The sequence below is a fragment of the Pan troglodytes genome, chromosome 22, assembly GCF_028858775.2.
Source record: "Pan troglodytes isolate AG18354 chromosome 22, NHGRI_mPanTro3-v2.0_pri, whole genome shotgun sequence".
Taxonomy (NCBI): domain Eukaryota; kingdom Metazoa; phylum Chordata; class Mammalia; order Primates; family Hominidae; genus Pan; species Pan troglodytes.
Window position 1 is genome coordinate 13,758,781 of NC_072420.2, and position 72,089 is coordinate 13,830,869.

Below are 72,089 nucleotides of genomic sequence, written 5' to 3' on the forward strand. Positions count from 1 at the left end.
TGCTCTCTCTGAAGATAGGTTCCTCTCTGTGAGCTGAATACACACAACACTAAGAAGTTACTGAGAATTCTTCTGTCTAGTATTATATGAAGGAATCCCGTTTCCAACGAAGGCCTCAAAGAGGTCCAAATATCCGCTACCAGACTTCACAAACAGACTGTTTCCTAACTCCTCTATGAAAAGGAAGGTTAAACTCTGTGAGCTGAACGCACAAATCATTAAGTTGTTTCAGAGAATGATTCCGTCTAGTTTTTATACGAAGATATTGCCTTTTCAACCATTGGCCTCAAATCGCTTGAAATCTGCAATTGCAAAATCCACAAAAAGAGAGTTTCAAACCTGCTCTGTCTAAAGAAAGGTTCAACTCTGTGAGCTGCATACACACAACACAAAGAAGTCACTGAGAATTCTTCTGTCTTGCATTATATAAAGAAATCCCGTTTCCAACGAAGGGTTAAAAGAAGTCCAAATATCCAGTTGCAGACTTTACAAACAGAGCGTTTTCGAACTGCTCTATTAAAAGAAAGGTTAAACTCTGTCAGGTGGATGCACACATCACAAAGTAGTTTCTGAGAATGATTCTGTCTAGTTTTTAAACGAAGATATTTCCTTTTCTGTCATTGACCTCAATTCGCTTGAAATCTCCACATGTAAATTCCACAAAACGAGTGTTGCAAATCTGCTCTGCCTAAAGGAAGGTTCAGCTCTGTGGGTTGAATACACACACACAAAGAAGTTACTGAGAATTCTTCTGTCTAGCATTTTATGAAGAAATCCCGTTTCCAACGAAGGCCTTCAAAGAGGTCCAAATATCCACTTGCAGACTTTACAAAGAGAGTGCTTCCAAACTGCTCTGTGAAAAGAAACGTTAAACTCTGTCTGCTGAAGGCACACATCACAAACTAGTTTCTGAAAATGATTCTGTCTAGTTTTTAAACGAAGATATTTCCTTTTCCGTCATTGGCCTCAAATCGCTTGAAATCTCCACATGTAATTTCCACAAAAAGAGAGTTTCAAATCTACTCTCTCTAAAGAAAGGTTCAACTCTGTGAGTTGAATACACACACACAAGGAAGTTACTGAGAATTCTTTGGTCTTGCATTACATGAAGAAATCCCGTTTCCAACGAAGGCCTCGTAGAGGTCCAAATATCCGCTTCCAGACTTTACAAACAGAGTGTTTCCTAACCGCTCTATGAAAAGGAAGGTTAAACTCTGTGAGCTGAACGCACAAATCATTAAGTTGTTTCAGAGAATGATTCCGTCTAGTTTTTATACGAAGGTATTTCCTCTTCAAACACTGGCCTCAAATCGCTTGAAATCTCCAATTGCAAAATCCACAAAAAGAGAGTTTCAAATCTGCTCTCTCTAAAGAAATGCTCCACTCTTTGAGTTGAATACACACAACACTAAGAAGTTACTGAGAATTCTTCTGTCTAGCATTATATGAAGGAATCCCGTTTCCAACGAAGGCCTCAAAGAGGTCAAAATGTCCGCTTCCAGATTTTGCAAACAGAGTGTTTCCTAACTGCTGTATGAAAAGGAAGGTTAAACTCTGTGAGCTGAATGCACAAATCATTAAGTTGTTTCAGAGAATGATTCCGTCTAGTTTTTAAAAGAAGATATTTCCTTTTCAACCTTTGGCCTCAAATCGCTTGAAATCTCCAATTGCAAAATCCACAAAAAGAGAGTTTCAAATCTGCTCTGTCTAAAGAAAGGTTCAATTCTGTGAGCTGCATACACACAACACAGAGAAGTTACTGATAATTCCTCTGTCTTGCATTATATGAAGAAATCCCGTTTCCAACGAAGGCCTCGTACAGGTCCAAATATCCACTTGCAGACTTTACAAACAGAGTGTTTTCAAACTGCTCTATGAAAAGAAAGGTTAAACTCTGTCAGGTGGATGCACAAATCACAAAGTAGTTTCTGAGAATGATTCTGTCTAGTTTTTAAACGGAGATATTTCTCTTTCTTCCATTGGCCTCAAATCGCTTGAAATCTCCAATTGCAAATTCCACAAATAGAGAGTTTCAAATCTGCTCTCTCTGAAGATAGGTTCCACTCTGTGAGCTGAATACACACAACACTAAGAAGTTACTGAGAATTCTTCTGTCTAGTATTATATGAAGGAATCCCGTTTCCAACGAAGGCCTCAAAGAGGTCCAAATATCCGCTACCAGACTTCACAAACAGAGTGTTTCCGAACGCACAAATCATTAAGTTGTTTCAGAGAATGATTCCGTCTAGTTTTTATACGAAGATATTTCCTTTTCAACCATTGGCCTCAAATCGCTTGAAATCTGCAATTGCAAAATCCACAAAAAGAGAGTTTCAAACCTGCTCTGTCTAAAGAAAGGTTCAACTCTGTGAGCTGCATACACACAACACAAAGAAGTCACTGAGAATTCTTCTGTCTTGCATTATATAAAGAAATCCCGTTTCCAAAGAAGGGTTAAAAGAAGTCCAAATATCCAGTTGCAGACTTTACAAACAGAGTGTTTTCGAACTGCTCTATGAAAAGAAAGGTTAAACTCTGTCAGGTGGATGCACACATCACAAAGTAGTTTCTGAGAATGATTCTGTCTAGTTTTTAAACGAAGATATTTCCTTTTCTGTCATTGACCTCAATTCGCTTGAAATCTCCACATGTAAATTCCACAAAACGAGTGTTGCAAATCTGCTCTGCCTAAAGGAAGGTTCAGCTCTGTGGGTTGAATACACACACACAAAGAAGTTACTGAGAATTCTTCTGTCTAGCATTTTATGAAGAAATCCCGTTTCCAACGAAGGCCTTCAAAGAGGTCCAAATATCCACTTGCAGACTTTACAAAGAGAGTGCTTCCAAACTGCTCTGTGAAAAGAAACGTTAAACTCTGTCTGCTGAAGGCACACATCACAAACTAGTTTCTGAAAATGATTCTGTCTAGTTTTTAAACGAAGATATTTCCTTTTCCGTCATTGGCCTCAAGTCGCTTGAAATCTCCACATGTAATTACCACAAAAAGAGAGTTTCAAATCTACTCTCTCTAAAGAAAGGTTCAACTCTGTGAGTTGAATACACACACACAAGGAAGTTACTGAGAATTCTTTGGTCTTGCATTACATGAAGAAATCCCGTTTCCAACGAAGGCCTCGTAGAGGTCCAAATATCCGCTTCCAGACTTTACAAACAGAGTGTTTCCTAACCGCTCTATGAAAAGGAAGGTTAAACTCCGTGAGCTGAACGCACAAATCATTAAGTTGTTTCAGAGAATGATTCCGTCTAGTTTTTATACGAAGGTATTTCCTCTTCAAACACTGGCCTCAAATCGCTTGAAATCTCCAATTGCAAAATCCACAAAAAGAGAGTTTCAAATCTGCTCTCTCTAAAGAAATGCTCCACTCTTTGAGTTGAATACACACAACACTAAGAAGTTACTGAGAATTCTTCTGTCTAGCATTATATGAAGGAATCCCGTTTCCAACGAAGGCCTCAAAGAGGTCCAAATGTCCGCTTCCAGATTTTACAAACAGAGTGTTTCCTAACTGCTGTATGAAAAGGAAGGTTAAACTCTGTGAGCTGAATGCACAAATCATTAAGTTGTTTCAGAGAATGATTCCGTCTAGTTTTTAAAAGAAGATATTTCCTTTTCAACCTTTGGCCTCAAATCGCTTGAAATCTCCAATTGCAAAATCCACAAAAAGAGAGTTTCAAATCTGCTCTGTCTAAAGAAAGGTTCAATTCTGTGAGCTGCATACACACAACACAGAGAAGTTACTGAGAACTCCTCTGTCTTGCATTATATGAAGAAATCCCGTTTCCAACGAAGGCCTCGTACAGGTGCAAATATCCAGTTGCAGACTTTACAAACAGAGTGTTTTCAAACTGCTCTATGAAAAGAAAGGTTAAACTCTGTCAGGTGGATGCACAAATCACAAAGTAGTTTCTGAGAATGATTCTGTCTAGTTTTTAAACGGAGATATTTCCCTTTCTTCCATTGGCCTCAAATCGCTTGAAATCTCCAATTGCAAATTCCACAAATAGAGAGTTTCAAATCTGCTCTCTCTGAAGATAGGTTCCTCTCTGTGAGCTGAATACACACAACACTAAGAAGTTACTGAGAATTCTTCTGTCTAGTATTATATGAAGGAATCCCGTTTCCAACGAAGGCCTCAAAGAGGTCCAAATATCCGCTACCAGACTTCACAAACAGACTGTTTCCTAACTCCTCTATGAAAAGGAAGGTTAAACTCTGTGAGCTGAACGCACAAATCATTAAGTTGTTTCAGAGAATGATTCCGTCTAGTTTTTATACGAAGATATTGCCTTTTCAACCATTGGCCTCAAATCGCTTGAAATCTGCAATTGCAAAATCCACAAAAAGAGAGTTTCAAACCTGCTCTGTCTAAAGAAAGGTTCAACTCTGTGAGCTGCATACACACAACACAAAGAAGTCACTGAGAATTCTTCTGTCTTGCATTATATAAAGAAATCCCGTTTCCAACGAAGGGTTAAAAGAAGTCCAAATATCCAGTTGCAGACTTTACAAACAGAGCGTTTTCGAACTGCTCTATTAAAAGAAAGGTTAAACTCTGTCAGGTGGATGCACACATCACAAAGTAGTTTCTGAGAATGATTCTGTCTAGTTTTTAAACGAAGATATTTCCTTTTCTGTCATTGACCTCAATTCGCTTGAAATCTCCACATGTACATTCCACAAAACGAGTGTTGCAAATCTGCTCTGCCTAAAGGAAGGTTCAGCTCTGTGGGTTGAATACACACACACAAAGAAGTTACTGAGAATTCTTCTGTCTAGCATTTTATGAAGAAATCCCGTTTCCAACGAAGGCCTTCAAAGAGGTCCAAATATCCACTTGCAGACTTTACAAAGAGAGTGCTTCCAAACTGCTCTGTGAAAAGAAACGTTAAACTCTGTCTGCTGAAGGCACACATCACAAACTAGTTTCTGAAAATGATTCTGTCTAGTTTTTAAACGAAGATATTTCCTTTTCCGTCATTGGCCTCAAATCGCTTGAAATCTCCACATGTAATTTCCACAAAAAGAGAGTTTCAAATCTACTCTCTCTAAAGAAAGGTTCAACTCTGTGAGTTGAATACACACACACAAGGAAGTTACTGAGAATTCTTTGGTCTTGCATTACATGAAGAAATCCCGTTTCCAACGAAGGCCTCGTAGAGGTCCAAATATCCGCTTCCAGACTTTACAAACAGAGTGTTTCCTAACCGCTCTATGAAAAGGAAGGTTAAACTCTGTGAGCTGAACGCACAAATCATTAAGTTGTTTCAGAGAATGATTCCGTCTAGTTTTTATACGAAGGTATTTCCTCTTCAAACACTGGCCTCAAATCGCTTGAAATCTCCAATTGCAAAATCCACAAAAAGAGAGTTTCAAATCTGCTCTCTCTAAAGAAATGCTCCACTCTTTGAGTTGAATACACACAACACTAAGAAGTTACTGAGAATTCTTCTGTCTAGCATTATATGAAGGAATCCCGTTTCCAACGAAGGCCTCAAAGAGGTCCAAATGTCCGCTTCCAGATTTTACAAACAGAGTGTTTCCTAACTGCTGTATGAAAAGGAAGGTTAAACTCTGTGAGCTGAATGCACAAATCATTAAGTTGTTTCAGAGAATGATTCCGTCTGGTTTTTAAAAGAAGATATTTCCTTTTCAACCTTTGGCCTCAAATCGCTTGAAATCTCCAATTGCAAAATCCACAAAAAGAGAGTTTCAAATCTGCTCTGTCTAAAGAAAGGTTCAATTCTGTGAGCTGCTTACACACAACACAGAGAAGTTACTGAGAACTCCTCTGTCTTGCATTATATGAAGAAATCCCGTTTCCAACGAAGGCCTCGTACAGGTGCAAATATCCAGTTGCAGACTTTACAAACAGAGTGTTTTCAAACTGCTCTATGAAAAGAAAGGTTAAACTCTGTCAGGTGGATGCACAAATCACAAAGTAGTTTCTGAGAATGATTCTGTCTAGTTTTTAAACGGAGATATTTCCCTTTCTTCCATTGGCCTCAAATCGCTTGAAATCTCCAATTGCAAATTCCACAAATAGAGAGTTTCAAATCTGCTCTCTCTGAAGATAGGTTCCTCTCTGTGAGCTGAATACACACAACACTAAGAAGTTACTGAGAATTCTTCTGTCTAGTATTATATGAAGGAATCCCGTTTCCAACGAAGGCCTCAAAGAGGTCCAAATATCCGCTACCAGACTTCACAAACAGACTGTTTCCTAACTCCTCTATGAAAAGGAAGGTTAAACTCTGTGAGCTGAATGCACAAATCATTAAGTTGTTTCAGAGAATGATTCCGTCTAGTTTTTATACGAAGATATTTCCTTTTCAACCATTGGCCTCAAATCGCTTGAAATCTGCAATTGCAAAATCCACAAAAAGAGAGTTTCAAACCTGCTCTGTCTAAAGAAAGGTTCAACTCTGTGAGCTGCATACACACAACACAAAGAAGTCACTGAGAATTCTTCTGTCTTGCATTATATAAAGAAATCCCGTTTCCAACGAAGGGTTAAAAGAAGTCCAAATATCCAGGTGCAGACTTTACAAACAGAGTGTTTTCGAACTGCTCTATGAAAAGAAAGGTTAAACTCTGTCAGGTGGATGCACACATCACAAAGTAGTTTCTGAGAATGATTCTGTCTAGTTTTTAAACGAAGATATTTCCTTTTCTGTCATTGACCTCAATTCGCTTGAAATCTCCACATGTACATTCCACAAAACGAGTGTTCCAAATCTGCTCTGCCTAAAGGAAGGTTCAGCTCTGTGGGTTGAATACACACACACAAAGAAGTTACTGAGAATTCTTCTGTCTAGCATTTTATGAAGAAATCCCGTTTCCAAAGAAGGCCTTCAAAGAGGTCCAAATATCCACTTGCAGACTTTACAAAGAGAGTGCTTCCAAACTGCTCTGTGAAAAGAAACGTTAAACTCTGTCTGCTGAAGGCACACATCACAAACTAGTTTCTGAAAATGATTCTGTCTAGTTTTTAAACGAAGATATTTCCTTTTCCGTCATTGGCCTCAAATCGCTTGAAATCTCCACATGTAATTTCCACAAAAAGAGAGTTTCAAATCTACTCTCTCTAAAGAAAGGTTCAACTCTGTGAGTTGAATACACACACACAAGGAAGTTACTGAGAATTCTTTGGTCTTGCATTATATGAAGAAATCCCGTTTCCAACGAAGGCCTCGTAGAGGTCCAAATATCCGCTTCCAGACTTTACAAACAGAGTGTTTCCTAACCGCTCTATGAAAAGGAAGGTTAAACTCTGTGAGCTGAACGCACAAATCATTAAGTTGTTTCAGAGAATGATTCCGTCTAGTTTTTATACGAAGGTATTTCCTCTTCAAACACTGGCCTCAAATCGCTTGAAATCTCCAATTGCAAAATCCACAAAAAGAGAGTTTCAAATCTGCTCTCTCTAAAGAAATGCTCGACTCTTTGAGTTGAATACACACAACACTAAGAAGTTACTGAGAATTCTTCTGTCTAGCATTATATGAAGGAATCCCGTTTCCAACGAAGGCCTCGTACAGGTCCAAATATCCACTTGCAGACTTTACAAACAGAGTGTTTTCAAACTGCTCTATGAAAAGAAAGGTTAAACTCTGTCAGGTGGATGCACAAATCACAAAGTAGTTTCTGAGAATGATTCTGTCTAGTTTTTAAACGGAGATATTTCTCTTTCTTCCATTGGCCTCAAATCGCTTGAAATCTCCAATTGCAAATTCCACAAATAGAGAGTTTCAAATCTGCTCTCTCTGAAGATAGGTTCCACTCTGTGAGCTGAATACACACAACACTAAGAAGTTACTGAGAATTCTTCTGTCTAGTATTATATGAAGGAATCCCGTTTCCAACGAAGGCCTCAAAGAGGTCCAAATATCCGCTACCAGACTTCACAAACAGAGTGTTTCCGAACGCACAAATCATTAAGTTGTTTCAGAGAATGATTCCGTCTAGTTTTTATACGAAGATATTTCCTTTTCAACCATTGGCCTCAAATCGCTTGAAATCTGCAATTGCAAAATCCACAAAAAGAGAGTTTCAAACCTGCTCTGTCTAAAGAAAGGTTCAACTCTGTGAGCTGCATACACACAACACAAAGAAGTCACTGAGAATTCTTCTGTCTTGCATTATATAAAGAAATCCCGTTTCCAAAGAAGGGTTAAAAGAAGTCCAAATATCCAGTTGCAGACTTTACAAACAGAGTGTTTTCGAACTGCTCTATGAAAAGAAAGGTTAAACTCTGTCAGGTGGATGCACACATCACAAAGTAGTTTCTGAGAATGATTCTGTCTAGTTTTTAAACGAAGATATTTCCTTTTCTGTCATTGACCTCAATTCGCTTGAAATCTCCACATGTAAATTCCACAAAACGAGTGTTGCAAATCTGCTCTGCCTAAAGGAAGGTTCAGCTCTGTGGGTTGAATACACACACACAAAGAAGTTACTGAGAATTCTTCTGTCTAGCATTTTATGAAGAAATCCCGTTTCCAACGAAGGCCTTCAAAGAGGTCCAAATATCCACTTGCAGACTTTACAAAGAGAGTGCTTCCAAACTGCTCTGTGAAAAGAAACGTTAAACTCTGTCTGCTGAAGGCACACATCACAAACTAGTTTCTGAAAATGATTCTGTCTAGTTTTTAAACGAAGATATTTCCTTTTCCGTCATTGGCCTCAAGTCGCTTGAAATCTCCACATGTAATTACCACAAAAAGAGAGTTTCAAATCTACTCTCTCTAAAGAAAGGTTCAACTCTGTGAGTTGAATACACACACACAAGGAAGTTACTGAGAATTCTTTGGTCTTGCATTACATGAAGAAATCCCGTTTCCAACGAAGGCCTCGTAGAGGTCCAAATATCCGCTTCCAGACTTTACAAACAGAGTGTTTCCTAACCGCTCTATGAAAAGGAAGGTTAAACTCCGTGAGCTGAACGCACAAATCATTAAGTTGTTTCAGAGAATGATTCCGTCTAGTTTTTATACGAAGGTATTTCCTCTTCAAACACTGGCCTCAAATCGCTTGAAATCTCCAATTGCAAAATCCACAAAAAGAGAGTTTCAAATCTGCTCTCTCTAAAGAAATGCTCCACTCTTTGAGTTGAATACACACAACACTAAGAAGTTACTGAGAATTCTTCTGTCTAGCATTATATGAAGGAATCCCGTTTCCAACGAAGGCCTCAAAGAGGTCCAAATGTCCGCTTCCAGATTTTACAAACAGAGTGTTTCCTAACTGCTGTATGAAAAGGAAGGTTAAACTCTGTGAGCTGAATGCACAAATCATTAAGTTGTTTCAGAGAATGATTCCGTCTAGTTTTTAAAAGAAGATATTTCCTTTTCAACCTTTGGCCTCAAATCGCTTGAAATCTCCAATTGCAAAATCCACAAAAAGAGAGTTTCAAATCTGCTCTGTCTAAAGAAAGGTTCAATTCTGTGAGCTGCATACACACAACACAGAGAAGTTACTGAGAACTCCTCTGTCTTGCATTATATGAAGAAATCCCGTTTCCAACGAAGGCCTCGTACAGGTCCAAATATCCACTTGCAGACTTTACAAACAGAGTGTTTTCAAACTGCTCTATGAAAAGAAAGGTTAAACTCTGTCAGGTGGATGCACAAATCACAAAGTAGTTTCTGAGAATGATTCTGTCTAGTTTTTAAACGGAGATATTTCCCTTTCTTCCATTGGCCTCAAATCGCTTGAAATCTCCAATTGCAAATTCCACAAATAGAGAGTTTCAAATCTGCTCTCTCTGAAGATAGGTTCCTCTCTGTGAGCTGAATACACACAACACTAAGAAGTTACTGAGAATTCTTCTGTCTAGTATTATATGAAGGAATCCCGTTTCCAACGAAGGCCTCAAAGAGGTCCAAATATCCGCTACCAGACTTCACAAACAGACTGTTTCCTAACTCCTCTATGAAAAGGAAGGTTAAACTCTGTGAGCTGAACGCACAAATCATTAAGTTGTTTCAGAGAATGATTCCGTCTAGTTTTTATACGAAGATATTGCCTTTTCAACCATTGGCCTCAAATCGCTTGAAATCTGCAATTGCAAAATCCACAAAAAGAGAGTTTCAAACCTGCTCTGTCTAAAGAAAGGTTCAACTCTGTGAGCTGCATACACACAACACAAAGAAGTCACTGAGAATTCTTCTGTCTTGCATTATATAAAGAAATCCCGTTTCCAACGAAGGGTTAAAAGAAGTCCAAATATCCAGTTGCAGACTTTACAAACAGAGCGTTTTCGAACTGCTCTATTAAAAGAAAGGTTAAACTCTGTCAGGTGGATGCACACATCACAAAGTAGTTTCTGAGAATGATTCTGTCTAGTTTTTAAACGAAGATATTTCCTTTTCTGTCATTGACCTCAATTCGCTTGAAATCTCCACATGTAAATTCCACAAAACGAGTGTTGCAAATCTGCTCTGCCTAAAGGAAGGTTCAGCTCTGTGGGTTGAATACACACACACAAAGAAGTTACTGAGAATTCTTCTGTCTAGCATTTTATGAAGAAATCCCGTTTCCAACGAAGGCCTTCAAAGAGGTCCAAATATCCACTTGCAGACTTTACAAAGAGAGTGCTTCCAAACTGCTCTGTGAAAAGAAACGTTAAACTCTGTCTGCTGAAGGCACACATCACAAACTAGTTTCTGAAAATGATTCTGTCTAGTTTTTAAACGAAGATATTTCCTTTTCCGTCATTGGCCTCAAATCGCTTGAAATCTCCACATGTAATTTCCACAAAAAGAGAGTTTCAAATCTACTCTCTCTAAAGAAAGGTTCAACTCTGTGAGTTGAATACACACACACAAGGAAGTTACTGAGAATTCTTTGGTCTTGCATTACATGAAGAAATCCCGTTTCCAACGAAGGCCTCGTAGAGGTCCAAATATCCGCTTCCAGACTTTACAAACAGAGTGTTTCCTAACCGCTCTATGAAAAGGAAGGTTAAACTCTGTGAGCTGAACGCACAAATCATTAAGTTGTTTCAGAGAATGATTCCGTCTAGTTTTTATACGAAGGTATTTCCTCTTCAAACACTGGCCTCAAATCGCTTGAAATCTCCAATTGCAAAATCCACAAAAAGAGAGTTTCAAATCTGCTCTCTCTAAAGAAATGCTCCACTCTTTGAGTTGAATACACACAACACTAAGAAGTTACTGAGAATTCTTCTGTCTAGCATTATATGAAGGAATCCCGTTTCCAACGAAGGCCTCAAAGAGGTCCAAATGTCCGCTTCCAGATTTTACAAACAGAGTGTTTCCTAACTGCTGTATGAAAAGGAAGGTTAAACTCTGTGAGCTGAATGCACAAATCATTAAGTTGTTTCAGAGAATGATTCCGTCTGGTTTTTAAAAGAAGATATTTCCTTTTCAACCTTTGGCCTCAAATCGCTTGAAATCTCCAATTGCAAAATCCACAAAAAGAGAGTTTCAAATCTGCTCTGTCTAAAGAAAGGTTCAATTCTGTGAGCTGCTTACACACAACACAGAGAAGTTACTGAGAACTCCTCTGTCTTGCATTATATGAAGAAATCCCGTTTCCAACGAAGGCCTCGTACAGGTCCAAATATCCACTTGCAGACTTTACTAACAGAGTGTTTTCAAACTGCTCTATGAAAAGAAAGGTTAAACTCTGTCAGGTGGATGCACAAATCACAAAGTAGTTTCTGAGAATGATTCTGTCTAGTTTTTAAACGGAGATATTTCCCTTTCTTCCATTGGCCTCAAATCGCTTGAAATCTCCAATTGCAAATTCCACAAATAGAGAGTTTCAAATCTGCTCTCTCTGAAGATAGGTTCCTCTCTGTGAGCTGAATACACACAACACTAAGAAGTTACTGAGAATTCTTCTGTCTAGTATTATATGAAGGAATCCCGTTTCCAACGAAGGCCTCAAAGAGGTCCAAATATCCGCTACCAGACTTCACAAACAGACTGTTTCCTAACTCCTCTATGAAAAGGAAGGTTAAACTCTGTGAGCTGAACGCACAAATCATTAAGTTGTTTCAGAGAATGATTCCGTCTAGTTTTTATACGAAGATATTGCCTTTTCAACCATTGGCCTCAAATCGCTTGAAATCTGCAATTGCAAAATCCACAAAAAGAGAGTTTCAAACCTGCTCTGTCTAAAGAAAGGTTCAACTCTGTGAGCTGCATACACACAACACAAAGAAGTCACTGAGAATTCTTCTGTCTTGCATTATATAAAGAAATCCCGTTTCCAACGAAGGGTTAAAAGAAGTCCAAATATCCAGTTGCAGACTTTACAAACAGAGCGTTTTCGAACTGCTCTATGAAAAGAAAGGTTAAACTCTGTCAGGTGGATGCACACATCACAAAGTAGTTTCTGAGAATGATTCTGTCTAGTTTTTAAACGAAGATATTTCCTTTTCTGTCATTGACCTCAATTCGATTGAAATCTCCACATGTACATTCCACAAAACGAGTGTTGCAAATCTGCTCTGCCTAAAGGAAGGTTCAGCTCTGTGGGTTGAATACACACACACAAAGAAGTTACTGAGAATTCTTCTGTCTAGCATTTTATGAAGAAATCCCGTTTCCAACGAAGGCCTTCAAAGAGGTCCAAATATCCACTTGCAGACTTTACAAAGAGAGTGCTTCCAAACTGCTCTGTGAAAAGAAACGTTAAACTCTGTCTGCTGAAGGCACACATCACAAACTAGTTTCTGAAAATGATTCTGTCTAGTTTTTAAACGAAGATATTTCCTTTTCCGTCATTGGCCTCAAATCGCTTGAAATCTCCACATGTAATTTCCACAAAAAGAGAGTTTCAAATCTACTCTCTCTAAAGAAAGGTTCAACTCTGTGAGTTGAATACACACACACAAGGAAGTTACTGAGAATTCTTTGGTCTTGCATTACATGAAGAAATCCCGTTTCCAACGAAGGCCTCGTAGAGGTCCAAATATCCGCTTCCAGACTTTACAAACAGAGTGTTTCCTAACCGCTCTATGAAAAGGAAGGTTAAACTCTGTGAGCTGAACGCACAAATCATTAAGTTGTTTCAGAGAATGATTCCGTCTAGTTTTTATACGAAGGTATTTCCTCTTCAAACACTGGCCTCAAATCGCTTGAAATCTCCAATTGCAAAATCCACAAAAAGAGAGTTTCAAATCTGCTCTCTCTAAAGAAATGCTCCACTCTTTGAGTTGAATACACACAACACTAAGAAGTTACTGAGAATTCTTCTGTCTAGCATTATATGAAGGAATCCCGTTTCCAACGAAGGCCTCAAAGAGGTCCAAATGTCCGCTTCCAGATTTTACAAACAGAGTGTTTCCTAACTGCTGTATGAAAAGGAAGGTTAAACTCTGTGAGCTGAATGCACAAATCATTAAGTTGTTTCAGAGAATGATTCCGTCTGGTTTTTAAAAGAAGATATTTCCTTTTCAACCTTTGGCCTCAAATCGCTTGAAATCTCCAATTGCAAAATCCACAAAAAGAGAGTTTCAAATCTGCTCTGTCTAAAGAAAGGTTCAATTCTGTGAGCTGCATACACACAACACAGAGAAGTTACTGAGAATTCCTCTGTCTTTCATTATATGAAGAAATCCCGTTTCCAACGAAGGCCTCGTACAGGTGCAAATATCCAGTTGCAGACTTTACAAACAGAGTGTTTTCAAACTGCTCTATGAAAAGAAAGGTTAAACTCTGTCAGGTGGATGCACAAATCACAAAGTAGTTTCTGAGAATGATTCTGTCTAGTTTTTAAACGGAGATATTTCCCTTTCTTCCATTGGCCTCAAATCGCTTGAAATCTCCAATTGCAAATTCCACAAATAGAGAGTTTCAAATCTGCTCTCTCTGAAGATAGGTTCCTCTCTGTGAGCTGAATACACACAACACTAAGAAGTTACTGAGAATTCTTCTGTCTAGTATTATATGAAGGAATCCCGTTTCCAACGAAGGCCTCAAAGAGGTCCAAATATCCGCTACCAGACTTCACAAACAGACTGTTTCCTAACTCCTCTATGAAAAGGAAGGTTAAACTCTGTGAGCTGAATGCACAAATCATTAAGTTGTTTCAGAGAATGATTCCGTCTAGTTTTTATACGAAGATATTTCCTTTTCAACCATTGGCCTCAAATCGCTTGAAATCTGCAATTGCAAAATCCACAAAAAGAGAGTTTCAAACCTGCTCTGTCTAAAGAAAGGTTCAACTCTGTGAGCTGCATACACACAACACAAAGAAGTCACTGAGAATTCTTCTGTCTTGCATTATATAAAGAAATCCCGTTTCCAACGAAGGGTTAAAAGAAGTCCAAATATCCAGGTGCAGACTTTACAAACAGAGTGTTTTCGAACTGCTCTATGAAAAGAAAGGTTAAACTCTGTCAGGTGGATGCACACATCACAAAGTAGTTTCTGAGAATGATTCTGTCTAGTTTTTAAACGAAGATATTTCCTTTTCTGTCATTGACCTCAATTCGCTTGAAATCTCCACATGTACATTCCACAAAACGAGTGTTCCAAATCTGCTCTGCCTAAAGGAAGGTTCAGCTCTGTGGGTTGAATACACACACACAAAGAAGTTACTGAGAATTCTTCTGTCTAGCATTTTATGAAGAAATCCCGTTTCCAAAGAAGGCCTTCAAAGAGGTCCAAATATCCACTTGCAGACTTTACAAAGAGAGTGCTTCCAAACTGCTCTGTGAAAAGAAACGTTAAACTCTGTCTGCTGAAGGCACACATCACAAACTAGTTTCTGAAAATGATTCTGTCTAGTTTTTAAACGAAGATATTTCCTTTTCCGTCATTGGCCTCAAATCGCTTGAAATCTCCACATGTAATTTCCACAAAAAGAGAGTTTCAAATCTACTCTCTCTAAAGAAAGGTTCAACTCTGTGAGTTGAATACACACACACAAGGAAGTTACTGAGAATTCTTTGGTCTTGCATTATATGAAGAAATCCCGTTTCCAACGAAGGCCTCGTAGAGGTCCAAATATCCGCTTCCAGACTTTACAAACAGAGTGTTTCCTAACCGCTCTATGAAAAGGAAGGTTAAACTCTGTGAGCTGAACGCACAAATCATTAAGTTGTTTCAGAGAATGATTCCGTCTAGTTTTTATACGAAGGTATTTCCTCTTCAAACACTGGCCTCAAATCGCTTGAAATCTCCAATTGCAAAATCCACAAAAAGAGAGTTTCAAATCTGCTCTCTCTAAAGAAATGCTCGACTCTTTGAGTTGAATACACACAACACTAAGAAGTTACTGAGAATTCTTCTGTCTAGCATTATATGAAGGAATCCCGTTTCCAACGAAGGCCTCAAAGAGGTCAAAATGTCCGCTTCCAGATTTTGCAAACAGAGTGTTTCCTAACTGCTGTATGAAAAGGAAGGTTAAACTGTGTGAGCTGAATGCACAAAACATTAAGTTGTTTCAGAGAATGATTCCGTCTAGTTTTTAAAAGAAGATATTCCCTTTTCAACCTTTGGCCTCAAATCGCTTGAAATCTCCAATTGCAAAATCCACAAAAAGAGAGTTTCAAATCTGCTCTGTCTAAAGAAAGGTTCAATTCTGTGAGCTGCATACACACAACACAGAGAAGTTACTGAGAATTCCTCTGTCTTGCATTATATGAAGAAATCCCGTTTCCAACGAAGGCCTCGTACAGGTGCAAATATCCACTTGCAGACTTTACAAACAGAGTGTTTTCAAACTGCTCTATGAAAAGAAAGGTTAAACTCTGTCAGGTGGATGCACAAATCACAAAGTAGTTTCTGAGAATGATTCTGTCTAGTTTTTAAACGGAGATATTTCCCTTTCTTCCATTGGCCTCAAATCGCTTGAAATCTCCAATTGCAAATTCCACAAATAGAGAGTTTCAAATCTGCTCTCTCTGAAGATAGGTTCCTCTCTGTGAGCTGAATACACACAACACTAAGAAGTTACTGAGAATTCTTCTGTCTAGTATTATATGAAGGAATCCCGTTTCCAACGAAGGCCTCAAAGAGGTCCAAATATCCGCTAACAGACTTCACAAACAGACTGTTTCCTAACTCCTCTATGAAAAGGAAGGTTAAACTCTGTGAGCTGAATGCACAAATCATTAAGTTGTTTCAGAGAATGATTCCGTCTAGTTTTTATACGAAGATATTTCCTTTTCAACCATTGGCCTCAAATCGCTTGAAATCTGCAATTGCAAAATCCACAAAAAGAGAGTTTCAAACCTGCTCTGTCTAAAGAAAGGTTCAACTCTGTGAGCTGCATACACACAACACAAAGAAGTCACTGAGAATTCTTCTGTCTTGCATTATATAAAGAAATCCCGTTTCCAACGAAGGGTTAAAAGAAGTCCAAATATCCAGTTGCAGACTTTACAAACAGAGTGTTTTCGAACTGCTCTATGAAAAGAAAGGTTAAACTCTGTCAGGTGGATGCACACATCACAAAGTAGTTTCTGAGAATGATTCTGTCTAGTTTTTAAACGAAGATATTTCCTTTTCTGTCATTGACCTCAATTCGCTTGAAATCTCCACATGTAAATTCCACAAAACGAGTGTTGCAAATCTGCTCTGCCTAAAGGAAGGTTCAGCTCTGTGGGTTGAATACACACACACAAAGAAGTTACTGAGAATTCTTCTGTCTAGCATTTTATGAAGAAATCCCGTTTCCAACGAAGGCCTTCAAAGAGGTCCAAATATCCACTTGCAGACTTTACAAAGAGAGTGCTTCCAAACTGCTCTGTGAAAAGAAACGTTAAACTCTGTCTGCTGAAGGCACACATCACAAACTAGTTTCTGAAAATGATTCTGTCTAGTTTTTAAACGAAGATATTTCCTTTTCCGTCATTGGCCTCAAATCGCTTGAAATCTCCACATGTAATTTCCACAAAAAGAGCGTTTCAAATCTACTCTCTCTAAAGAGAGGTTCAACTCTGTGAGTTGAATACACACACACAAGGAAGTTACTGAGAATTCTTTGGTCTTGCATTACATGAAGAAATCCCGTTTCCAACGAAGGCCTCGTAGAGGTCCAAATATCCGCTTCCAGACTTTACAAACAGAGTGTTTCCTAACCGCTCTATGAAAAGGAAGGTTAAACTCTGTGAGCTGAACGCACAAATCATTAAGTTGTTTCAGAGAATGATTCCGTCTAGTTTTTATACGAAGGTATTTCCTCTTCAAACACTGGCCTCAAATCGCTTGAAATCTCCAATTGCAAAATCCACAAAAAGAGAGTTTCAAATCTGCTCTCTCTAAAGAAATGCTCGACTCTTTGAGTTGAATACACACAACACTAAGAAGTTACTGAGAATTCTTCTGTCTAGCATTATATGAAGGAATCCCGTTTCCAACGAAGGCCTCAAAGAGGTCAAAATGTCCGCTTCCAGATTTTGCAAACAGAGTGTTTCCTAACTGCTGTATGAAAAGGAAGGTTAAACTCTGTGAGCTGAATGCACAAATCATTAAGTTGTTTCAGAGAATGATTCCGTCTAGTTTTTAAAAGAAGATATTTCCTTTTCAACCTTTGGCCTCAAATCGCATGAAATCTCCAATTGCAAAATCCACAAAAAGAGAGTTTCAAATCTGCTCTGTCTAAAGAAAGGTTCAATTCTGTGAGCTGCATACACACAACACAGAGAAGTTACTGAGAATTCCTCTGTCTTGCATTATATGAAGAAATCCCGTTTCCAACGAAGGCCTCGTACAGGTCCAAATATCCACTTGCAGACTTTACAAACAGAGTGTTTTCAAACTGCTCTATGAAAAGAAAGGTTAAACTCTGTCAGGTGGATGCACAAATCATTAAGTTGTTTCAGAGAATGATTCCGTCTAGTTTTTATACGAAGATATTGCCTTTTCAACCATTGGCCTCAAATCGCTTGAAATCTGCAATTGCAAAATCCACAAAAAGAGAGTTTCAAACCTGCTCTGTCTAAAGAAAGGTTCAACTCTGTGAGCTGCATACACACAACACAAAGAAGTCACTGAGAATTCTTCTGTCTTGCATTATATAAAGAAATCCCGTTTCCAACGAAGGGTTAAAAGAAGTCCAAATATCCAGTTGCAGACTTTACAAACAGAGCGTTTTCGAACTGCTCTATGAAAAGAAAGGTTAAACTCTGTCAGGTGGATGCACACATCACAAAGTAGTTTCTGAGAATGATTCTGTCTAGTTTTTAAACGAAGATATTTCCTTTTCTGTCATTGACCTCAATTCGCTTGAAATCTCCACATGAAAATTCCACAAAACGAGTGTTGCAAATCTGCTCTGCCTAAAGGAAGGTTCAGCTCTGTGGGTTGAATACACACACACAAAGAAGTTACTGAGAATTCTTCTGTCTAGCATTTTATGAAGAAATCCCGTTTCCAACGAAGGCCTTCAAAGAGGTCCAAATATCCACTTGCAGACTTTACAAAGAGAGTGCTTCCAAACTGCTCTGTGAAAAGAAACGTTAAACTCTGTCTGCTGAAGGCACACATCACAAACTAGTTTCTGAAAATGATTCTGTCTAGTTTTTAAACGAAGATATTTCCTTTTCCGTCATTGGCCTCAAATCGCTTGAAATCTCCACATGTAATTTCCACAAAAAGAGAGTTTCAAATCTACTCTCTCTAAAGAAAGGTTCAACTCTGTGAGTTGAATACACACACACAAGGAAGTTACTGAGAATTCTTTGGTCTTGCATTATATGAAGAAATCCCGTTTCCAACGAAGGCCTCGTAGAGGTCCAAATATCCGCTTCCAGACTTTACAAACAGAGTGTTTCCTAACCGCTCTATGAAAAGGAAGGTTAAACTCTGTGAGCTGAACGCACAAATCATTAAGTTGTTTCAGAGAATGATTCCGTCTAGTTTTTATACGAAGGTATTTCCTCTTCAAACACTGGCCTCAAATCGCTTGAAATCTCCAATTGCAAAATCCACAAAAAGAGAGTTTCAAATCTGCTCTCTCTAAAGAAATGCTCCACTCTTTGAGTTGAATACACACAACACTAAGAAGTTACTGAGAATTCTTCTGTCTAGCATTATATGAAGGAATCCCGTTTCCAACGAAGGCCTCAAAGAGGTCCAAATGTCCGCTTCCAGATTTTACAAACAGAGTGTTTCCTAACTGCTGTATGAAAAGGAAGGTTAAACTCTGTGAGCTGAATGCACAAATCATTAAGTTGTTTCAGAGAATGATTCCGTCTAGTTTTTAAAAGAAGATATTTCCTTTTCAACCTTTGGCCTCAAATCGCTTGAAATCTCCAATTGCAAAATCCACAAAAAGAGAGTTTCAAATCTGCTCTGTCTAAAGAAAGGTTCAATTCTGTGAGCTGCATACACACAACACAGAGAAGTTACTGAGAATTCCTCTGTCTTGCATTATATGAAGAAATCCCGTTTCCAACGAAGGCCTCGTACAGGTGCAAATATCCACTTGCAGACTTTACAAACAGAGTGTTTTCAAACTGCTCTATGAAAAGAAAGGTTAAACTCTGTCAGGTGGATGCACAAATCACAAAGTAGTTTCTGAGAATGATTCTGTCTAGTTTTTAAACGGAGATATTTCCCTTTCTTCCATTGGCCTCAAATCGCTTGAAATCTCCAATTGCAAATTCCACAAATAGAGAGTTTCAAATCTGCTCTCTCTGAAGATAGGTTCCTCTCTGTGAGCTGAATACACACAACACTAAGAAGTTACTGAGAATTCTTCTGTCTAGTATTATATGAAGGAATCCCGTTTCCAACGAAGGCCTCAAAGAGGTCCAAATATCCGCTAACAGACTTCACAAACAGACTGTTTCCTAACTCCTCTATGAAAAGGAAGGTTAAACTCTGTGAGCTGAATGCACAAATCATTAAGTTGTTTCAGAGAATGATTCCGTCTAGTTTTTATACGAAGATATTGCCTTTTCAACCATTGGCCTCAAATCGCTTGAAATCTGCAATTGCAAAATCCACAAAAAGAGAGTTTCAAACCTGCTCTGTCTAAAGAAAGGTTCAACTCTGTGAGCTGCATACACACAACACAAAGAAGTCACTGAGAATTCTTCTGTCTTGCATTATATAAAGAAATCCCGTTTCCAACGAAGGGTTAAAAGAAGTCCAAATATCCAGTTGCAGACTTTACAAACAGAGTGTTTTCGAACTGCTCTATGAAAAGAAAGGTTAAACTCTGTCAGGTGGATGCACACATCACAAAGTAGTTTCTGAGAATGATTCTGTCTAGTTTTTAAACGAAGATATTTCCTTTTCTGTCATTGACCTCAATTCGCTTGAAATCTCCACATGTAAATTCCACAAAACGAGTGTTGCAAATCTGCTCTGCCTAAAGGAAGGTTCAGCTCTGTGGGTTGAATACACACACACAAAGAAGTTACTGAGAATTCTTCTGTCTAGCATTTTATGAAGAAATCCCGTTTCCAACGAAGGCCTTCAAAGAGGTCCAAATATCCACTTGCAGACTTTACAAAGAGAGTGCTTCCAAACTGCTCTGTGAAAAGAAACGTTAAACTCTGTCTGCTGAAGGCACACATCACAAACTAGTTTCTGAAAATGATTCTGTCTAGTTTTTAAACGAAGATATTTCCTTTTCCGTCATTGGCCTCAAATCGCTTGAAATCTCCACATGTAATTTCCACAAAAAGAGCGTTTCAAATCTACTCTCTCTAAAGAAAGGTTCAACTCTGTGAGTTGAATACACACACACAAGGAAGTTACTGAGAATTCTTTGGTCTTGCATTACATGAAGAAATCCCGTTTCCAACGAAGGCCTCGTAGAGGTCCAAATATCCGCTTCCAGACTTTACAAACAGAGTGTTTCCTAACCGCTCTATGAAAAGGAAGGTTAAACTCTGTGAGCTGAACGCACAAATCATTAAGTTGTTTCAGAGAATGATTCCGTCTAGTTTTTATACGAAGGTATTTCCTCTTCAAACACTGGCCTCAAATCGCTTGAAATCTCCAATTGCAAAATCCACAAAAAGAGAGTTTCAAATCTGCTCTCTCTAAAGAAATGCTCGACTCTTTGAGTTGAATACACACAACACTAAGAAGTTACTGAGAATTCTTCTGTCTAGCATTATATGAAGGAATCCCGTTTCCAACGAAGGCCTCAAAGAGGTCAAAATGTCCGCTTCCAGATTTTGCAAACAGAGTGTTTCCTAACTGCTGTATGAAAAGGAAGGTTAAACTCTGTGAGCTGAATGCACAAATCATTAAGTTGTTTCAGAGAATGATTCCGTCTAGTTTTTAAAAGAAGATATTTCCTTTTCAACCTTTGGCCTCAAATCGCTTGAAATCTCCAATTGCAAAATCCACAAAAAGAGAGTTTCAAATCTGCTCTGTCTAAAGAAAGGTTCAATTCTGTGAGCTGCATACACACAACACAGAGAAGTTACTGAGAATTCCTCTGTCTTGCATTATATGAAGAAATCCCGTTTCCAACGAAGGCCTCGTACAGGTCCAAATATCCACTTGCAGACTTTACAAACAGAGTGTTTTCAAACTGCTCTATGAAAAGAAAGGTTAAACTCTGTCAGGTGGATGCACAAATCACAAAGTAGTTTCTGAGAATGATTCTGTCTAGTTTAAAAACGGAGATATTTCTCTTTCTTCCATTGGCCTCAAATCGCTTGAAATCTCCAATTGCAAATTCCACAAATAGAGAGTTTCAAATCTGCTCTCTCTGAAGATAGGTTCCACTCTGTGAGCTGAATACACACAACACTAAGAAGTTACTGAGAATTTTTCTGTCTAGTATTATATGAAGGAATCCCGTTTCCAACGAAGGCCTCAAAGAGGTCCAAATATCCGCTACCAGACTTCACAAACAGACTGTTTCCTAACTGCTCTATGAAAAGGAAGGTTAAACTCTGTGAGCTGAACGCACAAATCATTAAGTTGTTTCAGAGAATGATTCCGTCTAGTTTTTATACGAAGATATTTCCTTTTCAACCATTGGCCTCAAATCGCTTGAAATCTGCAATTGCAAAATCCACAAAAAGAGAGTTTCAAACCTGCTCTGTCTAAAGAAAGGTTCAACTCTGTGAGCTGCATACACACAACACAAAGAAGTCACTGAGAATTCTTCTGTCTTGCATTATATAAAGAAATCCCGTTTCCAACGAAGGGTTAAAAGAAGTCCAAATATCCAGGTGCAGACTTTACAAACAGAGTGTTTTCGAACTGCTCTATGAAAAGAAAGGTTAAACTCTGTCAGGTGGATGCACACATCACAAAGTAGTTTCTGAGAATGATTCTGTCTAGTTTTTAAACGAAGATATTTCCTTTTCTGTCATTGACCTCAATTCGCTTGAAATCTCCACATGTAAATTCCACAAAACGAGTGTTGCAAATCTGCTCTGCCTAAAGGAAGGTTCAGCTCTGTGGGTTGAATACACACACACAAAGAAGTTACTGAGAATTCTTCTGTCTAGCATTTTATGAAGAAATCCCGTTTCCAACGAAGGCCTTCAAAGAGGTCCAAATATCCACTTGCAGACTTTACAAAGAGAGTGCTTCCAAACTGCTCTGTGAAAAGAAACGTTAAACTCTGTCTGCTGAAGGCACACATCACAAACTAGTTTCTGAAAATGATTCTGTCTAGTTTTTAAACGAAGATATTTCCTTTTCCGTCATTGGCCTCAAATCGCTTGAAATCTCCACATGTAATTTCCACAAAAAGAGAGTTTCAAATCTACTCTCTCTAAAGAAAGGTTCAACTCTGTGAGTTGAATACACACACACAAGGAAGTTACTGAGAATTCTTTGGTCTTGCATTATATGAAGAAATCCCGTTTCCAACGAAGGCCTCGTAGAGGTCCAAATATCCGCTTCCAGACTTTACAAACAGAGTGTTTCCTAACCGCTCTATGAAAAGGAAGGTTAAACTCTGTGAGCTGAACGCACAAATCATTAAGTTGTTTCAGAGAATGATTCCGTCTAGTTTTTATACGAAGGTATTTCCTCTTCAAACACTGGCCTCAAATCGCTTGAAATCTCCAATTGCAAAATCCACAAAAAGAGAGTTTCAAATCTGCTCTCTCTAAAGAAATGCTCGACTCTTTGAGTTGAATACACACAACACTAAGAAGTTACTGAGAATTCTTCTGTCTAGCATTATATGAAGGAATCCCGTTTCCAACGAAGGCCTCAAAGAGGTCAAAATGTCCGCTTCCAGATTTTGCAAACAGAGTGTTTCCTAACTGCTGTATGAAAAGGAAGGTTAAACTCTGTGAGCTGAATGCACAAATCATTAAGTTGTTTCAGAGAATGATTCCGTCTAGTTTTTAAAAGAAGATATTTCCTTTTCAACCTTTGGCCTCAAATCGCTTGAAATCTCCAATTGCAAAATCCACAAAAAGAGAGTTTCAAATCTGCTCTGTCTAAAGAAAGGTTCAATTCTGTGAGCTGCATACACACAACACAGAGAAGTTACTGAGAATTCCTCTGTCTTGCATTATATGAAGAAATCCCGTTTCCAACGAAGGCCTCGTACAGGTCCAAATATCCACTTGCAGACTTTACAAACAGAGTGTTTTCAAACTGCTCTATGAAAAGAAAGGTTAAACTCTGTCAGGTGGATGCACAAATCACAAAGTAGTTTCTGAGAATGATTCTGTCTAGTTTTTAAACGGAGATATTTCCCTTTCTTCCATTGGCCTCAAATCGCTTGAAATCTCCAATTGCAAATTCCACAAATAGAGAGTTTCAAATCTGCTCTCTCTGAAGATAGGTTCCTCTCTGTGAGCTGAATACACACAACACTAAGAAGTTACTGAGAATTCTTCTGTCTAGTATTATATGAAGGAATCCCGTTTCCAACGAAGGCCTCAAAGAGGTCCAAATATCCGCTACCAGACTTCACAAACAGACTGTTTCCTAACTCCTCTATGAAAAGGAAGGTTAAACTCTGTGAGCTGAATGCACAAATCATTAAGTTGTTTCAGAGAATGATTCCGTCTAGTTTTTATACGAAGATATTGCCTTTTCAACCATTGGCCTCAAATCGCTTGAAATCTGCAATTGCAAAATCCACAAAAAGAGAGTTTCAAACCTGCTCTGTCTAAAGAAAGGTTCAACTCTGTGAGCTGCATACACACAACACAAAGAAGTCACTGAGAATTCTTCTGTCTTGCATTATATAAAGAAATCCCGTTTCCAACGAAGGGTTAAAAGAAGTCCAAATATCCAGTTGCAGACTTTACAAACAGAGTGTTTTCGAACTGCTCTATGAAAAGAAAGGTTAAACTCTGTCAGGTGGATGCACACATCACAAAGTAGTTTCTGAGAATGATTCTGTCTAGTTTTTAAACGAAGATATTTCCTTTTCTGTCATTGACCTCAATTCGCTTGAAATCTCCACATGTAAATTCCACAAAACGAGTGTTGCAAATCTGCTCTGCCTAAAGGAAGGTTCAGCTCTGTGGGTTGAATACACACACACAAAGAAGTTACTGAGAATTCTTCTGTCTAGCATTTTATGAAGAAATCCCGTTTCCAACGAAGGCCTTCAAAGAGGTCCAAATATCCACTTGCAGACTTTACAAAGAGAGTGCTTCCAAACTGCTCTGTGAAAAGAAACGTTAAACTCTGTCTGCTGAAGGCACACATCACAAACTAGTTTCTGAAAATGATTCTGTCTAGTTTTTAAACGAAGATATTTCCTTTTCCGTCATTGGCCTCAAATCGCTTGAAATCTCCACATGTAATTTCCACAAAAAGAGCGTTTCAAATCTACTCTCTCTAAAGAGAGGTTCAACTCTGTGAGTTGAATACACACACACAAGGAAGTTAGTGAGAATTCTTTGGTCTTGCATTACATGAAGAAATCCCGTTTCCAACGAAGGCCTCGTAGAGGTCCAAATATCCGCTTCCAGACTTTACAAACAGAGTGTTTCCTAACCGCTCTATGAAAAGGAAGGTTAAACTCTGTGAGCTGAACGCACAAATCATTAAGTTGTTTCAGAGAATGATTCCGTCTAGTTTTTATACGAAGGTATTTCCTCTTCAAACACTGGCCTCAAATCGCTTGAAATCTCCAATTGCAAAATCCACAAAAAGAGAGTTTCAAATCTGCTCTCTCTAAAGAAATGCTCGACTCTTTGAGTTGAATACACACAACACTAAGAAGTTACTGAGAATTCTTCTGTCTAGCATTATATGAAGGAATCCCGTTTCCAACGAAGGCCTCAAAGAGGTCAAAATGTCCGCTTCCAGATTTTGCAAACAGAGTGTTTCCTAACTGCTGTATGAAAAGGAAGGTTAAACTCTGTGAGCTGAATGCACAAATCATTAAGTTGTTTCAGAGAATGATTCCGTCTAGTTTTTAAAAGAAGATATTTCCTTTTCAACCTTTGGCCTCAAATCGCATGAAATCTCCAATTGCAAAATCCACAAAAAGAGAGTTTCAAATCTGCTCTGTCTAAAGAAAGGTTCAATTCTGTGAGCTGCATACACACAACACAGAGAAGTTACTGAGAATTCCTCTGTCTTGCATTATATGAAGAAATCCCGTTTCCAACGAAGGCCTCGTACAGGTCCAAATATCCACTTGCAGACTTTACAAACAGAGTGTTTTCAAACTGCTCTATGAAAAGAAAGGTTAAACTCTGTCAGGTGGATGCACAAATCATTAAGTTGTTTCAGAGAATGATTCCGTCTAGTTTTTATACGAAGATATTGCCTTTTCAACCATTGGCCTCAAATCGCTTGAAATCTGCAATTGCAAAATCCACAAAAAGAGAGTTTCAAACCTGCTCTGTCTAAAGAAAGGTTCAACTCTGTGAGCTGCATACACACAACACAAAGAAGTCACTGAGAATTCTTCTGTCTTGCATTATATAAAGAAATCCCGTTTCCAACGAAGGGTTAAAAGAAGTCCAAATATCCAGTTGCAGACTTTACAAACAGAGCGTTTTCGAACTGCTCTATGAAAAGAAAGGTTAAACTCTGTCAGGTGGATGCACACATCACAAAGTAGTTTCTGAGAATGATTCTGTCTAGTTTTTAAACGAAGATATTTCCTTTTCTGTCATTGACCTCAATTCGCTTGTAATCTCCACATGAAAATTCCACAAAACGAGTGTTGCAAATCTGCTCTGCCTAAAGGAAGGTTCAGCTCTGTGGGTTGAATACACACACACAAAGAAGTTACGGAGAATTCTTCTGTCTAGCATTTTATGAAGAAATCCCGTTTCCAACGAAGGCCTTCAAAGAGGTCCAAATATCCACTTGCAGACTTTACAAAGAGAGTGCTTCCAAACTGCTCTGTGAAAAGAAACGTTAAACTCTGTCTGCTGAAGGCACACATCACAAACTAGTTTCTGAAAATGATTCTGTCTAGTTTTTAAACGAAGATATTTCCTTTTCCGTCATTGGCCTCAAATCGCTTGAAATCTCCACATGTAATTTCCACAAAAAGAGAGTTTCAAATCTACTCTCTCTAAAGAAAGGTTCAACTCTGTGAGTTGAATACACACACACAAGGAAGTTACTGAGAATTCTTTGGTCTTGCATTATATGAAGAAATCCCGTTTCCAACGAAGGCCTCGTAGAGGTCCAAATATCCGCTTCCAGACTTTACAAACAGAGTGTTTCCTAACCGCTCTATGAAAAGGAAGGTTAAACTCTGTGAGCTGAACGCACAAATCATTAAGTTGTTTCAGAGAATGATTCCGTCTAGTTTTTATACGAAGGTATTTCCTCTTCAAACACTGGCCTCAAATCGCTTGAAATCTCCAATTGCAAAATCCACAAAAAGAGAGTTTCAAATCTGCTCTCTCTAAAGAAATGCTCCACTCTTTGAGTTGAATACACACAACACTAAGAAGTTACTGAGAATTCTTCTGTCTAGCATTATATGAAGGAATCCCGTTTCCAACGAAGGCCTCAAAGAGGTCCAAATGTCCGCTTCCAGATTTTACAAACAGAGTGTTTCCTAACTGCTGTATGAAAAGGAAGGTTAAACTCTGTGAGCTGAATGCACAAATCATTAAGTTGTTTCAGAGAATGATTCCGTCTAGTTTTTAAAAGAAGATATTTCCTTTTCAACCTTTGGCCTCAAATCGCTTGAAATCTCCAATTGCAAAATCCACAAAAAGAGAGTTTCAAATCTGCTCTGTCTAAAGAAAGGTTCAATTCTGTGAGCTGCATACACACAACACAGAGAAGTTACTGAGAATTCCTCTGTCTTGCATTATATGAAGAAATCCCGTTTCCAACGAAGGCCTCGTACAGGTCCAAATATCCACTTGCAGACTTTACAAACAGAGTGTTTTCAAACTGCTCTATGAAAAGAAAGGTTAAACTCTGTCAGGTGGATGCACAAATCACAAAGTAGTTTCTGAGAATGATTCTGTCTAGTTTTTAAACGGAGATATTTCCCTTTCTTCCATTGGCCTCAAATCGCTTGAAATCTCCAATTGCAAATTCCACAAATAGAGAGTTTCAAATCTGCTCTCTCTGAAGATAGGTTCCTCTCTGTGAGCTGAATACACACAACACTAAGAAGTTACTGAGAATTCTTCTGTCTAGTATTATATGAAGGAATCCCGTTTCCAACGAAGGCCTCAAAGAGGTCCAAATATCCGCTAACAGACTTCACAAACAGACTGTTTCCTAACTCCTCTATGAAAAGGAAGGTTAAACTCTGTGAGCTGAACGCACAAATCATTAAGTTGTTTCAGAGAATGATTCCGTCTAGTTTTTATACGAAGATATTTCCTTTTCAACCATTGGCCTCAAATCGCTTGAAATCTGCAATTGCAAAATCCACAAAAAGAGAGTTTCAAACCTGCTCTGTCTAAAGAAAGGTTCAACTCTGTGAGCTGCATACACACAACACAAAGAAGTCACTGAGAATTCTTCTGTCTTGCATTATATAAAGAAATCCCGTTTCCAACGAAGGGTTAAAAGAAGTCCAAATATCCAGTTGCAGACTTTACAAACAGAGTGTTTTCGAACTGCTCTATGAAAAGAAAGGTTAAACTCTGTCAGGTGGATGCACACATCACAAAGTAGTTTCTGAGAATGATTCTGTCTAGTTTTTAAACGAAGATATTTCCTTTTCTGTCATTGACCTCAATTCGCTTGAAATCTCCACATGTAAATTCCACAAAACGAGTGTTGCAAATCTGCTCTGCCTAAAGGAAGGTTCAGCTCTGTGGGTTGAATACACACACACAAAGAAGTTACTGAGAATTCTTCTGTCTAGCATTTTATGAAGAAATCCCGTTTCCAACGAAGGCCTTCAAAGAGGTCCAAATATCCACTTGCAGACTTTACAAAGAGAGTGCTTCCAAACTGCTCTGTGAAAAGAAACGTTAAACTCTGTCTGCTGAAGGCACACATCACAAACTAGTTTCTGAAAATGATTCTGTCTAGTTTTTAAACGAAGATATTTCCTTTTCCGTCATTGGCCTCAAATCGCTTGAAATCTCCACATGTAATTTCCACGAAAAGAGAGTTTCAAATCTACTCTCTCTAAAGAAAGGTTCAACTCTGTGAGTTGAATACACACACACAAGGAAGTTACTGAGAATTCTTCTGTCTTGCATTATATGAAGAAATCCCGTTTCCAACAAAGGCCTCGTACAGGTCCAAATATCCGCTTCCAGACTTTACAAACAGAGTGTTTCCTAACCGCTCTATGAAAAGGAAGGTTAAACTCTGTGAGCTGAACGCACAAATCATTAAGTTGTTTCAGAGAATGATTCCGTCTAGTTTTTATACGAAGGTATTTCCTCTTCAAACACTGGCCTCAAATCGCTTGAAATCTCCAATTGCAAAATCCACAAAAAGAGAGTTTCAAATCTGCTCTCTCTAAAGAAATGCTCCACTCTTTGAGTTGAATACACACAACACTAAGAAGTTACTGAGAATTCTTCTGTCTAGCATTATATGAAGGAATCCCGTTTCCAACGAAGGCCTCAAAGAGGTCCAAATGTCCGCTTCCAGATTTTACAAACAGAGTGTTTCCTAACTGCTGTATGAAAAGGAAGGTTAAACTCTGTGAGCTGAATGCACAAATCATTAAGTTGTTTCAGAGAATGATTCCGTCTAGTTTTTAAAAGAAGATATTTCCTTTTCAACCTTTGGCCTCAAATCGCTTGAAATCTCCAATTGCAAAATCCACAAAAAGAGAGTTTCAAATCTGCTCTGTCTAAAGAAAGGTTCAATTCTGTGAGCTGCATACACACAACACAGAGAAGTTACTGAGAATTCCTCTGTCTTGCATTATATGAAGAAATCCCGTTTCCAACGAAGGCCTCGTACAGGTCCAAATATCCACTTGCAGACTTTACAAACAGAGTGTTTTCAAACTGCTCTATGAAAAGAAAGGTTAAACTCTGTCAGGCGGATGCACAAATCACAAAGTAGTTTCTGAGAATGATTCTGTCTAGTTTTTAAACGGAGATATTTCCCTTTCTTCCATTGGCCTCAAATCGCTTGAAATCTCCAATTGCAAATTCCACAAATAGAGAGTTTCAAATCTGCTCTCTCTGAAGATAGGTTCCTCTCTGTGAGCTGAATACACACAACACTAAGAAGTTACTGAGAATTCTTCTGTCTAGTATTATATGAAGGAATCCCGTTTCCAACGAAGGCCTCAAAGAGGTCCAAATATCCGCTACCAGACTTCACAAACAGACTGTTTCCTAACTCCTCTATGAAAAGGAAGGTTAAACTCTGTGAGCTGAACGCACAAATCATTAAGTTGTTTCAGAGAATGATTCCGTCTAGTTTTTATACGAAGATATTTCCTTTTCAACCATTGGCCTCAAATCGCTTGAAATCTGCAATTGCAAAATCCACAAAAAGAGAGTTTCAAACCTGCTCTGTCTAAAGAAAGGTTCAACTCTGTGAGCTGCATACACACAACACAAAGAAGTCACTGAGAATTCTTCTGTCTTGCATTATATAAAGAAATCCCGTTTCCAACGAAGGGTTAAAAGAAGTCCAAATATCCAGGTGCAGACTTTACAAACAGAGCGTTTTCGAACTGCTCTATGAAAAGAAAGGTTAAACTCTGTCAGGTGGATGCACACATCACAAAGTAGTTTCTGAGAATGATTCTGTCTAGTTTTTAAACGAAGATATTTCCTTTTCTGTCATTGACCTCAATTCGCTTGAAATCTCCACATGTAAATTCCACAAAACGAGTGTTGCAAATCTGCTCTGCCTAAAGGAAGGTTCAGCTCTGTGGGTTGAATACACACACACAAAGAAGTTACTGAGAATTCTTCTGTCTAGCATTTTATGAAGAAATCCCGTTTCCAACGAAGGCCTTCAAAGAGGTCCAAATATCCACTTGCAGACTTTACAAAGAGAGTGCTTCCAAACTGCTCTGTGAAAAGAAACGTTAAACTCTGTCTGCTGAAGGCACACATCACAAACTAGTTTCTGAAAATGATTCTGTCTAGTTTTTAAACGAAGATATTTCCTTTTCCGTCATTGGCCTCAAATCGCTTGAAATCTCCACATGTAATTTCCACAAAAAGAGAGTTTCAAATCTACTCTCTCTAAAGAAAGGTTCAACTCTGTGAGTTGAATACACACACACAAGGAAGTTACTGAGAATTCTTCGGTCTTGCATTATATGAAGAAATCCCGTTTCCAACGAAGGCCTCGTAGAGGTCCAAATATCCGCTTCCAGACTTTACAAACAGAGTGTTTCCTAACCGCTCTATGAAAAGGAAGGTTAAACTCTGTGAGCTGAACGCACAAATCATTAAGTTGTTTCAGAGAATGATTCCGTCTAGTTTTTATACGAAGGTATTTCCTCTTCAAACACTGGCCTCAAATCGCTTGAAATCTCCAATTGCAAAATCCACAAAAAGAGAGTTTCAAATCTGCTCTCTCTAAAGAAATGCTCCACTCTTTGAGTTGAATACACACAACACTAAGAAGTTACTGAGAATTCTTCTGTCTAGCATTATATGAAGGAATCCCGTTTCCAACGAAGGCCTCAAAGAGGTCCAAATGTCCGCTTCCAGATTTTGCAAACAGAGTGTTTCCTAACTGCTGTATGAAAAGGAAGGTTAAACTCTGTGAGCTGAATGCACAAATCATTAAGTTGTTTCAGAGAATGATTCCGTCTAGTTTTTAAAAGAAGATATTTCCTTTTCAACCTTTGGCCTCAAATCGCTTGAAATCTCCAATTGCAAAATCCACAAAAAGAGAGTTTCAAATCTGCTCTGTCTAAAGAAAGGTTCAATTCTGTGAGCTGCATACACACAACACAGAGAAGTTACTGAGAATTCCTCTGTCTTGCATTATATGAAGAAATCCCGTTTCCAACGAAGGCCTCGTACAGGTCCAAATATCCACTTGCAGACTTTACAAACAGAGTGTTTTCAAACTGCTCTATGAAAAGAAAGGTTAAACTCTGTCAGGCGGATGCACAAATCACAAAGTAGTTTCTGAGAATGATTCTGTCTAGTTTTTAAACGGAGATATTTCCCTTTCTTCCATTGGCCTCAAATCGCTTGAAATCTCCAATTGCAAATTCCACAAATAGAGAGTTTCAAATCTGCTCTCTCTGAAGATAGGTTCCTCTCTGTGAGCTGAATACACACAACACTAAGAAGTTACTGAGAATTCTTCTGTCTAGTATTATATGAAGGAATCCCGTTTCCAACGAAGGCCTCAAAGAGGTCCAAATATCCGCTACCAGACTTCACAAACAGACTGTTTCCTAACTGCTCTATGAAAAGGAAGGTTAAACTCTGTGAGCTGAACGCACAAATCATTAAGTTGTTTCAGAGAATGATTCCGTCTAGTTTTTATACGAAGATATTTCCTTTTCAACCATTGGCCTCAAATCGCTTGAAATCTGCAATTGCAAAATCCACAAAAAGAGAGTTTCAAACCTGCTCTGTCTAAAGAAAGGTTCAACTCTGTGAGCTGCATACACACAACACAAAGAAGTCACTGAGAATTCTTCTGTCTTGCATTATATAAAGAAATCCCGTTTCCAACGAAGGGTTAAAAGAAGTCCAAATATCCAGGTGCAGACTTTACAAACAGAGCGTTTTCGAACTGCTCTATGAAAAGAAAGGTTAAACTCTGTCAGGTGGATGCACACATCACAAAGTAGTTTCTGAGAATGATTCTGTCTAGTTTTTAAACGAAGATATTTCCTTTTCTGTCATTGACCTCAATTCGCTTGAAATCTCCACATGTAAATTCCACAAAACGAGTGTTGCAAATCTGCTCTGCCTAAAGGAAGGTTCAGCTCTGTGGGTTGAATACACACACACAAAGAAGTTACTGAGAATTCTTCTGTCTAGCATTTTATGAAGAAATCCCGTTTCCAACGAAGGCCTTCAAAGAGGTCCAAATATCCACTTGCAGACTTTACAAAGAGAGTGCTTCCAAACTGCTCTGTGAAAAGAAACGTTAAACTCTGTCTGCTGAAGGCACACATCACAAACTAGTTTCTGAAAATGATTCTGTCTAGTTTTTAAACGAAGATATTTCCTTTTCCGTCATTGGCCTCAAATCGCTTGAAATCTCCACATGTAATTTCCACGAAAAGAGAGTTTCAAATCTACTCTCTCTAAAGAAAGGTTCAACTCTGTGAGTTGAATACACACACACAAGGAAGTTACTGAGAATTCTTTGGTCTTGCATTATATGAAGAAATCCCGTTTCCAACGAAGGCCTCGTAGAGGTCCAAATATCCGCTTCCAGACTTTACAAACAGAGTGTTTCCTAACCGCTCTATGAAAAGGAAGGTTAAACTCTGTGAGCTGAACGCACAAATCATTAAGTTGTTTCAGAGAATGATTCCGTCTAGTTTTTATACGAAGGTATTTCCTCTTCAAACACTGGCCTCAAATCGCTTGAAATCTCCAATTGCAAAATCCACAAAAAGAGAGTTTCAAATCTGCTCTCTCTAAAGAAATGCTCCACTCTTTGAGTTGAATACACACAACACTAAGAAGTTACTGAGAATTCTTCTGTCTAGCATTATATGAAGGAATCCCGTTTCCAACGAAGGCCTCAAAGAGGTCCAAATGTCCGCTTCCAGATTTTGCAAACAGAGTGTTTCCTAACTGCTGTATGAAAAGGAAGGTTAAACTCTGTGAGCTGAATGCACAAATCATTAAGTTGTTTCAGAGAATGATTCCGTCTAGTTTTTAAAAGAAGATATTTCCTTTTCAACCTTTGGCCTCAAATCGCTTGAAATCTCCAATTGCAAAATCCACAAAAAGAGAGTTTCAAATCTGCTCTGTCTAAAGAAAGGTTCAATTCTGTGAGCTGCATACACACAACACAGAGAAGTTACTGAGAATTCCTCTGTCTTGCATTATATGAAGAAATCCCGTTTCCAACGAAGGCCTCGTACAGGTCCAAATATCCACTTGCAGACTTTACAAACAGAGTGTTTTCAAACTGCTCTATGAAAAGAAAGGTTAAACTCTGTCAGGCGGATGCACAAATCACAAAGTAGTTTCTGAGAATGATTCTGTCTAGTTTTTAAACGGAGATATTTCCCTTTCTTCCATTGGCCTCAAATCGCTTGAAATCTCCAATTGCAAATTCCACAAATAGAGAGTTTCAAATCTGCTCTCTCTGAAGATAGGTTCCTCTCTGTGAGCTGAATACACACAACACTAAGAAGTTACTGAGAATTCTTCTGTCTAGTATTATATGAAGGAATCCCGTTTCCAACGAAGGCCTCAAAGAGGTCCAAATATCCGCTACCAGACTTCACAAACAGACTGTTTCCTAACTGCTCTATGAAAAGGAAGGTTAAACTCTGTGAGCTGAACGCACAAATCATTAAGTTGTTTCAGAGAATGATTCCGTCTAGTTTTTATACGAAGATATTTCCTTTTCAACCATTGGCCTCAAATCGCTTGAAATCTGCAATTGCAAAATCCACAAAAAGAGAGTTTCAAACCTGCTCTGTCTAAAGAAAGGTTCAACTCTGTGAGCTGCATACACACAACACAAAGAAGTCACTGAGAATTCTTCTGTCTTGCATTATATAAAGAAATCCCGTTTCCAACGAAGGGTTAAAAGAAGTCCAAATATCCAGGTGCAGACTTTACAAACAGAGTGTTTTCGAACTGCTCTATGAAAAGAAAGGTTAAACTCTGTCAGGTGGATGCACACATCACAAAGTAGTTTCTGAGAATGATTCTGTCTAGTTTTTAAACGAAGATATTTCCTTTTCTGTCATTGACCTCAATTCGCTTGAAATCTCCACATGTAAATTCCACAAAACGAGTGTTGCAAATCTGCTCTGCCTAAAGGAAGGTTCAGCTCTGTGGGTTGAATACACACACACAAAGAAGTTACTGAGAATTCTTCTGTCTAGCATTTTATGAAGAAATCCCGTTTCCAACGAAGGCCTTCAAAGAGGTCCAAATATCCACTTGCAGACTTTACAAAGAGAGTGCTTCCAAACTGCTCTGTGAAAAGAAACGTTAAACTCTGTCTGCTGAAGGCACACATCACAAACTAGTTTCTGAAAATGATTCTGTCTAGTTTTTAAACGAAGATATTTCCTTTTCCGTCATTGGCCTCAAATCGGTTGAAATCTCCACATGTAATTTCCACGAAAAGAGAGTTTCAAATCTACTCTCTCTAAAGAAAGGTTCAACTCTGTGAGTTGAATACACACACACAAGGAAGTTACTGAGAATTCTTTGGTCTTGCATTATATGAAGAAATCCCGTTTCCAACGAAGGCCTCGTAGAGGTCCAAATATCCGCTTCCAGACTTTACAAACAGAGTGTTTCCTAACCGCTCTATGAAAAGGAAGGTTAAACTCTGTGAGCTGAACGCACAAATCATTAAGTTGTTTCAGAGAATGATTCCGTCTAGTTTTTATACGAAGGTATTTCCTCTTCAAACACTGGCCTCAAATCGCTTGAAATCTCCAATTGCAAAATCCACAAAAAGAGAGTTTCAAATCTGCTCTCTCTAAAGAAATGCTCCACTCTTTGAGTTGAATACACACAACACTAAGAAGTTACTGAGAATTCTTCTGTCTAGCATTATATGAAGGAATCCCGTTTCCAACGAAGGCCTCAAAGAGGTCCAAATGTCCGCTTCCAGATTTTACAAACAGAGTGTTTCCTAACTGCTGTATGAAAAGGAAGGTTAAACTCTGTGAGCTGAATGCACAAATCATTAAGTTGTTTCAGAGAATGATTCCGTCTAGTTTTTAAAAGAAGATATTTCCTTTTCAACCTTTGGCCTCAAATCGCTTGAAATCTCCAATTGCAAAATCCACAAAAAGAGAGTTTCAAATCTGCTCTGTCTAAAGAAAGGTTCAATTCTGTGAGCTGCATACACACAACACAGAGAAGTTACTGAGAATTCCTCTGTCTTGCATTATATGAAGAAATCCCGTTTCCAACGAAGGCCTCGTACAGGTCCAAATATCCACTTGCAGACTTTACAAACAGAGTGTTTTCAAACTGCTCTATGAAAAGAAAGGTTAAACTCTGTCAGGCGGATGCACAAATCACAAAGTAGTTTCTGAGAATGATTCTGTCTAGTTTTTAAACGGAGATATTTCCCTTTCTTCCATTGGCCTCAAATCGCTTGAAATCTCCAATTGCAAATTCCACAAATAGAGAGTTTCAAATCTGCTCTCTCTGAAGATAGGTTCCTCTCTGTGAGCTGAATATACACAACACTAAGAAGTTACTGAGAATTCTTCTGTCTAGTATTATATGAAGGAATCCCGTTTCCAACGAAGGCCTCAAAGAGGTCCAAATATCCGCTACCAGACTTCACAAACAGACTGTTTCCTAACTCCTCTATGAAAAGGAAGGTTAAACTCTGTGAGCTGAACGCACAAATCATTAAGTTGTTTCAGAGAATGATTCCGTCTAGTTTTTATACGAAGATATTTCCTTTTCAACCATTGGCCTCAAATCGCTTGAAATCTGCAATTGCAAAATCCACAAAAAGAGAGTTTCAAACCTGCTCTGTCTAAAGAAAGGTTCAACTCTGTGAGCTGCATACACACAACACAAAGAAGTCACTGAGAATTCTTCTGTCTTGCATTATATAAAGAAATCCCGTTTCCAACGAAGGGTTAAAAGAAGTCCAAATATCCAGGTGCAGACTTTACAAACAGAGCGTTTTCGAACTGCTCTATGAAAAGAAAGGTTAAACTCTGTCAGGTGGATGCACACATCACAAAGTAGTTTCTGAGAATGATTCTGTCTAGTTTTTAAACGAAGATATTTCCTTTTCTGTCATTGACCTCAATTCGCTTGAAATCTCCACATGTAAATTCCACAAAACGAGTGTTGCAAATCTGCTCTGCCTAAAGGAAGGTTCAGCTCTGTGGGTTGAATACACACACACAAAGAAGTTACTGAGAATTCTTCTGTCTAGCATTTTATGAAGAAATCCCGTTTCCAACGAAGGCCTTCAAAGAGGTCCAAATATCCACTTGCAGACTTTACAAAGAGAGTGCTTCCAAACTGCTCTGTGAAAAGAAACGTTAAACTCTGTCTGCTGAAGGCACACATCACAAACTAGTTTCTGAAAATGATTCTGTCTAGTTTTTAAACGAAGATATTTCCTTTTCCGTCATTGGCCTCAAATCGCTTGAAATCTCCACATGTAATTTCCACGAAAAGAGAGTTTCAAATCTACTCTCTCTAAAGAAAGGTTCAACTCTGTGAGTTGAATACACACACACAAGGAAGTTACTGAGAATTCTTTGGTCTTGCATTATATGAAGAAATCCCGTTTCCAACGAAGGCCTCGTAGAGGTCCAAATATCCGCTTCCAGACTTTACAAACAGAGTGTTTCCTAACCGCTCTATGAAAAGGAAGGTTAAACTCTGTGAGCTGAACGCACAAATCATTAAGTTGTTTCAGAGAATGATTCCGTCTAGTTTTTATACGAAGGTATTTCCTCTTCAAACACTGGCCTCAAATCGCTTGAAATCTCCAATTGCAAAATCCACAAAAAGAGAGTTTCAAATCTGCTCTCTCTAAAGAAATGCTCCACTCTTTGAGTTGAATACACACAACACTAAGAAGTTACTGAGAATTCTTCTGTCTAGCATTATATGAAGGAATCCCGTTTCCAACGAAGGCCTCAAAGAGGTCCAAATGTCCGCTTCCAGATTTTGCAAACAGAGTGTTTCCTAACTGCTGTATGAAAAGGAAGGTTAAACTCTGTGAGCTGAATGCACAAATCATTAAGTTGTTTCAGAGAATGATTCCGTCTAGTTTTTAAAAGAAGATATTTCCTTTTCAACCTTTGGCCTCAAATCGCTTGAAATCTCCAATTGCAAAATCCACAAAAAGAGAGTTTCAAATCTGCTCTGTCTAAAGAAAGGTTCAATTCTGTGAGCTGCATACACACAACACAGAGAAGTTACTGAGAATTCCTCTGTCTTGCATTATATGAAGAAATCCCGTTTCCAACGAAGGCCTCGTACAGGTCCAAATATCCACTTGCAGACTTTACAAACAGAGTGTTTTCAAACTGCTCTATGAAAAGAAAGGTTAAACTCTGTCAGGTGGATGCACAAATCACAAAGTAGTTTCTGAGAATGATTCTGTCTAGTTTTTAAACGGAGATATTTCCCTTTCTTCCATTGGCCTCAAATCGCTTGAAATCTCCAATTGCAAATTCCACAAATAGAGAGTTTCAAATCTGCTCTCTCTGAAGATAGGTTCCACTCTGTGAGCTGAATACACACAACACTAAGAAGTTACTGAGAATTCTTCTGTCTAGTATTATATGAAGGAATCCCGTTTCCAACGAAGGCCTCAAAGAGGTCCAAATATCCGCTACCAGACTTCACAAACAGACTGTTTCCTAACTGCTCTATGAAAAGGAAGGTTAAACTCTGTGAGCTGAACGCACAAATCATTAAGTTGTTTCAGAGAATGATTCCGTCTAGTTTTTATACGAAGATATTTCCTTTTCAACCATTGGCCTCAAATCGCTTGAAATCTGCAATTGCAAAATCCACAAAAAGAGAGTTTCAAACCTGCTCTGTCTAAAGAAAGGTTCAACTCTGTGAGCTGCATACACACAACACAAAGAAGTCACTGAGAATTCTTCTGTCTTGCATTATATAAAGAAATCCCGTTTCCAAAGAAGGGTTAAAAGAAGTCCAAATATCCAGTTGCAGACTTTACAAACAGAGTGTTTTCGAACTGCTCTATGAAAAGAAAGGTTAAACTCTGTCAGGTGGATGCACACATCACAAAGTAGTTTCTGAGAATGATTCTGTCTAGTTTTTAAACGAAGATATTTCCTTTTCTGTCATTGACCTCAATTCGCTTGAAATCTCCACATGTAAATTCCACAAAACGAGTGTTGCAAATCTGCTCTGCCTAAAGGAAGGTTCAGCTCTGTGGGTTGAATACACACACACAAAGAAGTTACTGAGAATTCTTCTGTCTAGCATTTTATGAAGAAATCCCGTTTCCAACGAAGGCCTTCAAAGAGGTCCAAATATCCACTTGCAGACTTTACAAAGAGAGTGCTTCCAAACTGCTCTGTGAAAAGAAACGTTAAACTCTGTCTGCTGAAGGCACACATCACAAACTAGTTTCTGAAAATGATTCTGTCTAGTTTTTAAACGAAGATATTTCCTTTTCCGTCATTGGCCTCAAATCGGTTGAAATCTCCACATGTAATTTCCACGAAAAGAGAGTTTCAAATCTACTCTCTCTAAAGAAAGGTTCAACTCTGTGAGTTGAATACACACACACAAGGAAGTTACTGAGAATTCTTTGGTCTTGCATTATATGAAGAAATCCCGTTTCCAACGAAGGCCTCGTAGAGGTCCAAATATCCGCTTCCAGACTTTACAAACAGAGTGTTTCCTAACCGCTCTATGAAAAGGAAGGTTAAACTCTGTGAGCTGAACGCACAAATCATTAAGTTGTTTCAGAGAATGATTCCGTCTAGTTTTTATACGAAGGTATTTCCTCTTCAAACACTGGCCTCAAATCGCTTGAAATCTCCAATTGCAAAATCCACAAAAAGAGAGTTTCAAATCTGCTCTCTCTAAAGAAATGCTCCACTCTTTGAGTTGAATACACACAACACTAAGAAGTTACTGAGAATTCTTCTGTCTAGCATTATATGAAGGAATCCCGTTTCCAACGAAGGCCTCAAAGAGGTCCAAATGTCCGCTTCCAGATTTTACAAACAGAGTGTTTCCTAACTGCTGTATGAAAAGGAAGGTTAAACTCTGTGAGCTGAATGCACAAATCATTAAGTTGTTTCAGAGAATGATTCCGTCTAGTTTTTAAAAGAAGATATTTCCTTTTCAACCTTTGGCCTCAAATCGCTTGAAATCTCCAATTGCAAAATCCACAAAAAGAGAGTTTCAAATCTGCTCTGTCTAAAGAAAGGTTCAATTCTGTGAGCTGCATACACACAACACAGAGAAGTTACTGAGAATTCCTCTGTCTTGCATTATATGAAGAAATCCCGTTTCCAACGAAGGCCTCGTACAGGTCCAAATATCCACTTGCAGACTTTACAAACAGAGTGTTTTCAAACTGCTCTATGAAAAGAAAGGTTAAACTCTGTCAGGCGGATGCACAAATCACAAAGTAGTTTCTGAGAATGATTCTGTCTAGTTTTTAAACGGAGATATTTCCCTTTCTTCCATTGGCCTCAAATCGCTTGAAATCTCCAATTGCAAATTCCACAAATAGAGAGTTTCAAATCTGCTCTCTCTGAAGATAGGTTCCACTCTGTGAGCTGAATACACACAACACTAAGAAGTTACTGAGAATTCTTCTGTCTAGTATTATATGAAGGAATCCCGTTTCCAACGAAGGCCTCAAAGAGGTCCAAATATCCGCTACCAGACTTCACAAACAGACTGTTTCCTAACTGCTCTATGAAAAGGAAGGTTAAACTCTGTGAGCTGAACGCACAAATCATTAAGTTGTTTCAGAGAATGATTCCGTCTAGTTTTTATACGAAGATATTTCCTTTTCAACCATTGGCCTCAAATCGCTTGAAATCTGCAATTGCAAAATCCACAAAAAGAGAGTTTCAAACCTGCTCTGTCTAAAGAAAGGTTCAACTCTGTGAGCTGCATACACACAACACAAAGAAGTCACTGAGAATTCTTCTGTCTTGCATTATATAAAGAAATCCCGTTTCCAACGAAGGGTTAAAAGAAGTCCAAATATCCAGGTGCAGACTTTACAAACAGAGCGTTTTCGAACTGCTCTATGAAAAGAAAGGTTAAACTCTGTCAGGTGGATGCACACATCACAAAGTAGTTTCTGAGAATGATTCTGTCTAGTTTTTAAACGAAGATATTTCCTTTTCTGTCATTGACCTCAATTCGCTTGAAATCTCCACATGTAAATTCCACAAAACGAGTGTTGCAAATCTGCTCTGCCTAAAGGAAGGTTCAGCTCTGTGGGTTGAATACACACACACAAAGAAGTTACTGAGAATTCTTCTGTCTAGCATTTTATGAAGAAATCCCGTTTCCAACGAAGGCCTTCAAAGAGGTCCAAATATCCACTTGCAGACTTTACAAAGAGAGTGCTTCCAAACTGCTCTGTGAAAAGAAACGTTAAACTCTGTCTGCTGAAGGCACACATCACAAACTAGTTTCTGAAAATGATTCTGTCTAGTTTTTAAACGAAGATATTTCCTTTTCCGTCATTGGCCTCAAATCGGTTGAAATCTCCACATGTAATTTCCACGAAAAGAGAGTTTCAAATCTACTCTCTCTAAAGAAAGGTTCAACTCTGTGAGTTGAATACACACACACAAGGAAGTTACTGAGAATTCTTTGGTCTTGCATTATATGAAGAAATCCCGTTTCCAACGAAGGCCTCGTAGAGGTCCAAATATCCGCTTCCAGACTTTACAAACAGAGTGTTTCCTAACCGCTCTATGAAAAGGAAGGTTAAACTCTGTGAGCTGAACGCACAAATCATTAAGTTGTTTCAGAGAATGATTCCGTCTAGTTTTTATACGAAGGTATTTCCTCTTCAAACACTGGCCTCAAATCGCTTGAAATCTCCAATTGCAAAATCCACAAAAAGAGAGTTTCAAATCTGCTCTCTCTAAAGAAATGCTCCACTCTTTGAGTTGAATACACACAACACTAAGAAGTTACTGAGAATTCTTCTGTCTAGCATTATATGAAGGAATCCCGTTTCCAACGAAGGCCTCAAAGAGGTCCAAATGTCCGCTTCCAGATTTTACAAACAGAGTGTTTCCTAACTGCTGTATGAAAAGGAAGGTTAAACTCTGTGAGCTGAATGCACAAATCATTAAGTTGTTTCAGAGAATGATTCCGTCTAGTTTTTAAAAGAAGATATTTCCTTTTCAACCTTTGGCCTCAAATCGCTTGAAATCTCCAATTGCAAAATCCACAAAAAGAGAGTTTCAAATCTGCTCTGTCTAAAGAAAGGTTCAATTCTGTGAGCTGCATACACACAACACAGAGAAGTTACTGAGAATTCCTCTGTCTTGCATTATATGAAGAAATCCCGTTTCCAACGAAGGCCTCGTACAGGTCCAAATATCCACTTGCAGACTTTACAAACAGAGTGTTTTCAAACTGCTCTATGAAAAGAAAGGTTAAACTCTGTCAGGCGGATGCACAAATCACAAAGTAGTTTCTGAGAATGATTCTGTCTAGTTTTTAAACGGAGATATTTCCCTTTCTTCCATTGGCCTCAAATCGCTTGAAATCTCCAATTGCAAATTCCACAAATAGAGAGTTTCAAATCTGCTCTCTCTGAAGATAGGTTCCTCTCTGTGAGCTGAATACACACAACACTAAGAAGTTACTGAGAATTCTTCTGTCTAGTATTATATGAAGGAATCCCGTTTCCAACGAAGGCCTCAAAGAGGTCCAAATATCCGCTACCAGACTTCACAAACAGACTGTTTCCTAACTCCTCTATGAAAAGGAAGGTTAAACTCTGTGAGCTGAACGCACAAATCATTAAGTTGTTTCAGAGAATGATTCCGTCTAGTTTTTATACGAAGATATTTCCTTTTCAACCATTGGCCTCAAATCGCTTGAAATCTGCAATTGCAAAATCCACAAAAAGAGAGTTTCAAACCTGCTCTGTCTAAAGAAAGGTTCAACTCTGTGAGCTGCATACACACAACACAAAGAAGTCACTGAGAATTCTTCTGTCTTGCATTATATAAAGAAATCCCGTTTCCAACGAAGGGTTAAAAGAAGTCCAAATATCCAGGTGCAGACTTTACAAACAGAGCGTTTTCGAACTGCTCTATGAAAAGAAAGGTTAAACTCTGTCAGGTGGATGCACACATCACAAAGTAGTTTCTGAGAATGATTCTGTCTAGTTTTTAAACGAAGATATTTCCTTTTCTGTCATTGACCTCAATTCGCTTGAAATCTCCACATGTAAATTCCACAAAACGAGTGTTGCAAATCTGCTCTGCCTAAAGGAAGGTTCAGCTCTGTGGGTTGAATACACACACACAAAGAAGTTACTGAGAATTCTTCTGTCTAGCATTTTATGAAGAAATCCCGTTTCCAACGAAGGCCTTCAAAGAGGTCCAAATATCCACTTGCAGACTTTACAAAGAGAGTGCTTCCAAACTGCTCTGTGAAAAGAAACGTTAAACTCTGTCTGCTGAAGGCACACATCACAAACTAGTTTCTGAAAATGATTCTGTCTAGTTTTTAAACGAAGATATTTCCTTTTCCGTCATTGGCCTCAAATCGCTTGAAATCTCCACATGTAATTTCCACAAAAAGAGAGTTTCAAATCTACTCTCTCTAAAGAAAGGTTCAACTCTGTGAGTTGAATACACACACACAAGGAAGTTACTGAGAATTCTTTGGTCTTGCATTATATGAAGAAATCCCGTTTCCAACGAAGGCCTCGTAGAGGTCCAAATATCCGCTTCCAGACTTTACAAACAGAGTGTTTCCTAACCGCTCTATGAAAAGGAAGGTTAAACTCTGTGAGCTGAACGCACAAATCATTAAGTTGTTTCAGAGAATGATTCCGTCTAGTTTTTATACGAAGGTATTTCCTCTTCAAACACTGGCCTCAAATCGCTTGAAATCTCCAATTGCAAAATCCACAAAAAGAGAGTTTCAAATCTGCTCTCTCTAAAGAAATGCTCCACTCTTTGAGTTGAATACACACAACACTAAGAAGTTACTGAGAATTCTTCTGTCTAGCATTATATGAAGGAATCCCGTTTCCAACGAAGGCCTCAAAGAGGTCCAAATGTCCGCTTCCAGATTTTGCAAACAGAGTGTTTCCTAACTGCTGTATGAAAAGGAAGGTTAAACTCTGTGAGCTGAATGCACAAATCATTAAGTTGTTTCAGAGAATGATTCCGTCTAGTTTTTAAAAGAAGATATTTCCTTTTCAACCTTTGGCCTCAAATCGCTTGAAATCTCCAATTGCAAAATCCACAAAAAGAGAGTTTCAAATCTGCTCTGTCTAAAGAAAGGTTCAATTCTGTGAGCTGCATACACACAACACAGAGAAGTTACTGAGAATTCCTCTGTCTTGCATTATATGAAGAAATCCCGTTTCCAACGAAGGCCTCGTACAGGTCCAAATATCCACTTGCAGACTTTACAAACAGAGTGTTTTCAAACTGCTCTATGAAAAGAAAGGTTAAACTCTGTCAGGCGGATGCACAAATCACAAAGTAGTTTCTGAGAATGATTCTGTCTAGTTTTTAAACGGAGATATTTCCCTTTCTTCCATTGGCCTCAAATCGCTTGAAATCTCCAATTGCAAATTCCACAAATAGAGAGTTTCAAATCTGCTCTCTCTGAAGATAGGTTCCACTCTGTGAGCTGAATACACACAACACTAAGAAGTTACTGAGAATTCTTCTGTCTAGTATTATATGAAGGAATCCCGTTTCCAACGAAGGCCTCAAAGAGGTCCAAATATCCGCTACCAGACTTCACAAACAGACTGTTTCCTAACTGCTCTATGAAAAGGAAGGTTAAACTCTGTGAGCTGAACGCACAAATCATTAAGTTGTTTCAGAGAATGATTCCGTCTAGTTTTTATACGAAGATATTTCCTTTTCAACCATTGGCCTCAAATCGCTTGAAATCTGCAATTGCAAAATCCACAAAAAGAGAGTTTCAAACCTGCTCTGTCTAAAGAAAGGTTCAACTCTGTGAGCTGCATACACACAACACAAAGAAGTCACTGAGAATTCTTCTGTCTTGCATTATATAAAGAAATCCCGTTTCCAACGAAGGGTTAAAAGAAGTCCAAATATCCAGTTGCAGACTTTACAAACAGAGCGTTTTCGAACTGCTCTATGAAAAGAAAGGTTAAACTCCGTCAGGTGGATGCACACATCACAAAGTAGTTTCTGAGAATGATTCTGTCTAGTTTTTAAACGAAGATATTTCCTTTTCTGTCATTGACCTCAATTCGCTTGAAATCTCCACATGTAAATTCCACAAAACGAGTGTTGCAAATCTGCTCTGCCTAAAGGAAGGTTCAGCTCTGTGGGTTGAACACACACACACAAAGAAGTTACTGAGAATTCTTCTGTCTAGCATTTTATGAAGAAATCCCGTTTCCAACGAAGGCCTTCAAAGAGGTCCAAATATCCACTTGCAGACTTTACAAAGAGAGTGCTTCCAAACTGCTCTGTGAAAAGAAACGTTAAACTCTGTCTGCTGAAGGCACACATCACAAACTAGTTTCTGAAAATGATTCTGTCTAGTTTTTAAACGAAGATATTTCCTTTTCCGTCATTGGCCTCAAATCGGTTGAAATCTCCACAAGTAATTTCCACGAAAAGAGAGTTTCAAATCTACTCTCTCTAAAGAAAGGTTCAACTCTGTGAGTTGAATACACACACACAAGGAAGTTACTGAGAATTCTTCTGTCTTGCATTATATGAAGAAATCCCGTTTCCAACGAAGGCCTCGTAGAGGTCCAAATATCCGCTTCCAGACTTTACAAACAGAGTGTTTCCTAACCGCTCTATGAAAAGGAAGGTTAAACTCTGGGAGCTGAACGCACAAATCATTAAGTTGTTTCAGAGAATGATTCCGTCTAGTTTTTATACGAAGGTATTTCCTCTTCAAACACTGGCCTCAAATCGCTTGAAATCTCCAATTGCAAAATCCACAAAAAGAGAGTTTCAAATCTGCTGTCTCTAAAGAAATGCTCCACTCTTTGAGTTGAATACACACAACACTAAGAAGTTACTGAGAATTCTTCTGTCTAGCATTATATGAAGGAATCCCGTTTCCAACGAAGGCCTCAAAGAGGTCAAAATGTCCGCTTCCAGATTTTGCAAACAGAGTGTTTCCTAACTGCTGTATGAAAAGGAAGGTTAAACTCTGTGAGCTGAATGCACAAATCATTAAGTTGTTTCAGAGAATGATTCCGTCTAGTTTTTAAAAGAAGATATTTCCTTTTCAACCTTTGGCCTCAAATCGCTTGAAATCTCCAATTGCAAAATCCACAAAAAGAGAGTTTCAAATCTGCTCTGTCTAAAGAAAGGTTCAATTCTGTGAGCTGCATACACACAACACAGAGAAGTTACTGAGAATTCCTCTGTCTTGCATTATATGAAGAAATCCCGTTTCCAACGAAGGCCTCGTACAGGTCCAAATATCCACTTGCAGACTTTACAAACAGAGTGTTTTCAAACTGCTCTATGAAAAGAAAGGTTAAACTCTGTCAGGTGGATGCACAAATCACAAAGTAGTTTCTGAGAATGATTCTGTCTAGTTTTTAAACGGAGATATTTCCCTTTCTTCCATTGGCCTCAAATCGCTTGAAATCTCCAATTGCAAATTCCACAAATAGAGAGTTTCAAATCTGCTCTCTCTGAAGATAGGTTCCACTCTGTGAGCTGAATACACACAACACTAAGAAGTTACTGAGAATTCTTCTGTCTAGTATTATATGAAGGAATCCCGTTTCCAACGAAGGCCTCAAAGAGGTCCAAATATCCGCTACCAGACTTCACAAACAGACTGTTTCCTAACTGCTCTATGAAAAGGAAGGTTAAACTCTGTGAGCTGAACGCACAAATCATTAAGTTGTTTCAGAGAATGATTCCGTCTAGTTTTTATACGAAGATATTTCCTTTTCAACCATTGGCCTCAAATCGCTTGAAATCTGCAATTGCAAAATCCACAAAAAGAGAGTTTCAAACCTGCTCTGTCTAAAGAAAGGTTCAACTCTGTGAGCTGCATACACACAACACAAAGAAGTCACTGAGAATTCTTCTGTCTTGCATTATATAAAGAAATCCCGTTTCCAACGAAGGGTTAAAAGAAGTCCAAATATCCAGTTGCAGACTTTACAAACAGAGTGTTTTCGAACTGCTCTATGAAAAGAAAGGTTAAACTCCGTCAGGTGGATGCACACATCACAAAGTAGTTTCTGAGAATGATTCTGTCTAGTTTTTAAACGAAGATATTTCCTTTTCTGTCATTGACCTCAATTCGCTTGAAATCTCCACATGTAAATTCCACAAAACGAGTGTTGCAAATCTGCTCTGCCTAAAGGAAGGTTCAGCTCTGTGGGTTGAACACACACACACAAAGAAGTTACTGAGAATTCTTCTGTCTAGCATTTTATGAAGAAATCCCGTTTCCAACGAAGGCCTTCAAAGAGGTCCAAATATCCACTTGCAGACTTTACAAAGAGAGTTCTTCCAAACTGCTCTGTGAAAAGAAACGTTAAACTCTGTCTGCTGAAGGCACACATCACAAACTAGTTTCTGAAAATGATTCTGTCTAGTTTTTAAACGAAGATATTTCCTTTTCCGTCATTGGCCTCAAATCGCTTGAAATCTCCACATGTAATTTCCACAAAAAGAGAGTTTCAAATCTACTCTCTCTAAAGAAAGGTTCAACTCTGTGAGTTGAATACACACACACAAGGAAGTTACTGAGAATTCTTTGGTCTTGCATTATATGAAGAAATCCCGTTTCCAACGAAGGCCTCGTAGAGGTCCAAATATCCGCTTCCAGACTTTACAAACAGAGTGTTTCCTAACCGCTCTATGAAAAGGAAGGTTAAACTCTGTGAGCTGAACGCACAAATCATTAAGTTGTTTCAGAGAATGATTCCGTCTAGTTTTTATACGAAGGTATTTCCTCTTCAAACACTGGCCTCAAATCGCTTGAAATCTCCAATTGCAAAATCCACAAAAAGAGAGTTTCAAATCTGCTGTCTCTAAAGAAATGCTCCACTCTTTGAGTTGAATACACACAACACTAAGAAGTTACTGAGAATTCTTCTGTCTAGCATTATATGAAGGAATCCCGTTTCCAACGAAGGCCTCAAAGAGGTCAAAATGTCCGCTTCCAGATTTTGCAAACAGAGTGTTTCCTAACTGCTGTATGAAAAGGAAGGTTAAACTCTGTGAGCTGAATGCACAAATCATTAAGTTGTTTCAGAGAATGATTCCGTCTAGTTTTTAAAAGAAGATATTTCCTTTTCAACCTTTGGCCTCAAATCGCTTGAAATCTCCAATTGCAAAATCCACAAAAAGAGAGTTTCAAATCTGCTCTGTCTAAAGAAAGGTTCAATTCTGTGAGCTGCATACACACAACACAGAGAAGTTACTGAGAATTCCTCTGTCTTGCATTATATGAAGAAATCCCGTTTCCAACGAAGGCCTCGTACAGGTCCAAATATCCACTTGCAGACTTTACAAACAGAGTGTTTTCAAACTGCTCTATGAAAAGAAAGGTTAAACTCTGTCAGGCGGATGCACAAATCACAAAGTAGTTTCTGAGAATGATTCTGTCTAGTTTTTAAACGGAGATATTTCCCTTTCTTCCATTGGCCTCAAATCGCTTGAAATCTCCAATTGCAAATTCCACAAATAGAGAGTTTCAAATCTGCTCTCTCTGAAGATAGGTTCCACTCTGTGAGCTGAATACACACAACACTAAGAAGTTACTGAGAATTCTTCTGTCTAGTATTATATGAAGGAATCCCGTTTCCAACGAAGGCCTCAAAGAGGTCCAAATATCCGCTACCAGACTTCACAAACAGACTGTTTCCTAACTGCTCTATGAAAAGGAAGGTTAAACTCTGTGAGCTGAACGCACAAATCATTAAGTTGTTTCAGAGAATGATTCCGTCTAGTTTTTATACGAAGATATTTCCTTTTCAACCATTGGCCTCAAATCGCTTGAAATCTGCAATTGCAAAATCCACAAAAAGAGAGTTTCAAACCTGCTCTGTCTAAAGAAAGGTTCAACTCTGTGAGCTGCATACACACAACACAAAGAAGTCACTGAGAATTCTTCTGTCTTGCATTATATAAAGAAATCCCGTTTCCAACGAAGGGTTAAAAGAAGTCCAAATATCCAGTTGCAGACTTTACAAACAGAGCGTTTTCGAACTGCTCTATGAAAAGAAAGGTTAAACTCTGTCAGGTGGATGCACACATCACAAAGTAGTTTCTGAGAATGATTCTGTCTAGTTTTTAAACGAAGATATTTCCTTTTCTGTCATTGACCTCAATTCGCTTGAAATCTCCACATGTAAATTCCACAAAACGAGTGTTGCAAATCTGCTCTGCCTAAAGGAAGGTTCAGCTCTGTGGGTTGAACACACACACACAAAGAAGTTACTGAGAATTCTTCTGTCTAGCATTTTATGAAGAAATCCCGTTTCCAACGAAGGCCTTCAAAGAGGTCCAAATATCCACTTGCAGACTTTACAAAGAGAGTGCTTCCAAACTGCTCTGTGAAAAGAAACGTTAAACTCTGTCTGCTGAAGGCACACATCACAAACTAGTTTCTGAAAATGATTCTGTCTAGTTTTTAAACGAAGATATTTCCTTTTCCGTCATTGGCCTCAAATCGCTTGAAATCTCCACATGTAATTTCCACGAAAAGAGAGTTTCAAATCTACTCTCTCTAAAGAAAGGTTCAACTCTGTGAGTTGAATACACACACACAAGGAAGTTACTGAGAATTCTTCTGTCTTGCATTATATGAAGAAATCCCGTTTCCAACGAAGGCCTCGTAGAGGTCCAAATATCCGCTTCCAGACTTTACAAACAGAGTGTTTCCTAACCGCTCTATGAAAAGGAAGGTTAAACTCTGTGAGCTGAACGCACAAATCATTAAGTTGTTTCAGAGAATGATTCCGTCTAGTTTTTATACGAAGGTATTTCCTCTTCAAACACTGGCCTCAAATCGCTTGAAATCTCCAATTGCAAAATCCACAAAAAGAGAGTTTCAAATCTGCTGTCTCTAAAGAAATGCTCCACTCTTTGAGTTGAATACACACAACACTAAGAAGTTACTGAGAATTCTTCTGTCTAGCATTATATGAAGGAATCCCGTTTCCAACGAAGGCCTCAAAGAGGTCCAAATGTCCGCTTCCAGATTTTGCAAACAGAGTGTTTCCTAACTGCTGTATGAAAAGGAAGGTTAAACTCTGTGAGCTGAATGCACAAATCATTAAGTTGTTTCAGAGAATGATTCCGTCTAGTTTTTAAAAGAAGATATTTCCTTTTCAACCTTTGGCCTCAAATCGCTTGAAATCTCCAATTGCAAAATCCACAAAAAGAGAGTTTCAAATCTGCTCTGTCTAAAGAAAGGTTCAATTCTGTGAGCTGCATACACACAACACAGAGAAGTTACTGAGAATTCCTCTGTCTTGCATTATATGAAGAAATCCCGTTTCCAACGAAGGCCTCGTACAGGTCCAAATATCCACTTGCAGACTTTACAAACAGAGTGTTTTCAAACTGCTCTATGAAAAGAAAGGTTAAACTCTGTCAGGTGGATGCACAAATCACAAAGTAGTTTCTGAGAATGATTCTGTCTAGTTTTTAAACAGAGATATTTCCCTTTCTTCCATTGGCCTCAAATCGCTTGAAATCTCCAATTGCAAATTCCACAAATAGAGAGTTTCAAATCTGCTCTCTCTGAAGATAGGTTCCACTCTGTGAGCTGAATACACACAACACTAAGAAGTTACTGAGAATTCTTCTGTCTAGTATTATATGAAGGAATCCCGTTTCCAACGAAGGCCTCAAAGAGGTCCAAATATCCGCTACCAGACTTCACAAACAGACTGTTTCCTAACTGCTCTATGAAAAGGAAGGTTAAACTCTGTGAGCTGAACGCACAAATCATTAAGTTGTTTCAGAGAATGATTCCGTCTAGTTTTTATACGAAGATATTTCCTTTTCAACCATTGGCCTCAAATCGCTTGAAATCTGCAATTGCAAAATCCACAAAAAGAGAGTTTCAAACCTGCTCTGTCTAAAGAAAGGTTCAACTCTGTGAGCTGCATACACACAACACAAAGAAGTCACTGAGAATTCTTCTGTCTTGCATTATATAAAGAAATCCCGTTTCCAACGAAGGGTTAAAAGAAGTCCAAATATCCAGTTGCAGACTTTACAAACAGAGTGTTTTCGAACTGCTCTATGAAAAGAAAGGTTAAACTCTGTCAGGTGGATGCACACATCACAAAGTAGTTTCTGAGAATGATTCTGTCTAGTTTTTAAACGAAGATATTTCCTTTTCTGTCATTGACCTCAATTCGCTTGAAATCTCCACATGTAAATTCCACAAAACGAGTGTTGCAAATCTGCTCTGCCTAAAGGAAGGTTCAGCTCTGTGGGTTGAACACACACACACAAAGAAGTTACTGAGAATTCTTCTGTCTAGCATTTTATGAAGAAATCCCGTTTCCAACGAAGGCCTTCAAAGAGGTCCAAATATCCACTTGCAGACTTTACAAAGAGAGTGCTTCCAAACTGCTCTGTGAAAAGAAACGTTAAACTCTGTCTGCTGAAGGCACACATCACAAACTAGTTTCTGAAAATGATTCTGTCTAGTTTTTAAACGAAGATATTTCCTTTTCCGTCATTGGCCTCAAATCGGTTGAAATCTCCACATGTAATTTCCACGAAAAGAGAGTTTCAAATCTACTCTCTCTAAAGAAAGGTTCAACTCTGTGAGTTGAATACACACACACAAGGAAGTTACTGAGAATTCTTCTGTCTTGCATTATATGAAGAAATCCCGTTTCCAACGAAGGCCTCGTAGAGGTCCAAATATCCGCTTCCAGACTTTACAAACAGAGTGTTTCCTAACCGCTCTATGAAAAGGAAGGTTAAACTCTGGGAGCTGAACGCACAAATCATTAAGTTGTTTCAGAGAATGATTCCGTCTAGTTTTTATACGAAGGTATTTCCTCTTCAAACACTGGCCTCAAATCGCTTGAAATCTCCAATTGCAAAATCCACAAAAAGAGAGTTTCAAATCTGCTGTCTCTAAAGAAATGCTCCACTCTTTGAGTTGAATACACACAACACTAAGAAGTTACTGAGAATTCTTCTGTCTAGCATTATATGAAGGAATCCCGTTTCCAACGAAGGCCTCAAAGAGGTCAAAATGTCCGCTTCCAGATTTTGCAAACAGAGTGTTTCCTAACTGCTGTATGAAAAGGAAGGTTAAACTCTGTGAGCTGAATGCACAAATCATTAAGTTGTTTCAGAGAATGATTCCGTCTAGTTTTTAAAAGAAGATATTTCCTTTTCAACCTTTGGCCTCAAATCGCTTGAAATCTCCAATTGCAAAATCCACAAAAAGAGAGTTTCAAATCTGCTCTGTCTAAAGAAAGGTTCAATTCTGTGAGCTGCATACACACAACACAGAGAAGTTACTGAGAATTCCTCTGTCTTGCATTATATGAAGAAATCCCGTTTCCAACGAAGGCCTCGTACAGGTCCAAATATCCACTTGCAGACTTTACAAACAGAGTGTTTTCAAACTGCTCTATGAAAAGAAAGGTTAAACTCTGTCAGGTGGATGCACAAATCACAAAGTAGTTTCTGAGAATGATTCTGTCTAGTTTTTAAACAGAGATATTTCCCTTTCTTCCATTGGCCTCAAATCGCTTGAAATCTCCAATTGCAAATTCCACAAATAGAGAGTTTCAAATCTGCTCTCTCTGAAGATAGGTTCCACTCTGTGAGCTGAATACACACAACACTAAGAAGTTACTGAGAATTCTTCTGTCTAGTATTATATGAAGGAATCCCGTTTCCAACGAAGGCCTCAAAGAGGTCCAAATATCCGCTACCAGACTTCACAAACAGACTGTTTCCTAACTGCTCTATGAAAAGGAAGGTTAAACTCTGTGAGCTGAACGCACAAATCATTAAGTTGTTTCAGAGAATGATTCCGTCTAGTTTTTATACGAAGATATTTCCTTTTCAACCATTGGCCTCAAATCGCTTGAAATCTGCAATTGCAAAATCCACAAAAAGAGAGTTTCAAACCTGCTCTGTCTAAAGAAAGGTTCAACTCTGTGAGCTGCATACACACAACACAAAGAAGTCACTGAGAATTCTTCTGTCTTGCATTATATAAAGAAATCCCGTTTCCAACGAAGGGTTAAAAGAAGTCCAAATATCCAGTTGCAGACTTTACAAACAGAGTGTTTTCGAACTGCTCTATGAAAAGAAAGGTTAAACTCTGTCAGGTGGATGCACACATCACAAAGTAGTTTCTGAGAATGATTCTGTCTAGTTTTTAAACGAAGATATTTCCTTTTCTGTCATTGACCTCAATTCGCTTGAAATCTCCACATGTAAATTCCACAAAACGAGTGTTGCAAATCTGCTCTGCCTAAAGGAAGGTTCAGCTCTGTGGGTTGAATACACACACACAAAGAAGTTACTGAGAATTCTTCTGTCTAGCATTTTATGAAGAAATCCCGTTTCCAACGAAGGCCTTCAAAGAGGTCCAAATATCCACTTGCAGACTTTACAAAGAGAGTGCTTCCAAACTGCTCTGTGAAAAGAAACGTTAAACTCTGTCTGCTGAAGGCACACATCACAAACTAGTTTCTGAAAATGATTCTGTCTAGTTTTTAAACGAAGATATTTCCTTTTCCGTCATTGGCCTCAAATCGCTTGAAATCTCCACATGTAATTTCCACGAAAAGAGAGTTTCAAATCTACTCTCTCTAAAGAAAGGTTCAACTCTGTGAGTTGAATACACACACACAAGGAAGTTACTGAGAATTCTTCTGTCTTGCATTATATGAAGAAATCCCGTTTCCAACGAAGGCCTCGTAGAGGTCCAAATATCCGCTTCCAGACTTTACAAACAGAGTGTTTCCTAACCGCTCTATGAAAAGGAAGGTTAAACTCTGGGAGCTGAACGCACAAATCATTAAGTTGTTTCAGAGAATGATTCCGTCTAGTTTTTATACGAAGGTATTTCCTCTTCAAACACTGGCCTCAAATCGCTTGAAATCTCCAATTGCAAAATCCACAAAAAGAGAGTTTCAAATCTGCTGTCTCTAAAGAAATGCTCCACTCTTTGAGTTGAATACACACAACACTAAGAAGTTACTGAGAATTCTTCTGTCTAGCATTATATGAAGGAATCCCGTTTCCAACGAAGGCCTCAAAGAGGTCAAAATGTCCGCTTCCAGATTTTGCAAACAGAGTGTTTCCTAACTGCTGTATGAAAAGGAAGGTTAAACTCTGTGAGCTGAATGCACAAATCATTAAGTTGTTTCAGAGAATGATTCCGTCTAGTTTTTAAAAGAAGATATTTCCTTTTCAACCTTTGGCCTCAAATCGCTTGAAATCTCCAATTGCAAAATCCACAAAAAGAGAGTTTCAAATCTGCTCTGTCTAAAGAAAGGTTCAATTCTGTGAGCTGCATACACACAACACAGAGAAGTTACTGAGAATTCCTCTGTCTTGCATTATATGAAGAAATCCCGTTTCCAACGAAGGCCTCGTACAGGTCCAAATATCCACTTGCAGACTTTACAAACAGAGTGTTTTCAAACTGCTCTATGAAAAGAAAGGTTAAACTCTGTCAGGTGGATGCACAAATCACAAAGTAGTTTCTGAGAATGATTCTGTCTAGTTTTTAAACAGAGATATTTCCCTTTCTTCCATTGGCCTCAAATCGCTTGAAATCTCCAATTGCAAATTCCACAAATAGAGAGTTTCAAATCTGCTCTCTCTGAAGATAGGTTCCACTCTGTGAGCTGAATACACACAACACTAAGAAGTTACTGAGAATTCTTCTGTCTAGTATTATATGAAGGAATCCCGTTTCCAACGAAGGCCTCAAAGAGGTCCAAATATCCGCTACCAGACTTCACAAACAGACTGTTTCCTAACTGCTCTATGAAAAGGAAGGTTAAACTCTGTGAGCTGAACGCACAAATCATTAAGTTGTTTCAGAGAATGATTCCGTCTAGTTTTTATACGAAGATATTTCCTTTTCAACCATTGGCCTCAAATCGCTTGAAATCTGCAATTGCAAAATCCACAAAAAGAGAGTTTCAAACCTGCTCTGTCTAAAGAAAGGTTCAACTCTGTGAGCTGCATACACACAACACAAAGAAGTCACTGAGAATTCTTCTGTCTTGCATTATATAAAGAAATCCCGTTTCCAACGAAGGGTTAAAAGAAGTCCAAATATCCAGTTGCAGACTTTACAAACAGAGTGTTTTCGAACTGCTCTATGAAAAGAAAGGTTAAACTCTGTCAGGTGGATGCACACATCACAAAGTAGTTTCTGAGAATGATTCTGTCTAGTTTTTAAACGAAGATATTTCCTTTTCTGTCATTGACCTCAATTCGCTTGAAATCTCCACATGTAAATTCCACAAAACGAGTGTTGCAAATCTGCTCTGCCTAAAGGAAGGTTCAGCTCTGTGGGTTGAATACACACACACAAAGAAGTTACTGAGAATTCTTCTGTCTAGCATTTTATGAAGAAATCCCGTTTCCAACGAAGGCCTTCAAAGAGGTCCAAATATCCACTTGCAGACTTTACAAAGAGAGTGCTTCCAAACTGCTCTGTGAAAGGAAACGTTAAACTCTGTCTGCTGAAGGCACACATCACAAACTAGTTTCTGAAAATGGTTCTGTCTAGTTTTTAAACGAAGATATTTCCTTTTCCGTCATTGGCCTCAAATCGCTTGAAATCTCCACATGTAATTTCCACGAAAAGAGAGTTTCAAATCTACTCTCTCTAAAGAAAGGTTCAACTCTGTGAGTTGAATACACACACACAAGGAAGTTACTGAGAATTCTTTGGTCTTGCATTACATGAAGAAATCCCGTTTCCAACGAAGGCCTCGTAGAGGTCCAAATATCCGCTTCCAGACTTTACAAACAGAGTGTTTCCTAACCGCTCTATGAAAAGGAAGGTTAAACTCTGTGAGCTGAATGCACAAATCATTAAGTTGTTTCAGAGAATGATTCCGTCTAGTTTTTATACGAAGGTATTTCCTCTTCAAACACTGGCCTCAAATCGCTTGAAATCTCCAATTTCAAAATCCACAAAAAGAGAGTTTCAAATCTGCTCTCTCTAAAGAAATGCTCCACTCTTTGAGTTGAATACACACAACACTAAGAAGTTACTGAGAATTCTTCTGTCTAGCATTATATGAAGGAATCCCGTTTCCAACGAAGGCCTCAAAGAGGTCCAAATGTCCGCTTCCAGATTTTACAAACAGAGTGTTTCCTAACTGCGGTATGAAAAGGAAGGTTAAACTCTGTGAGCTGAATGCACAAATCATTAAGTTGTTTCAGAGAATGATTCCGTCTAGTTTTTAAAAGAAGATCTTTCCTTTTCAACCTTTGGCCCCAAATCGCTTGAAATCTCCAATTGCAAAATCCACAAAAAGAGAGTTTCAAATCTGCTCTGTCTAAAGAAAGGTTCAATTCTGTGAGCTGCATACACACAACACAGAGAAGTTACTGAGAATTCCTCTGTCTTGCATTATATGAAGAAATCCCGTTTCCAACGAAGGCCTCGTACAGGTCCAAATATCCACTTGCAGACTTTACAAACAGAGTGTTTTCAAACTGCTCTATGAAAAGAAAGGTTAAACTCTGTCAGGTGGATGCACAAATCACAAAGTAGTTTCTGAGAATGATTCTGTCTAGTTTTTAAACGGAGATATTTCCCTTTCTTCCATTGGCCTCAAATCGCTTGAAATCTCCAATTGCAAATTCCACAAATAGAGAGTTTCAAATCTGCTCTCTCTGAAGATAGGGTCCTCTCTGTGAGCTGAATACACACAACACTAAGAAGTTACTGAGAATTCTTCTGTCTAGTATTATATGAAGGAATCCCGATTCCAACGAAGGCCTCAAAGAGGTCCAAATATCCGCTACCAGACTTCACAAACAGACTGTTTCCTAACTGCTCTATGAAAAGGAAGGTTAAACTCTGTGAGCTGAACGCACAAATCATTAAGTTGTTTCAGAGAATGATTCCGTCTAGTTTTTATACGAAGATATTTCCTTTTCAACCATTGGCCTCAAATCGCTTGAAATCTGCAATTGCAAAATCCACAAAAAGAGAGTTTCAAACCTGCTCTGTCTAAAGAAAGGTTCAACTCTGTGAGCTGCATACACACAACACAAAGAAGTCACTGAGAATTCTTCTGTCTTGCATTATATAAAGAAATCCCGTTTCCAACGAAGGGTTAAAAGAAGTCCAAATATCCAGTTGCAGACTTTACAAACAGAGCGTTTTCGAACTGCTCTATGAAAAGAAAGGTTAAACTCTGTCAGGTGGATGCACACATCACAAAGTAGTTTCTGAGAATGATTCTGTCTAGTTTTTAAACGAAGATATTTCCTTTTCTGTCATTGACCTCAATTCGCTTGAAATCTCCACATGTAAATTCCACAAAACGAGTGTTGCAAATCTGCTCTGCCTAAAGGAAGGTTCAGCTCTGTGGGTTGAATACACACACACAAAGAAGTTACTGAGAATTCTTCTGTCTAGCATTTTATGAAGAAATCCCGTTTCCAACGAAGGCCTTCAAAGAGGTCCAAATATCCACTTGCAGACTTTACAAAGAGAGTGCTTCCAAACTGCTCTGTGAAAAGAAACGTTAAACTCTGTCTGCTGAAGGCACACATCACAAACTAGTTTCTGAAAATGATTCTGTCTAGTTTTTAAACGAAGATATTTCCTTTTCCGTCATTGGCCTCAAATCGCTTGAAATCTCCACATGTAATTTCCATGAAAAGAGAGTTTCAAATCTACTCTCTCTAAAGAAAGGTTCAACTCTGTGAGTTGAATACACACACACAAGGAAGTTACTGAGAATTCTTTGGTCTTGCATTACATGAAGAAATCCCGTTTCCAACGAAGGCCTCGTACAGGTCCAAATATCCGCTTCCAGACTTTACAAACAGAGTGTTTCCTAACCGCTCTATGAAAAGGAACGTTAAACTCTGTGAGCTGAACGCACAAATCATTAAGTTGTTTCAGAGAATGATTCCGTCTAGTTTTTATACGAAGGTATTTCCTCTTCAAACACTGGCCTCAAATCGCTTGAAATCTCCAATTGCAAAATCCACAAAAAGAGAGTTTCAAATCTGCTGTCTCTAAAGAAATGCTCCACTCTTTGAGTTGAATACACACAACACTAAGAAGTTACTGAGAATTCTTCTGTCTAGCATTATATGAAGGAATCCCGTTTCCAACGAAGGCCTCAAAGAGGTCCAAATGTCCGCTTCCAGATTTTACAAACAGAGTGTTTCCTAACTGCTGTATGAAAAGGAAGGTTAAACTCTGTGAGCTGAATGCACAAATCATTAAGTTGTTTCAGAGAATGATTCCGTCTAGTTTTTAAAAGAAGATATTTCCTTTTCAACCTTTGGCCTCAAATCGCTTGAAATCTCCAATTGCAAAATCCACAAAAAGAGAGTTTCAAATCTGCTCTGTCTAAAGAAAGGTTCAATTCTGTGAGCTGCATACACACAACACAGAGAAGTTACTGAGAACTCCTCTGTCTTGCATTATATGAAGAAATCCCGTTTCCAACGAAGGCCTCGTACAGGTCCAAATATCCACTTGCAGACTTTACAAACAGAGTGTTTTCAAACTGCTCTATGAAAAGAAAGGTTAAACTCTGTCAGGTGGATGCACAAATCACAAAGTAGTTTCTGAGAATGATTCTGTCTAGTTTTTAAACGGAGATATTTCCCTTTCTTCCATTGGCCTCAAATCGCTTGAAATCTCCAATTGCAAATTCCACAAAAAGAGAGTTTCAAATCTGCTCTCTCTGAAGATAGGTTCCACTCTGTGAGCTGAATACACACAACACTAAGAAGTTACTGAGAATTCTTCTGTCTAGTATTATATGAAGGAATCCCGTTTCCAACGAAGGCCTCAAAGAGGTCCAAATATCCGCTACCAGACTTCACAAACAGACTGTTTCCTAACTGCTCTATGAAAAGGAAGGTTAAACTCTGTGAGCTGAACGCACAAATCATTAAGTTGTTTCAGAGAATGATTCCGTCTAGTTTTTATACGAAGATATTTCCTTTTCAACCATTGGCCTCAAATCGCTTGAAATCTGCAATTGCAAAATCCACAAAAAGAGAGTTTCAAACCTGCTCTGTCTAAAGAAAGGTTCAACTCTGTGAGCTGCATACACACAACACAAAGAAGTCACTGAGAATTCTTCTGTCTTGCATTATATAAATAAATCCCGTTTCCAACGAAGGGTTAAAAGAAGTCCAAATATCCAGTTGCAGACTTTACAAACAGAGCGTTTTCGAACTGCTCTATGAAAAGAAAGGTTAAACTCTGTCAGGTGGATGCACACATCACAAAGTAGTTTCTGAGAATGATTCTGTCTAGTTTTTAAACGAAGATATTTCCTTTTCTGTCATTGACCTCAATTCGCTTGAAATCTCCACATGTAAATTCCACAAAACGAGTGTTGCAAATCTGCTCTGCCTAAAGGAAGGTTCAGCTCTGTCGGTTGAATACACACACACAAAGAAGTTACTGAGAATTCTTCTGTCTAGCATTTTATGAAGAAATCCCGTTTCCAACGAAGGCCTTCAAAGAGGTCCAAATATCCACTTGCAGACTTTACAAAGAGAGTGCTTCTAAACTGCTCTGTGAAAAGAAATGTTAAACTCTGTCTGCTGAAGGCACACATCACAAACTAGTTTCTGAAAATGATTCTGTCTAGTTTTTAAACGAAGATGTTTCTTTTTTCCGTCATTGGCCTCAAATCGCTTGAAATCTCCACATGTAATTTCCACAAAAAGAGAGTTTCAAATCTACTCTCTCTAAAGAAAGGTTCAACTCTGTGAGTTGAATACACACACACAAGGAAGTTACTGAGAATTCTTTGGTCTTGCATTATATGAAGAAATCCCGTTTCCAACGAAGGCCTCGTAGAGGTCCAAATATCCGCTTCCAGACTTTACAAACAGAGTGTTTCCTAACCGCTCTATGAAAAGGAAGGTTAAACTCTGTGAGCTGAACGCACAAATCATTAAGTTGTTTCAGAGAATGATTCCGTCTAGTTTTTATACGAAGGTATTTCCTCTTCAAACACTGGCCTCAAATCGCTTGAAATCTCCAATTGCAAAATCCACAAAAAGAGAGTTTCAAATCTGCTGTCTCTAAAGAAATGCTCCACTCTTTGAGTTGAATACACACAACACTAAGAAGTTACTGAGAATTCTTCTGTCTAGCATTATATGAAGGAATCCCGTTTCCAACGAAGGCCTCAAAGAGGTCAAAATGTCCGCTTCCAGATTTTGCAAACAGAGTGTTTCCTAACTGCTGTATGAAAAGGAAGGTTAAACTCTGTGAGCTGAATGCACAAATCATTAAGTTGTTTCAGAGAATGATTCCGTCTAGTTTTTAAAAGAAGATATTTCCTTTTCAACCTTTGGCCTCAAATCGCTTGAAATCTCCAATTGCAAAATCCACAAAAAGAGAGTTTCAAATCTGCTCTGTCTAAAGAAAGGTTCAATTCTGTGAGCTGCATACACACAACACAGAGAAGTTACTGAGAACTCCTCTGTCTTGCATTATATGAAGAAATCCCGTTTCCAACGAAGGCCTCGTACAGGTCCAAATATCCACTTGCAGACTTTACAAACAGAGTGTTTTCAAACTGCTCTATGAAAAGAAAGGTTAAACTCTGTCAGGTGGATGCACAAATCACAAAGTAGTTTCTGAGAATGATTCTGTCTAGTTTTTAAACGGAGATATTTCCCTTTCTTCCATTGGCCTCAAATCGCTTGAAATCTCCAATTGCAAATTCCACAAAAAGAGAGTTTCAAATCTGCTCTCTCTGAAGATAGGTTCCACTCTGTGAGCTGAATACACACAACACTAAGAAGTTACTGAGAATTCTTCTGTCTAGTATTATATGAAGGAATCCCGTTTCCAACGAAGGCCTCAAAGAGGTCCAAATATCCGCTACCAGACTTCACAAACAGACTGTTTCCTAACTGCTCTATGAAAAGGAAGGTTAAACTCTGTGAGCTGAACGCACAAATCATTAAGTTGTTTCAGAGAATGATTCCGTCTAGTTTTTATACGAAGATATTTCCTTTTCAACCATTGGCCTCAAATCGCTTGAAATCTGCAATTGCAAAATCCACAAAAAGAGAGTTTCAAACCTGCTCTGTCTAAAGAAAGGTTCAACTCTGTGAGCTGCATACACACAACACAAAGAAGTCACTGAGAATTCTTCTGTCTTGCATTATATAAAGAAATCCCGTTTCCAACGAAGGGTTAAAAGAAGTCCAAATATCCAGTTGCAGACTTTACAAACAGAGCGTTTTCGAACTGCTCTATGAAAAGAAAGGTTAAACTCTGTCAGGTGGATGCACACATCACAAAGTAGTTTCTGAGAATGATTCTGTCTAGTTTTTAAACGAAGATATTTCCTTTTCTGTCATTGACCTCAATTCGCTTGAAATCTCCACATGTAAATTCCACAAAACGAGTGTTGCAAATCTGCTCTGCCTAAAGGAAGGTTCAGCTCTGTGGGTTGAATACACACACACAAAGAAGTTACTGAGAATTCTTCTGTCTAGCATTTTATGAAGAAATCCCGTTTCCAACGAAGGCCTTCAAAGAGGTCCAAATATCCACTTGCAGACTTTACAAAGAGAGTGCTTCCAAACTGCTCTGTGAAAAGAAACGTTAAACTCTGTCTGCTGAAGGCACACATCACAAACTAGTTTCTGAAAATGATTCTGTCTAGTTTTTAAACGAAGATATTTCCTTTTCCGTCATTGGCCTCAAATCGCTTGAAATCTCCACATGTAATTTCCACAAAAAGAGAGTTTCAAATCTACTCTCTCTAAAGAAAGGTTCAACTCTGTGAGTTGAATACACACACACAAGGAAGTTACTGAGAATTCTTTGGTCTTGCATTACATGAAGAAATCCCGTTTCCAACGAAGGCCTCGTAGAGGTCCAAATATCCGCTTCCAGACTTTACAAACAGAGTGTTTCCTAACCGCTCTATGAAAAGGAAGGTTAAACTCTGTGAGCTGAATGCACAAATCATTAAGTTGTTTCAGAGAATGATTCCGTCTAGTTTTTATACGAAGGTATTTCCTCTTCAAACACTGGCCTCAAATCGCTTGAAATCTCCAATTGCAAAATCCACAAAAAGAGAGTTTCAAATCTGCTCTCTCTAAAGAAATGCTCCACTCTTTGAGTTGAATACACACAACACTAAGAAGTTACTGAGAATTATTCTGTCTAGCATTATATGAAGGAATCCCGTTTCCAACGAAGGCCTCAAAGAGGTCCAAATGTCCGCTTCCAGATTTTACAAACAGAGTGTTTCCTAACTGCGGTATGAAAAGGAAGGTTAAACTCTGTGAGCTGAATGCACAAATCATTAAGTTGTTTCAGAGAATGATTCCGTCTAGTTTTTAAAAGAAGATATTTCCTTTTCAACCTTTGGCCTCAAATCGCTTGAAATCTCCAATTGCAAAATCCACAAAAAGAGAGTTTCAAATCTGCTCTGTCTAAAGAAAGGTTCAATTCTGTGAGCTGCATACACACAACACAGAGAAGTTACTGAGAATTCCTCTGTCTTGCATTATATGAAGAAATCCCGTTTCCAACGAAGGCCTCGTACAGGTCCAAATATCCACTTGCAGACTTTACAAACAGAGTGTTTTCAAACTGCTCTATGAAAAGAAAGGTTAAACTCTGTCAGGCGGATGCACAAATCACAAAGTAGTTTCTGAGAATGATTCTGTCTAGTTTTTAAACGGAGATATTTCCCTTTCTTCCATTGGCCTCAAATCGCTTGAAATCTCCAATTGCAAATTCCACAAATAGAGAGTTTCAAATCTGCTCTCTCTGAAGATAGGGTCCTCTCTGTGAGCTGAATACACACAACACTAAGAAGTTACTGAGAATTCTTCTGTCTAGTATTATATGAAGGAATCCCGTTTCCAACGAAGGCCTCAAAGAGGTCCAAATATCCGCTACCAGACTTCACAAACAGACTGTTTCCTAACTCCTCTATGAAAAGGAAGGTTAAACTCTGTGAGCTGAACGCACAAATCATTAAGTTGTTTCAGAGAATGATTCCGTCTAGTTTTTATACGAAGATATTTCCTTTTCAACCATTGGCCTCAAATCGCTTGAAATCTGCAATTGCAAAATCCACAAAAAGAGAGTTTCAAACCTGCTCTGTCTAAAGAAAGGTTCAACTCTGTGAGCTGCATACACACAACACAAAGAAGTCACTGAGAATTCTTCTGTCTTGCATTATATAAAGAAATCCCGTTTCCAACGAAGGGTTAAAAGAAGTCCAAATATCCAGTTGCAGACTTTACAAACAGAGCGTTTTCGAACTGCTCTATGAAAAGAAAGGTTAAACTCTGTCAGGTGGATGCACACATCACAAAGTAGTTTCTGAGAATGATTCTGTCTAGTTTTTAAACGAAGATATTTCCTTTTCTGTCATTGACCTCAATTCGCTTGAAATCTCCACATGTAAATTCCACAAAACGAGTGTTGCAAATCTGCTCTGCCTAAAGGAAGGTTCAGCTCTGTGGGTTGAATACACACACACAAAGAAGTTACTGAGAATTCTTCTGTCTAGCATTTTATGAAGAAATCCCGTTTCCAACGAAGGCCTTCAAAGAGGTCCAAATATCCACTTGCAGACTTTACAAAGAGAGTGCTTCCAAACTGCTCTGTGAAAAGAAACGTTAAACTCTGTCTGCTGAAGGCACACATCACAAACTAGTTTCTGAAAATGATTCTGTCTAGTTTTTAAACGAAGATATTTCCTTTTCCGTCATTGGCCTCAAATCGCTTGAAATCTCCACATGTAATTTCCACAAAAAGAGAGTTTCAAATCTACTCTCTCTAAAGAAAGGTTCAACTCTGTGAGTTGAATACACACACACAAGGAAGTTACTGAGAACTCTTTGGTCTTGCATTACATGAAGAAATCCCGTTTCCAACGAAGGCCTCGTAGAGGTCCAAATATCCGCTTCCAGACTTTACAAACAGAGTGTTTCCTAACCGCTCTATGAAAAGGAAGGTTAAACTCTGTGAGCTGAACGCACAAATCATTAAGTTGTTTCAGAGAATGATTCCATCTAGTTTTTATACGAAGGTATTTCCTCTTCAAACACTGGCCTCAAATCGCTTGAAATCTCCAATTGCAAAATCCACAAAAAGAGAGTTTCAAATCTGCTCTCTCTAAAGAAATGCTCCACTCTTTGAGTTGAATACACACAACACTAAGAAGTTACTGAGAATTCTTCTGTCTAGCATTATATGAAGGAATCCCGTTTCCAACGAAGGCCTCAAAGAGGTCCAAATGTCCGCTTCCAGATTTTACAAACAGAGTGTTTCCTAACTGCTGTATGAAAAGGAAGGTTAAACTCTGTGAGCTGAATGCACAAATCATTAAGTTGTTTCAGAGAATGATTCCGTCTAGTTTTTAAAAGAAGATATTTCCTTTTCAACCTTTGGCCTCAAATCGCTTGAAATCTCCAATTGCAAAATCCACAAAAAGAGAGTTTCAAATCTGCTCTGTCTAAAGAAAGGTTCAATTCTGTGAGCTGCATACACACAACACAGAGAAGTTACTGAGAATTCCTCTGTCTTGCATTATATGAAGAAATCCCGTTTCCAACGAAGGCCTCGTACAGGTCCAAATATCCACTTGCAGACTTTACAAACAGAGTGTTTTCAAACTGCTCTATGAAAAGAAAGGTTAAACTCTGTCAGGCGGATGCACAAATCACAAAGTAGTTTCTGAGAATGATTCTGTCTAGTTTTTAAACGGAGATATTTCCCTTTCTTCCATTGGCCTCAAATCGCTTGAAATCTCCAATTGCAAATTCCACAAATAGAGAGTTTCAAATCTGCTCTCTCTGAAGATAGGGTCCTCTCTGTGAGCTGAATACACACAACACTAAGAAGTTACTGAGAATTCTTCTGTCTAGTATTATATGAAGGAATCCCGTTTCCAACGAAGGCCTCAAAGAGGTCCAAATATCCGCTACCAGACTTCACAAACAGACTGTTTCCTAACTCCTCTATGAAAAGGAAGGTTAAACTCTGTGAGCTGAACGCACAAATCATTAAGTTGTTTCAGAGAATGATTCCGTCTAGTTTTTATACGAAGATATTTCCTTTTCAACCATTGGCCTCAAATCGCTTGAAATCTGCAATTGCAAAATCCACAAAAAGAGAGTTTCAAACCTGCTCTGTCTAAAGAAAGGTTCAACTCTGTGAGCTGCATACACACAACACAAAGAAGTCACTGAGAATTCTTCTGTCTTGCATTATATAAAGAAATCCCGTTTCCAACGAAGGGTTAAAAGAAGTCCAAATATCCAGTTGCAGACTTTACAAACAGAGCGTTTTCGAACTGCTCTATGAAAAGAAAGGTTAAACTCTGTCAGGTGGATGCACACATCACAAAGTAGTTTCTGAGAATGATTCTGTCTAGTTTTTAAACGAAGATATTTCCTTTTCTGTCATTGACCTCAATTCGCTTGAAATCTCCACATGTAAATTCCACAAAACGAGTGTTGCAAATCTGCTCTGCCTAAAGGAAGGTTCAGCTCTGTGGGTTGAATACACACACACAAAGAAGTTACTGAGAATTCTTCTGTCTAGCATTTTATGAAGAAATCCCGTTTCCAACGAAGGCCTTCAAAGAGGTCCAAATATCCACTTGCAGACTTTACAAAGAGAGTGCTTCCAAACTGCTCTGTGAAAAGAAACGTTAAACTCTGTCTGCTGAAGGCACACATCACAAACTAGTTTCTGAAAATGATTCTGTCTAGTTTTTAAACGAAGATATTTCCTTTTCCGTCATTGGCCTCAAATCGCTTGAAATCTCCACATGTAATTTCCACAAAAAGAGAGTTTCAAATCTACTCTCTCTAAAGAAAGGTTCAACTCTGTGAGTTGAATACACACACACAAGGAAGTTACTGAGAACTCTTTGGTCTTGCATTATATGAAGAAATCCCGTTTCCAACGAAGGCCTCGTAGAGGTCCAAATATCCGCTTCCAGACTTTACAAACAGAGTGTTTCCTAACCGCTCTATGAAAAGGAAGGTTAAACTCTGTGAGCTGAACGCACAAATCATTAAGTTGTTTCAGAGAATGATTCCGTCTAGTTTTTATACGAAGGTATTTCCTCTTCAAACACTGGCCTCAAATCGCTTGAAATCTCCAATTGCAAAATCCACAAAAAGAGAGTTTCAAATCTGCTCTCTCTAAAGAAATGCTCCACTCTTTGAGTTGAATACACACAACACTAAGAAGTTACTGAGAATTCTTCTGTCTAGCATTATATGAAGGAATCCCGTTTCCAACGAAGGCCTCAAAGAGGTCCAAATGTCCGCTTCCAGATTTTACAAACAGAGTGTTTCCTAACTGCTGTATGAAAAGGAAGGTTAAACTCTGTGAGCTGAATGCACAAATCATTAAGTTGTTTCAGAGAATGATTCCGTCTAGTTTTTAAAAGAAGATCTTTCCTTTTCAACCTTTGGCCTCAAATCGCTTGAAATCTCCAATTGCAAAATCCACAAAAAGAGAGTTTCAAATCTGCTCTGTCTAAAGAAAGGTTCAATTCTGTGAGCTGCATACACACAACACAGAGAAGTTACTGAGAACTCCTCTGTCTTGCATTATATGAAGAAATCCCGTTTCCAACGAAGGCCTCGTACAGGTCCAAATATCCACTTGCAGACTTTACAAACAGAGTGTTTTCAAACTGCTCTATGAAAAGAAAGGTTAAACTCTGTCAGGTGGATGCACAAATCACAAAGTAGTTTCTGAGAATGATTCTGTCTAGTTTTTAAACGGAGATATTTCCCTTTCTTCCATTGGCCTCAAATCGCTTGAAATCTCCAATTGCAAATTCCACAAAAAGAGAGTTTCAAATCTGCTCTCTCTGAAGATAGGTTCCACTCTGTGAGCTGAATACACACAACACTAAGAAGTTACTGAGAATTCTTCTGTCTAGTATTATATGAAGGAATCCCGTTTCCAACGAAGGCCTCAAAGAGGTCCAAATATCCGCTACCAGACTTCACAAACAGACTGTTTCCTAACTGCTCTATGAAAAGGAAGGTTAAACTCTGTGAGCTGAACGCACAAATCATTAAGTTGTTTCAGAGAATGATTCCGTCTAGTTTTTATACGAAGATATTTCCTTTTCAACCATTGGCCTCAAATCGCTTGAAATCTGCAATTGCAAAATCCACAAAAAGAGAGTTTCAAACCTGCTCTGTCTAAAGAAAGGTTCAACTCTGTGAGCTGCATACACACAACACAAAGAAGTCACTGAGAATTCTTCTGTCTTGCATTATATAAAGAAATCCCGTTTCCAACGAAGGGTTAAAAGAAGTCCAAATATCCAGTTGCAGACTTTACAAACAGAGCGTTTTCGAACTGCTCTATGAAAAGAAAGGTTAAACTCTGTCAGGTGGATGCACACATCACAAAGTAGTTTCTGAGAATGATTCTGTCTAGTTTTTAAACGAAGATATTTCCTTTTCTGTCATTGACCTCAATTCGCTTGAAATCTCCACATGTAAATTCCACAAAACGAGTGTTGCAAATCTGCTCTGCCTAAAGGAAGGTTCAGCTCTGTGGGTTGAATACACACACACAAAGAAGTTACTGAGAATTCTTCTGTCTAGCATTTTATGAAGCAATCCCGTTTCCAACGAAGGCCTTCAAAGAAGTCCAAATATCCACTTGCAGACTTTACAAAGAGAGTGCTTCCAAACTGCTCTGTGAAAAGAAACGTTAAACTCTGTCTGCTGAAGGCACACATCACAAACTAGTTTCTGAAAATGATTCTGTCTAGTTTTTAAACGAAGATATTTCTTTTTCCGTCATTGGCCTCAAATCGCTTGAAATCTCCACATGTAATTTCCACAAAAAGAGAGTTTCAAATCTACTCTCTCTAAAGAAAGGTTCAACTCTGTGAGTTGAATACACACACACAAGGAAGTTACTGAGAATTCTTCTGTCTTGCATTATATGAAGAAATCCCGTTTCCAACGAAGGCCTCGTAGAGGTCCAAATATCCGCTTCCAGACTTTACAAACAGAGTGTTTCCTAACCGCTCTATGAAAAGGAAGGTTAAACTCGGTGAGCTGAACGCACAAATCATTAAGTTGTTTCAGAGAATGATTCCGTCTAGTTTTTATACGAAGGTATTTCCTCTTCAAACACTGGCCTCAAATCGCTTGAAATCTCCAATTGCAAAATCCACAAAAAGAGAGTTTCAAATCTGCTGTCTCTAAAGAAATGCTCCACTCTTTGAGTTGAATACACACAACACTAAGAAGTTACTGAGAATTCTTCTGTCTAGCATTATATGAAGGAATCCCGTTTCCAACGAAGGCCTCAAAGAGGTCAAAATGTCCGCTTCCAGATTTTGCAAACAGAGTGTTTCCTAACTGCTGTATGAAAAGGAAGGTTAAACTCTGTGAGCTGAATGCACAAATCATTAAGTTGTTTCAGAGAATGATTCCGTCTAGTTTTTAAAAGAAGATATTTCCTTTTCAACCTTTGGCCTCAAATCGCTTGAAATCTCCAATTGCAAAATCCACAAAAAGAGAGTTTCAAATCTGCTCTGTCTAAAGAAAGGTTCAATTCTGTGAGCTGCATACACACAACACAGAGAAGTTACTGAGAATTCCTCTGTCTTGCATTATATGAAGAAATCCCGTTTCCAACGAAGGCCTCGTACAGGTCCAAATATCCACTTGCAGACTTTACAAACAGAGTGTTTTCAAACTGCTCTATGAAAAGAAAGGTTAAACTCTGTCAGGCGGATGCACAAATCACAAAGTAGTTTCTGAGAATGATTCTGTCTAGTTTTTAAACGGAGATATTTCCCTTTCTTCCATTGGCCTCAAATCGCTTGAAACTTCCAATTGCAAATTCCACAAATAGAGAGTTTCAAATCTGCTCTCTCTGAAGATAGGTTCCTCTCTGTGAGCTGAATACACACAACACTAAGAAGTTACTGAAAATTCTTCTGTCTAGTATTATATGAAGGAATCCTGTTTCCAACGAAGGCCTCAAAGAGGTCCAAATATCCGCTACCAGACTTCACAAACAGACTGTTTCCTAACTCCTCTATGAAAAGGAAGGTTAAACTCTGTGAGCTGAACGCACAAATCATTAAGTTGTTTCAGAGAATGATTCCGTCTAGTTTTTATACGAAGATATTTCCTTTTCAACCATTGGCCTCAAATCGCTTGAAATCTGCAATTGCAAAATCCACAAAAAGAGAGTTTCAAACCTGCTCTGTCTAAAGAAAGGTTCAACTCTGTGAGCTGCATACACACAACACAAAGAAGTCACTGAGAATTCTTCTGTCTTGCATTATATAAAGAAATCCCGTTTCCAACGAAGGGTTAAAAGAAGTCCAAATATCCAGTTGCAGACTTTACAAACAGAGCGTTTTCGAACTGCTCTATGAAAAGAAAGGTTAAACTCTGTCAGGTGGATGCACACATCACAAAGTAGTTTCTGAGAATGATTCTGTCTAGTTTTTAAACGAAGATATTTCCTTTTCTGTCATTGACCTCAATTCGCTTGAAATCTCCACATGTAAATTCCACAAAACGAGTGTTGCAAATCTGCTCTGCCTAAAGGAAGGTTCAGCTCTGTGGGTTGAATACACACACACAAAGAAGTTACTGAGAATTCTTCTGTCTAGCATTTTATGAAGAAATCCCGTTTCCAACGAAGGCCTTCAAAGAGGTCCAAATATCCACTTGCAGACTTTACAAAGAGAGTGCTTCCAAACTGCTCTGTGAAAAGAAACGTTAAACTCTGTCTGCTGAAGGCACACATCACAAACTAGTTTCTGAAAATGATTCTGTCTAGTTTTTAAACGAAGATATTTCCTTTTCCGTCATTGGCCTCAAATCGCTTGAAATCTCCACATGTAATTTCCACAAAAAGAGAGTTTCAAATCTACTCTCTCTAAAGAAAGGTTCAACTCTGTGAGTTGAATACACACACACAAGGAAGTTACTGAGAATTCTTTGGTCTTGCATTATATGAAGAAATCCCGTTTCCAACGAAGGCCTCGTAGAGGTCCAAATATCCGCTTCCAGACTTTACAAACAGAGTGTTTCCTAACCGCTCTATGAAAAGGAAGGTTAAACTCTGTGAGCTGAACGCACAAATCATTAAGTTGTTTCAGAGAATGATTCCGTCTAGTTTTTATACGAAGGTATTTCCTCTTCAAACACTGGCCTCAAATCGCTTGAAATCTCCAATTGCAAAATCCACAAAAAGAGAGTTTCAAATCTGCTGTCTCTAAAGAAATGCTCCACTCTTTGAGTTGAATACACACAACACTAAGAAGTTACTGAGAATTCTTCTGTCTAGCATTATATGAAGGAATCCCGTTTCCAACGAAGGCCTCAAAGAGGTCAAAATGTCCGCTTCCAGATTTTGCAAACAGAGTGTTTCCTAACTGCTGTATGAAAAGGAAGGTTAAACTCTGTGAGCTGAATGCACAAATCATTAAGTTGTTTCAGAGAATGATTCCGTCTAGTTTTTAAAAGAAGATATTTCCTTTTCAACCTTTGGCCTCAAATCGCTTGAAATCTCCAATTGCAAAATCCACAAAAAGAGAGTTTCAAATCTGCTCTGTCTAAAGAAAGGTTCAATTCTGTGAGCTGCATACACACAACACAGAGAAGTTACTGAGAATTCCTCTGTCTTGCATTATATGAAGAAATCCCGTTTCCAACGAAGGCCTCGTACAGGTCCAAATATCCACTTGCAGACTTTACAAACAGAGTGTTTTCAAACTGCTCTATGAAAAGAAAGGTTAAACTCTGTCAGGTGGATGCACAAATCACAAAGTAGTTTCTGAGAATGATTCTGTCTAGTTTTTAAACGGAGATATTTCCCTTTCTTCCATTGGCCTCAAATCGCTTGAAATCTCCAATTGCAAATTCCACAAATAGAGAGTTTCAAATCTGCTCTCTCTGAAGATAGGTTCCACTCTGTGAGCTGAATACACACAACACTAAGAAGTTACTGAGAATTCTTCTGTCTAGTATTATATGAAGGAATCCCGTTTCCAACGAAGGCCTCAAAGAGGTCCAAATATCCGCTACCAGACTTCACAAACAGACTGTTTCCTAACTGCTCTATGAAAAGGAAGGTTAAACTCTGTGAGCTGAACGCACAAATCATTAAGTTGTTTCAGAGAATGATTCCGTCTAGTTTTTATACGAAGATATTTCCTTTTCAACCATTGGCCTCAAATCGCTTGAAATCTGCAATTGCAAAATCCACAAAAAGAGAGTTTCAAACCTGCTCTGTCTAAAGAAAGGTTCAACTCTGTGAGCTGCATACACACAACACAAAGAAGTCACTGAGAATTCTTCTGTCTTGCATTATATAAAGAAATCCCGTTTCCAACGAAGGGTTAAAAGAAGTCCAAATATCCAGTTGCAGACTTTACAAACAGAGTGTTTTCGAACTGCTCTATGAAAAGAAAGGTTAAACTCTGTCAGGTGGATGCACACATCACAAAGTAGTTTCTGAGAATGATTCTGTCTAGTTTTTAAACGAAGATATTTCCTTTTCTGTCATTGACCTCAATTCGCTTGAAATCTCCACATGTAAATTCCACAAAACGAGTGTTGCAAATCTGCTCTGCCTAAAGGAAGGTTCAGCTCTGTGGGTTGAACACACACACACAAAGAAGTTACTGAGAATTCTTCTGTCTAGCATTTTATGAAGAAATCCCGTTTCCAACGAAGGCCTTCAAAGAGGTCCAAATATCCACTTGCAGACTTTACAAAGAGAGTGCTTCCAAACTGCTCTGTGAAAAGAAACGTTAAACTCTGTCTGCTGAAGGCACACATCACAAACTAGTTTCTGAAAATGATTCTGTCTAGTTTTTAAACGAAAATATTTCCTTTTCCGTCATTGGCCTCAAATCGGTTGAAATCTCCACATGTAATTTCCACGAAAAGAGAGTTTCAAATCTACTCTCTCTAAAGAAAGGTTCAACTCTGTGAGTTGAATACACACACACAAGGAAGTTACTGAGAATTCTTCTGTCTTGCATTATATGAAGAAATCCCGTTTCCAACGAAGGCCTCGTAGAGGTCCAAATATCCGCTTCCAGACTTTACAAACAGAGTGTTTCCTAACCGCTCTATGAAAAGGAAGGTTAAACTCTGGGAGCTGAACGCACAAATCATTAAGTTGTTTCAGAGAATGATTCCGTCTAGTTTTTATACGAAGGTATTTCCTCTTCAAACACTGGCCTCAAATCGCTTGAAATCTCCAATTGCAAAATCCACAAAAAGAGAGTTTCAAATCTGCTGTCTCTAAAGAAATGCTCCACTCTTTGAGTTGAATACACACAACACTAAGAAGTTACTGAGAATTCTTCTGTCTAGCATTATATGAAGGAATCCCGTTTCCAACGAAGGCCTCAAAGAGGTCAAAATGTCCGCTTCCAGATTTTGCAAACAGAGTGTTTCCTAACTGCTGTATGAAAAGGAAGGTTAAACTCTGTGAGCTGAATGCACAAATCATTAAGTTGTTTCAGAGAATGATTCCGTCTAGTTTTTAAAAGAAGATATTTCCTTTTCAACCTTTGGCCTCAAATCGCTTGAAATCTCCAATTGCAAAATCCACAAAAAGAGAGTTTCAAATCTGCTCTGTCTAAAGAAAGGTTCAATTCTGTGAGCTGCATACACACAACACAGAGAAGTTACTGAGAATTCCTCTGTCTTGCATTATATGAAGAAATCCCGTTTCCAACGAAGGCCTCGTACA